This window comes from Vitis vinifera, chromosome 15 (genome assembly GCF_030704535.1).
Source record: "Vitis vinifera cultivar Pinot Noir 40024 chromosome 15, ASM3070453v1".
NCBI lineage: Eukaryota > Viridiplantae > Streptophyta > Magnoliopsida > Vitales > Vitaceae > Vitis > Vitis vinifera.
Window position 1 is genome coordinate 13,166,645 of NC_081819.1, and position 72,089 is coordinate 13,238,733.

General features: G+C 31.0%; 4 protein-coding genes across 4 annotated transcripts; 2 read left to right on the forward strand and 2 right to left on the reverse strand.

Moving 5' to 3' along the window:
* Positions 1-10,635: 10,635 nt before the first annotated feature.
* Positions 10,636-12,056, forward strand: LOC100244411 (uncharacterized). The gene has a single exon (XM_002266660.5). The coding sequence runs from the start codon at positions 10,863-10,865 to the stop codon at positions 11,772-11,774; it is 912 nt and encodes a 303-aa protein (XP_002266696.1). The 5' UTR covers positions 10,636-10,862; the 3' UTR covers positions 11,775-12,056.
* Positions 12,057-21,603: 9,547 nt separating this feature from the next.
* Positions 21,604-36,810, reverse strand: LOC100256535 (protein TRIGALACTOSYLDIACYLGLYCEROL 4, chloroplastic). Its single transcript, XM_002265954.4, has 5 exons — positions 36,349-36,810; positions 34,905-35,154; positions 28,212-28,593; positions 22,349-22,641; positions 21,604-21,997 (listed from the first exon to the last, which is right to left on the reverse strand). The coding sequence occupies exons 1-5, from the start codon at positions 36,618-36,620 to the stop codon at positions 21,800-21,802; spliced, it is 1,395 nt and encodes a 464-aa protein (XP_002265990.1). The 5' UTR covers positions 36,621-36,810; the 3' UTR covers positions 21,604-21,799.
* Positions 36,811-42,573: 5,763 nt separating this feature from the next.
* Positions 42,574-43,405, forward strand: LOC100251390 (putative invertase inhibitor). Its single transcript, XM_002265982.4, has one exon. It carries the CDS (start codon positions 42,766-42,768, stop codon positions 43,312-43,314), a length of 549 nt encoding a protein of 182 aa, XP_002266018.1. The 5' UTR covers positions 42,574-42,765; the 3' UTR covers positions 43,315-43,405.
* Positions 43,406-68,503: 25,098 nt separating this feature from the next.
* Positions 68,504-70,921, reverse strand: LOC132255175 (agamous-like MADS-box protein AGL82). Its single transcript, XM_059743032.1, has 2 exons — positions 70,370-70,921; positions 68,504-68,527 (listed from the first exon to the last, which is right to left on the reverse strand). The coding sequence occupies exons 1-2, from the start codon at positions 70,919-70,921 to the stop codon at positions 68,504-68,506; spliced, it is 576 nt and encodes a 191-aa protein (XP_059599015.1).
* Positions 70,922-72,089: the final 1,168 nt, after the last annotated feature.

Below are 72,089 nucleotides of genomic sequence, written 5' to 3' on the forward strand. Positions count from 1 at the left end.
TTTCAAATTTAATCTTCAAAACTTCAATTTCTAAATTTAATTTTTAAAATTCCAATTTTCAAAACTTCAATTTCTAGATTTAATCTTCAAAACTTCAATTTTCAAATAATTTTTAAAACTTCAATTTCTAAATTTAATTTTCAAAATTCCAATTTTCAAATAATTTTCAAAACTTCAATTTCCAAGTTTAATTTTCAAAACTTTAATCTTCAAATAATTTTCAAACTCCAATTTTCAAACAATTTTCAAAACTACGATTTTTAAATAATTTTAATTCCACTCCGGTTTTCAAAGTATTTTTCACGCCACCTCGTTTTTTTTTTTTTTTTATAAATAATTTTAAGTCCTCAATTTTCCTTCCCTCCTTAAGGATCAGGGTCATCAAAAATCCCATTTTTTATAATAAACTTACTATCGTTTTCTTCCAGGCAAACACCTTCACAAATTTTCTTTAATCTTCAAATAATTTTTTATTTTCTCGATTTTTAATAAGCATGAATGAATTTTTCGTAATTTCAAAATAATGGAATTTGTGGGACTAATTCATGTAAGATAAATTGGGTTTTGGTGGAGGCCCAACATCCATAATATTTTATTTGAAAATATTTCAAGTGAAGTACATGATTGATATTGTTTGATTTTGACTAGTTTTGTGTGAGATATTTTACATTTATCATTATGAGCTAACCTTATTTCCATGATTGCACATTCTTATTTGTTGCTAAGATACGCTCCCACTCCTACTTCATTTATTTATTCGTTTTCATGCTCAATTTGTTTTATTATTTGATCATTTCATTGGTATCCATTAATTTCCTTATCAAATGTCATACTTGTTTCACTTTATTTAGTAGAGACCCATTTTTAAAGACTTAGAGAGATGCTCCGGTTTTTTACCATACCTTCCCAATAGGTAACCTGACCTTCAGAATTGACTTTAGTTTTCCACAAACTATCTTTTCCAAATAAAGAGTCACACTTAGGGTTTTCTTTCTTATTTTGTTTTTCCTTAAAAATAAAACAAAAATAAGTAGCGATGCCAAGTCTTTTCTAAAAATCATATTTTTCATCAAATAAATAAAAATCAAGTCTCGTCGTCAAGTGGGAACACACATGAAAAATGCGGGTCTACACAAGGATTTCATCAAATTAAAAATTCATAAAGCTTGTTGCAAAAACCTCATCCTTTAAGGTTTCAAGATATTTTATTATAAAGAAAGGTTAAATCAACAAAATAAAACACTAGTATTTTTTTGCACACTTTTCATAAATTAGAATATTAAAATCATTGAAATTGACATCCAAAAAGTTCATTTTTTGATTTGTATATGGTGCGCCACATTAAAGTAACATAATTAAACAGACTTGACACTATGAACTTTTCTGACAATGTGATTTAAAAATAATTTTCTATTTTCTATTTAAAAACAATTTTCTATTCATAACATTGTTTACCAATTATTCTATATTTTCAATATTTTTTTTAAAGTGAAATAGAGAATAATTTTTGAAGAATAAGTAAAAGTTATTTTCACCGATTTTTAATAACAAAAGGAAAACATAGAGAAAAAAAAAAAATCATAAAAAGAGAATAAAATTAAACATGATATTTTTCTTTTTCTCCTTCTACAATATAATATCGATACCAAAAATCTTCAAACATGATATTCCTTTTAATTACATGTGTTTTTTTTTTTTTTTTAACTTTCTAAATTTTTTTTCATTAAGCAAATGAATTCCAAATTAGACTATACTTGATATGTAAAATTTATTAATTTTTAAAAAATAATTTGAAACTCAGCAATCGATTTAATTAGTATTGAAAAGTCTTGAAACTGGATATAATTAGAAAGTTATAGGCTAAAATTCATTTCCAATGACTTGGGTAGTTTATTCTTTGTATATAATTATATTTTTGTAAGTTTTTTTACTTGGCAAATAAACTTCAAATCAAGTAAGACTTAATTTGTTGGAATCATTAACAAGTTTAATAATTTTTAGAAATAATCAGAAACTTAGATAATTATCTAAAAAATTATGGACAAAATTGGCATATAATGATTCTATTATTTCTCTTTTATATATTTTTCCAACTTTTTCCTTGATAGATAAATTCCAAATTAAGTTAGACTTAATGCATTGAATTTGTTAACGAGTCTAATATTTTTTAAAAATACTTTGAAACTCAAATAGTAACTAGGGATGGTAATGGGGCAGGTTTTTTTAGGTACCCGTCCCGCCCCTAATGGGATGAGGTTTAAATTTAATAAACGGGTTTGGGACGGGTATGAGATTTTTTTTAAAACTTGGGGCGGGTTCGGGTATTGCCCCATCTCGTCCCACTCTGCCTTGTTTACATATAAAATTAATTTTAAATTTTAATTTAATTTAAAATTTTATTTTACTATTTTTAATATATAGATAATAATAAATTTTTTAAATAAAATAAGTTATAAAAAATATAATAATTTTATTATTTATAAAATACATTTATTTTAATGTAATTAAAAAATTAAAAGTAATTTTTTTAAAAAATTAAAAAAAGAAAAAGAAAAAAGAAAAAGCTAAACAGGATGGGGCAGGGCGGGTTTGAGAATTTCCCATACCTGTCCCACCCTACCCTGCCCCGTTTAATTTTTTAAATGGGACGGGGATGAGAATTGTTTTTAATAAATGGGGCGGGGTTGGGATGGGGGCGACCCGTCCCGAACCCACCCCGTTGCCATTCCTAATAGTAACCCAATTAATATTAAAAACTATTTGGATAAAAATTGTTTTATAATGATTTTATTATTTGTTTTCTACACATAATTATATTTTAATAAATTTTTTAGATCATGTAACACTATGTATTGAATTTACTAATGAGTTCAATAATTTTTAAAAATAATTTAGAACTCAAAAAATAATTCAATTACTTACAAATTAAATCAAAGTATTCTAGAACTTAAAAGGGTATTTCAGGAAATAATTATTTAACTTATGAAAAAATGTATATATTTTAAAATATTTTTAAACGGGATAAAAATAAAACTAATTTATAAAAGTTGAGGTTTTTTTTTCTATATGCTTTTAAATTATTGAGTCAAAACCCACTTTTCCCATAAAGTTTTCCACATCTCCATCCAAACCCTACATAATTAAATTCCAACTACATAAAACATATAATTTCTTCGACCATTTAAGAGAAAATTTTCTCAGTCATTGTCATGTTTGCACAAGATCCATCTTACAATTCAACAAATAAATAATATACATGTTAACATAAATTTACAAATTATTTTTTGGACCTAACGATATATCTTCTTCTTTTAAAAAAAAACTAAAATTAAAAGTGTTTATACATACAATAATTATAAAAGTTAAGAAAATATGGTAAAAAACACATAATATGTAAAATTAAATAATTCTAATAAATTTATTGTAATTTAAAAAAAAATAAAAGGTTGAAGTTATCAATAGGGATGACAATTGAGCATGTTTTTTCGGGTACCCGTCCCACCGTGCTCTCAATGGAAAGGGGTTAGGATAAAGATAAACAGATTTGGGATGGGTTTAAGAAGTTTTAAAAACCTATAACAAGTTTAGGTAGGTTTATGTATGACTTTATCTTATTTCTCCGCTCCCATTATATTACTTTTTTTAAAAAAATAAATTATAAATATTTTATCATTTTTATTTATAATTATATTTATTTTAATAAAATTTAAAAATTTAAAGATAAAATTTAAAAAGAAAATTAAAAAAATTAAGCAGGATGAGACAATTATGGAAATTTCCTATACTCTCATGTCTCGATTAAATTTTTTTATTAGGTAGAGATGAGAATATATATAAATAAACAGGACAAGGTTAGAACGAAGGTGACTCATTGCGAACCTACCACATTGCCATCCCTAATTACCAACATTAACGTGATCATATGTAACAACCAAAATACCTAATAAAATATATAAGAAATTTTATAGGGAAAATAAAAAATAGTTTAAAAAAGGAAAAAAAAATTCTCATTTTCCAAAATGAAATGCAACTCAAAAACTTATCATTTTCTTTTTTCTCATTTCCAATTGTCAAAGGATTAAAAAAACAACATGCACCAACAAGTAAGTTAATGATTTTATAAATTGTTTACTCTATGAAAAAAATTAGAAAATATTTTTAAAAGCATCCCCACCAAACACATATTCTATACAATTCAATGAGATTTATTGGTTACATTTTTGTTCTTATATATATTTAAAAAATATATATATTCTTATAGTGATGCCTTTAAATTTATAAAAATAAAATAAAATTCATTGACAACATTTAAATAATAAAAAAATCTAGTAATTAACATCTTTTAAGTAAAAATAATAACATAATCCCTTTTAAAGGAAAAAAATGATCAAGTGAGTATATGACAATAATATCATGCAAGAAAATTTCCACATTTGCATTAAATGTCCCAACAACCCTACATAATAACATTCTAACTAATCTTTAACTATTTAATAAATAAATAAAAATCTAAGTCAAATGAGAAAATTATTTTTCTCACTTTTAGGTCTCATGTTCACACCAGATCCATCTTATAATTCAGCAAATAAATAATATATGAGTCAACATAAATTTCCAAATTAAACTTTGACTTAGTAGTATACCTTTTTTAGATTTGTTTTATAGTTTTAGTTTTATTCCTCAAAATTACTCAGAGCCCACAATAATACTAGGAAGCGTTTTTAACTTTTCTAACATCAGAAATTTTTTATCTTTTAAGTATTAAAAACATTTCATAAAATCACTTTCAAATACACTCTAAAAGTCTATGCAATGATTTTAGAAAATGTTTTTAATTATATTTTTTTAAAAAAAAATATGTGTTTGACAAAATTTAGAAAAACGCTTTTAAAATCACTTATAGTAATGTTAAAAAACCACTTGTAATATTTCTAAAAAAAATATTTAGAGTGCATTTGACATTGATTTTAGAAAATATTTTTAATATTTGAATGATAAAAAATTTTAAGTGTTAAAAACATTAAAAACACGTCCTCAAATCACTGGCAAACAAGTTTTTAATAAATAATTCTCCTAAAAACATTTCCAGAAAAATAAATAATTCTCCTAAAAACATTTCCAGAAAAATATTTTCATTAAAAATACTTTGAATAAAAACATGTTGAAACATATTCTAAATAATATCAGTTCATATATATTTTTTTTAACTAAAGTTTATTTTCATTAATAACAAAGAAAAAAAAAACTATGGTAATAAATACGTAGGTTTGGATTTCAGTCCCTTTCAATGACTATTATACCTCATATATATATTTTTTATAAGTTTAGAATACTAAAATTAATAAATAAGTTTAACAAATATAGACTAATACTAGTTAACAAATTCGAGGGATAAATTATTGAATTTTGAATTCAAGGAATCAAGTCCATGAGTCTACTTTTCAAACCTCATGATCTTAATTTCTTCCACCGGGTGTCCCATGTATTAAATAGAATCGAGTCATTTTCCGTGACCTTCTAGGAGCTTTCCTCTAGAAACTCATTATCATTAGAAATCTGGTCATCACTTCTACTTTGACGTGAAGTCTTTAACAAATCACCCAAAAGGAATGTGACTTTTTATGTTGTTTAAAACCTTTATTTTTTGAGATATTTAGGTCAAAAAGGACAAAATAATTACCATTTAGAGATGTAATATTCCTTTCTTAAAATTTATAAATTTATTTCCAAGACTCTGCAACTTGTTTAATAGTGAATTTTAAAAGATATTAAGAGTATATTTGAAAGTGATTATAGAAAATGTTTCTAATTTTTCTAACACTTAAATGATAAAAAAATTTAAGTGTTAAAAAGATTAGAAATGCTTCCTAAAATCACTATCAAATGAACTCTAAAATTATATTTTAACAGTGATTTTAGGAAGTATTTCTAATTTCTTTAATGCTTGAAAGATAAAAAAATTTAAGTGTTAAAAAGACAAAAAAACACTTCTTAAAATCATTACTAAATGCATTATAAGAACTCGTTTGATAGTAATTTTAAGAAATGTTTTTAATATTTCTAATATTTTTAATATTTGAAATTTTGTATCATTCATGAGTTAGAGATACTAAAAACACTTTTTAGAATCACTCACAAACGCACTCTAAAGAGTGATTTTAGATGTGTTTCTAACCTTTTTTAATATTAGAAATATCAGAAACGTTTCATAAAATTACTATCAAACACACTCTAACATCGTTTCCTTATACTTAAAAGTGTTTTCTTATATATAGAAATGAAGTCTTTAGGAAATTTTTGAAAATCACTTAAAAAAAATTAAAGAATTACTTAAAATAATTCTTGAATAATCATATGATTTATTTAATTTTTTTTTATCTCATAATACATTACAAAAAATATTATCAAAACACTTCTTGTTTAATTTATATTCAAATGAAGGATGATTCTCTTTGAAGGCATTTGTAACTTAACCACTACTAATAAAAAGCATTACAGATAGAAGTGTTTTAATCGAAATTACTCCTAATGGGCTCTAAAGCCTCGTTTTGGGATAATTTCTAGATTTATACTTTATCATGAAGTTGAAATTAAAGTCAAAATAAAACTTTTTAAAGATAATATTAATATTATAAAAGTTTTATTAAATATAAAATAATTTACCAAATATTTCAATAATGGGTTATTTGATTAAAAGGGCCCATAAAAACCAACAATTTGAAATTTAACCATATGTCCTTTTTTTTGTCTCATTTTGACAAAAATATTATCATTGTTTTCTTGTAAAAATAACATTTTCTTTGAAAATTTACATGTAAATACTTGAAATGGTAAATGATATTTATGTAAAAAAAAATGGGTTACTTTTTAAGTAAAAATATAAGATGTTTTAGATTCATAATTTGAGGATAATTTATTATATAAAGTAAAATAGAACTGGTATAGAAAAACAAATTTTATCAAATTTTCGTACTATGCCCTTTTATTTATTTATTTTTAAATAACAAAATTAATGAAATAGGTATAGAAATTTCTAATTTCCTAACAAATCAATCCTAACAACACTTTTTTTTAAGTTACATTCCATATTTTAGAAAATATGGGGAATTATTTGAATCATCCTATCCTTTTCTAACAAGGATTATTTTTCCAATTTCATGTCACCATCATATTTTTTTAATTTCAATATTCAAGAAATTTCCTAGGAAACTCCCCAATACACACACAAAAAAGGAGAGGATGGGAGGAAAAAAGACCAAGGAACATGATCTTGAATTGCAAAAATAATTCAAGGGTCAGCAGGCATTTAATGATATATTGATCATTTTAAAGAACCAAAATCTAAGTGACAAGAAAGCATATATGTGGGGTTGAGAGAATGGGGGGAAGTCCAAATGTGGGTAGCTTGGTGCCCTATGTCTCCTCTTCTATTATTGTGTTGGTGGCTCATCTTGCTATTGGACAACCATTTGGTCATTCTTCTTTCTTTTGGATACATGCATTTAGGCTTCATTCATTTTTTTTAATAATTTCTATCACATGCCCTAAAATTATTCTTTCTATACAATTGTTAAATCATTATTTTTTTTTTCTTTTTCAAATTTTTATCACATGCCCTAAAATAATTTTCCCTATACTATATGAAATTATAATTTTTTGTCAAGCCCACGTTGATTTCTGGAAAGTATTAAGAAAAAAAAAATTATTTGAAAAATGATTTTCTTATGTTTATATATTATAAAAAGTATGGAAAAAAATAATTTAATTAAAATTAATGAGAATTTTATTCATTTTCAAATTATTTAATTTTTACTAAGAAAAAAATAAATGAATTAAAATTTTAAAATATATATAAATAATTTATTAACTTTAAACTTTTTTTTATTTTCTTTTATTTTTTCTCACTATTTTCAAGGTTATTTCAAATTTAGTTAATTTATAAGAGTGATATTTTAAAAAATACTTGCTCAACTATCATGTAATTTTTCTCAACATGGAAAACAAATATGTAAATTTTAAAAAGCCTATCATTCTTGTACAAATGTTGGATCTTCCAAATGTTAGGAGTCTTTTGGATAATTTCTATTTTATTGTTTTAAAATATAAATATAAATAATTTTTAGTATTAAACATAATTAATAATTTAATTTAATTTAATATTTTTGTTTTAAAAAACAATAAAAATATTTGTTTAGTAATTATATAATAGAAACTAAACGAAGGCATCATTCAAATCGACTTCTCCGAAGTCTAAAGCTCATAAGTTCAGTAAGAGATTCTATACTTGTTTGATTAATTTTATTCAAAAAGCTTATAGTTTAAAAAATGGCTTAATATAAAAATTAAAAAATAATACTTATGATGAAAACTCTATTTCAATTTATGTACAATTTTTTTTTATGTTTAATTAAACTTTTACAGTATCAAACTATCAATACTATCCTCTAAAAATTGTGATTTTAGCTTCATTTTTAGTTTCAATTTCTAGTTAAGGCTAAAACAGCAAAGCTAAGCTAAGCAAAAGGAGACCTAAGATTTTTTTTTTTAATAATGATTTTTTAGTAATTTTTTTGGTAAAGAGTGTAAATAAGAATGGGTTGTCCTTCTTAATTTCCTCTCTTAAAATTTGTTTAAAATGTTTGAGAATTAGGGAAAAAAAAAAGAAAAAAAATTATATCTTTATTTTAAAATTTTTGCTACCAAATTTAAAAAAAAAAAAAAAGAGTAAAAATAGACTACCAAACAATATGACTTTAAAAATTATTTTAGAATTTAATATTATGAAAATAAAAATTGAAAAATAATAAAAGTGCAACCAAACCTAGCCTTAATTTCAATTGGGTTTTGAATAGTTAGAACAGAATCCTCTTGCATTTGGTCACAAGAAAAACCGAGCCACAAATCCAGGTTGACGCTCAAGCCCAAGCCCAAAACATGACGGTGGTGATCCACCACGCTTTTGCAGCGCGCGTGCAAAACTGTAGGAGCTGACAAGCAAGGATGATTTAGAAGACCACAGATTTTGCCACGCTCGACCAGGCCCACAAGAACTGGAGCCCGAATTAACTGAACGCAGTCCCCCACGCACCTAGGATGGGGTGCAAAACACTCGCTCCCATGATGAGGAGCTTCTCGTTCACGATTGTAACGTTAACTTAGTGGATGGTATTATTATGGCCACAACCCTTTTCCTTTTGTTGCTTTCACACCTCACACACCATTGTCTCGTCGCCTATTTTGAATTTATTGTTGAAGCAACTCAACATTCGTGGTCTACAATTTTTAAACAAATAAACCCTAGAGACTATTTTTCTTTTATTTTTAAATTTATCTTAGTAATAATAAATCTCTCTATCTCTTTTTTTTTTTTTAAATTAAATGTCATGGTTCAAAATGAGTAATAAAAGAAAATTTTTAATCTTTTAACAATATGTTGGTAAAATTTTAATTATATAGTGTGAAGGAAGGTGATATATGTTTGGTTTTTGAGTGAAAAAACAAAGTGAAAAAAATTATAAATTTTTTTCTTAAATGGCAATAAAATGATAAAAAAACCTAGGGATTATTTGGTATTTTTTTTTGAAAATAATTTTGAAAATAATTTTTAAGAATTTTTTTTGAAAATTGTAAACTTAAAATATTTTTAACTGGTTTTTAATAATTTTAAATATGATTTTAAAATAATTTTTATATATAATATTTTATTTTTAATTATTATATATGTATATTTAAAAAAAAACACACACACACCCAAAAAACAAGTATTGTCAAACATGTTTTCTTTATTTTGAAAAATAAAAAATGGTAAATAGTTACCAAATAAACCTTAGGTTTTATTGGATATAATTTTTTAGTATCTTAATTTTTCTAACTAGTCTTTAAAAACCATTATATTTTAAGGTACGAATTCTTGTATCTTATATAGAAAATACAGTTATTTTTTGTTTTTAAAGACAAAAAACGAAAACTATCCAAACATACTAAATTATTAATATTTTCCATCCATTTAACATTTTTTTTCTTGTTTTTTCCTTTTTTATATGGAATCCAAACATTTAAAAAATATCTATGTTTTTTTCCTTTTTTTGTCACTTTTCATTCCCTAACAATTAGTAAGGAAAGAAATATAAAAATCAAATAAAATGAGAGATAAATCCAATATAATAAAATGATAATGTAATGGGAACTCAAATTGGAAGAAGAATACCTTACTTGGAGCATAACAAGACATGGGGCTTCTCTTTCATCTGCATATTGGGAAAATATGAAAATAAAAAGGTCATATGATTTAGAAAGAAAGTGGAGAAATGATTGACAAATATATTGCTTAAGTTTTAAGCCAAGCATTAAGTTATTATAAATTGAGAGAATAAACAGACTGAAGAAGATTGTGTCTATGGACTCAAAAATGGAAAAAAATTATGAGGAAATTTCATTTTTCGGATAGACTTACTAATCATCTAAAACCAACCAAAATAAGAATAAGTCAGCCCAACCATTTTATAGTTGAGTTTAAAAATGATGGAAACACGTGTCAGGGTGCCATTGGGTGACTCTTTTTTTTCCCTGACTCTGCAGTGGGCAGTCACTTGGTAAATAATTGTACTGAAAGTGAGAGGGTCGTTTACTAAGCGTGTGCCCTCCATTTCTTTCTCTCTCTCTCTCTCTCTCACTCTCGATTTTAATAAATATATATCACAAAACTCCATTAAGCACCCAACCCCAGCTCCAGCTCCACCCCCCAGCTTTCATGAAATTTCTTTTGAAAGTTTGGTGATTTTTGTCTTAGTGGGATGGGAATTGGGAAGAAATGGTGAATGAATTGCAGAAGAAAGAGCAAGGGTTTTGATGCTGAATTCTAAATGAGGTGTAAGAAACATCCAACGGACCTGAGCAGCGGCGTCGGCGTCTGCGCATCGTGTCTCCGGGAGCGTCTCTTCTCGCTGATCGCCGCACAGGCCGAGGCACAGGCGAGGGCGCAGGCACAGGGGCGGCTCGCCGAGGATCGCCGCAAATCTGATACGCATCCGCCGCCTCTCGTATTTCCTCGGTCTGTATCTCCTTACGTGTGTCGCCGGAAATCTGACGACGTTGCCTGTGGCCACCAGCTATACGACACCGTTTCTCAGCGACGGTTCTACAGTACTCCTCAGGTGGGCCCCACGTACAGTAATACTGGCACGGTGGCTTCTTTTGATTTGTTCAAGAAGAAGCCGAGCAAGTTCGCTTTTGTTAAGAGTCTGTTCCGATCCAGATCCGAAACGTCCGAATCGGATCCTAGGGTTTCTCGGGGAACGACGACGAGTTCCTCGTCATCGTCGTGGTTAGGTTCGATTTTCTCCGGGTGGAGCAAGAAGCAATCGAGATTGTGTGACGAGACCAACGCCGGCGGGCGCCGAGTCTGCCGGATGAATCGCGGAATGTCCCCTGCGAGGAGGGAGGATGAGGAGGACGACTACGATTTGTCTCCATCGGCCAGTGGATACTCGTCCGAGTCGCAGGCCTGGCGGAGGACGCCGACGGCTACAGCGCCGGCGACGCGACGGGCGCGGCCTACTCTCGGGCGAAACGTGTCAGGATTGGCGTTTTGCATGAGTCCGTTGGTGAGGGCGAGTCCTAACAGGCAGTGGAACCAGAAGGGAATGCCGCCGGAGATTGGCCTCCCCGGCGAGATTAGGGTTCAGACGAAGCCGAACCTGTCGACGGCGGCAGCGTTCTGTGCGAACAGATCAAGGAAGCTTGCTGATTTCGGAAGATTCAACCACAACCATTGATTGCGACGACCGTTGACATTGACCCCAATTTGATGATTGTGATTTCTTCACAAGTACGGTTTCGCCCCTGATGTTTTCCCAGTTTTACTCCTTTTTCTTTTTTTCTTCCTTTTTGGTTTGTTTCATAAATTAAAAATTACGTAAATTAAAAAAAAATTATCTTTGTTTGTTTTGTACTGCTGGTGGTGGTGATGGCATCCCAAATTAAACTCAAAAGAAAGGGCGTGTGTGAGTGCTTCTTCAGTTCTTCTCACTTCAACATTGTACTTGCATTTTTCCTTTCCTTTTGTTTTCTTTTCCCAAAGAATTACCGGGAAAACCCTACCAACAACACAAAAATATATACATATATATATTCTTTCAACATTAACCTGGTTGTTGCATGGGCGTGAAATTACAAATTGCCCCAACTATTAATCAAATCAGGGCTGTCCGCTAGCTTCTGGTGCTTTTCACTTGCTGTTTCCAAATCTTGTTTTTCTTCTTGTTCTTAACTCAAGGCTCTTCACTTGTTCTTTTCCTCTTATTTAATACATATATTGAATTTTCCAATGGTTGAAATTTTGGGTTTTAAAAAATAAATGTTAGTGATGTAAACTGATTCAGAAGCCAAGTCATCATTGAGTTGTTTTTTCCCCCAAAATGCTTGCAAGGAGACCCCTTCAATATAGGTTTGAAAACATTATATGACATAAGGACTTTTAAACCCTTGGAGGAAAGCAGACAAGTAGACTTTTGGAGGGGGGGTGCCCATGTACCTTGGAGTGAAATTCATGGGTTTTGAATTGGGGGAAGATTAGGATTGAATTTGAGGGAAACAAAACAAAAGGGAAGAATGGAATTGAGGGGAATTGGGGGCAATGAAGTGGAAATAGGGGCCCGGGCATTTAAGGAAGTGGTGGTGGTAACAGAGTCAATAATCTTGTCTACCCACTCACCAGTCACCACACCCCTTCCATTGGGTTCATAAATGGTGGATGCCACTATTAAATTCTGGGTCTGACAATAACAAATGCCAATGTCAGTATGGTAGGAGAGGAGCTGAGGAGGCCATTGTTTGTGTCACCCTTCAGTCTTGGAAGCACCAACACTACTCATCCTTCATTATTAAATTATATCTCTTTTACCCTTTTTGCTCAGGAAAAAGGGGTGGGGTGGGTCGTATAGAACAATCCAAGATTTCTTTTCTTTTCTTTTTTTTTTTTTCTTTAGATAAAAGAAATTTGTACTCATGGTACGGTCACTGGTGTTGGAATCAGGACGTTAGGATGCTTTTTAACTTTTCCTCTTCTTATAGTAGTTGGAGATTTTGAATATTGTTAGGGGTTGTCTTCACATAATTTGAACTCCAATTTCTGTTTTCCTTCTTTCTTGTTTTGCTTTTAGGCTGCCAATGGAAAGGCATTGTTTGGTCTTTGTTTCTCCCTAAAGCTTTGGGAGAATGACCAAGTCTTGATGAGGAAGGAAGATAGAATGATTGACAGGTTTCTTTTTGGGTTTAGACCATCCCTCATCTTATCCTGAACACCATTGTATGTATGATACAAGATTTTCTTTGTGGGTCTTAAAGGTTTTAAATTTTTTTGAAAGACTATTCAAAATGGGTTACTTTCAAAATGTAATCAAGTCATCCTTCCCCTCCACCTTGACCCTACTAATACCAACATTATAGATTTTTCTTAGGAGCATTATATTGACTTGAGTTTAAAGGCAAGTTTGTTTCCAAGAAAGCATCATAAAAAAACATCAACAAATGTCTTAAGCTCTAAGATGGAGGTTTCTAGGAAGGTATTGAAGTTTTCTTCTACCAAAATGGCAAAGTGTGTTAGGTATGCAAGAACAGAAAAATAAATGTTGAGTAATGAGTAAGATATTTAAGTGTTCCCAATATACCATAAAAACATCTCTCTTCTTATCCTGGACACCATCATATGAAACCAGCTTTTCTCTGTGGCTCTTAAAGTATTTTCACTTCTTTTGAGGGTTGTGAATGATATGTTTTAAATTTTTTTGAAATATTATGAAGAGTAACATTTACCCTTCAAAATGGGTTACTTTTCAAAATGTGATCAAGTTATCCTTCACCTTCAATTATAATCAATTTTGAAATATTATATTACTTGAGTTTAACGTTATGTTGAGTTTAAGAAAAGAAAAAGAATATTAAAAATAAATAAAAATTTCTCATGTTTAATTTTAGTATAGGAGAAAATCAACTGCAATTAAAATTAATTAATTAAAAATTTATGAAATTTTAAATTATTTAATTTTTTTTCTATTCTTATTGTTTAACAACAAAAAAATACAAATGGATTAATGAATAGGTATGATCAAGTGTTAAAGTTTTCAAAAAAAAAAAAAAATTGTATACAAAGGGGTTTAATTTTTAATATGTAAAGGAGTCTTAACTTTTCATATTTCCTTGCAAATTTTAAGTAAAAACATCCAACTCTTTAACTTCAAAAAATTAAATTACAGGTCTAATCTTTTACTTTAAAATAATTCATTATTTAACTATGCATATTATAAAGCTATTTACAATGACATATAATTTTAAACAATGAAAAAGTTGCTTTAAATGGAAATTAAGATATTGGACGGTGAAAATGTGCTCTTGATTTATCATTATACCCAAAGAGGGAGGGGTTTAAATAGGTAATCCAAGCAATATATATTTTAAATTTTAAATTATACCCAAATTTTTTTAGGTATAAATTAATTTAATCAAAGATGTTAGAAAGACATATCGACATAATAAATACATACATGATAGAATTACTTACCGTGTCTTTGAAACTCTACAAATGTAAAGCGATTATGACAAAACATATAAATCATGTTTTTAGAAGCATTCAAATAGTTAGACATTTGAACATCTCTTAAAGGATGTTCAAATGTCTTGATCAACATTTAAACAATTTGCTAGATGTTTGAACTACCTTTCTATAGTCTTTCCCACTATCTTTCCAACTTTCATGTTCTTCATTTTTTAGTTTTTCATTTTTCTTCACTTCCAAATTGTCATTGTTTTATCCTACATGTCCAAACACATAGTGACCTCATCCCAAATCAATGCTTGAATAGTTTGATTTTGATGAACCTTTAAGACCTAAGAAATTAAGTTATGTTAGACAGAACCATGCATAATTGGAACCAAATTACCAACCTAATCTAAGACACCAACAATCTCTCCCTTTGAAAATTTTGTGGTAAAACATAGATTAAAATAAACCCCTTTAAACTCTCATATTAAGATTTATGAGATATTTTGTAAAACTTAATACTTACTACTTAATGATTTAAGTTGACTTTAAATTAAATTAAAGTTGTTGACTTCAAATTTATTGTTTAATTCTTATTTTAAGTATCAAGGATGTTTGATAAAATTAATTTAAAATTTATTCTAAATTATCAAATTGACATAATTATTCTTATAAATTATAATTATGACAAATGAGGTCGAGTAACAATAGAGGTTATACATGAACAAAAAAATTATGAAAGTAATTAAGACAAATAAGATAAAAAAAGTAAAATTAAGATATGGATTTAAAAATAAATTAACTATTTTTTCTTATTACTTTAAGTTGTTTTTTTACTTTAAGTCATTTCATTAAATTATTTTATCGAACATACTTAATTTACTTGATAACATATTTTAAGTTATTAAGTCACTTTAAATTATTAAATCGGTTTACTAAACACCCACTTACCATCTTACTTAAAATAGTCCGAACGAATACGCACTCTCTCACAAATACCCATGCTAACTTAATTTCTTGTTTTATAGCGAGACACTTGTGACCTACTCACACTCAAACTACGTACCCAAAACAAGCAAAGAATGGAAAGACAAATTGAAAAAATAATGAAATTGATTCAATTGCTCCTCCTTTTTTTGTCATAAAAAATGAAAAAGAAAGATAGTAAGATAGTATGGTCATAGATGCTCAAAGAAATATCTTAGAAACATCCAAAATATAATTAATATACACAACCAAACATGGTCACAATGTACAAAATAAGTATAAACTAAATGGAAGTATCCAAAACTAGCTCTCTCCTCCCGCAGCCTAACCTTAAACATCCACACAACTAAAGTAAAAGGCCTAAAGTTGGAACAATCAAATTAAGCTACTAGACAATGATGTTGTATACTTACATAGGGGAATGATAAAGGGAGGTGGATCCCATACCTTTCAAGGAAACCCATGGGGGAATGGTACGGATGAATGAGATTCATAGCAAGGGATTTACAAAAAAATTAACCATTTCACCCCTATATTAAAAATAATTATTAAATATTTAAAAATAAATATTTTTAATTAAATAAAATTAAAATGTTTAAATCTTTTCGAAACATTACATGTTTGTTAAAATATTCAAATCATGGATTTTTAGAAACTATAATTACAATGTGCCAAATATTTAATCTTGTGATTAAGATTTTTGCTCTAAAAAATGTATTTCAATTTTTATCATGCTAGAAACTCAAATTTGGTAAAAATAAGTGTGACGTCTAATTAACCCCTAGATGATAAATATTTTTTCAATTTAAAAATAACTTTCATAATTTTTTTTTAAAAATGTTATAAAAATAAATTTTAGAAAATGACCTTCCTATTCTAAGGTAGGTTTTTCCATACTCAAGGATGTTCTTACTTTTACAAGTGATGTTAAAAGTCAGAAATTTAATACTTAGTCAAGATAGTCATTTTCACTTATAGAATTTAAATCATATTTTTTTATTTAATTAAATAGAACCAAACATGTCTTCTCGTGACCCTCACATCGTTTTCATTATACGTCTTTGTTCAACATCAATTAGGAAAACCATTCTTCTAGAGATTCCTCATTATCAATAATGTTCACAATATATGATATGGTATGAAATATTTATATCAATCTTTTTTCAACTATTTTTTGGTATTAACAAATCGAAATGATTCTAAACATAAATAATAGAATAAATAGATATTATCAATAGGTTTTAAGAAATAATACTAAAAGGAGTAACAATTTCACAAATATCATGTTGATCACTTGATGTTGGTGAGGTCTTTTCCTAGGATTCTAAAAGTAGTACTCTTTTCCTAAATGTGAGGTCATAGACTCAACAACATAAATACCTAATCCATGAACAAAATAACATCCCGTGAATCAAAGACCTAGACTTAACAAATACAACCAAAGCACATTAACAATGCAATCCTCACTTAAAGATAAAAACAAGAACAAGCAATGACTTTTAAACCTATAAAGCACTAGGAAAAAAAAATTGAACTTTAATACCAAACCCTTGGCTATTGAACAAAATGTGTTATTTAGAAGTAAATACTCCCAATGATTTTCTATGAGATAAAATTCTAAGAGAATGTAAATGAATGAACTTGAAACCTTTTACATTTTCACCATACAATATACTTAGGATATCTTTTATAATCCAAATTTGTCTGGTTTTATGAAAATAAATTGAAAATTCATCTCAAGCTTAACTTGGGTAGGAGCTTTAGAAACTCATTGAATGTTGCTTCTTTTTCTATTGTGTAGGACTTTATCTCTTAATGATTTAAACTCAATCACAAGCTTGCTAGTTTGTCTATAGAATTCCTCAAACTTCCTAATGTAACACCTATTAGTGTGTGATCATTCCTATGACAATACAAATGTGTATATACATAAGAATTACCCTTTTAGCCTTAACGAAGTTAGTCTTTCGTTATTTGGAGTGGTAGACTCATCAACATATCCTAAACATCTCGTCATTGTAAAACTTATCCGAATTTATCAAATTATTTAACAATTTAATGCTTGGGTACAACTTTTCTTTCTTACAAGTTACATCCATTTTCGTTTGTTAATCTTATCAATTAGTACGCATATCATGGTTCTTAGCATGTAAATAATCAAAATAAGAATTCTTTTTAGTTTAACATTTTCATATATGATTTTAAGCTTTGGTCATGCAAAACATTATATGCATCTTGTAAGTCATCAAATTCTCTTTCATCCTTATTATTAGAAGTTTCCTTTTTAATAAGGTCATATTGTATTACCTCCACAAAAGTTGCAAAAGTAAAACAATTTGAGTGATCTTGCCTCTTACTGACTTTTCTTTTATATATATATATATATATATATATATATATATATATATATATATATATATATATATATATATATATTTGTTTATTTATTTATTCAAAATTTTTGTCTCATCTTATTGCTTCTTTAATTTAATAGTCAAAGATTCACATAAAGTTTCTTGGTATTTTTAGTATCTTATTCAACATTTTATTTTCTTAATCTTTCTCAATCAAGATAACTTTTTAAAAGTTTGAATACAAATTGATTTTCTTTTCTTTCAACTCCATGTTATCAATCATAAAACCATTAAAAAAAAAAAATTCAAACTAAGTTTTTCCACTTTGATACCAATTAAAAGTATTAGCTAACCAAATGCACCTATTCCCAAGAATCCTATACTAATCAACACCTATACTATTCTTTCACATCCTTAATATAATATTTTGTACTCTTTAGTGGATTACCTCAATCCCATGCTAAGATTAATTGATTGATACACTACCATGTCTTTTCACCGAAAGTACTTCCAAGACCAATTCTTGAAAGATTTTGATACATGGTATTAGCTAACCAAATGCACCTATTCCCAAGAATCTTATACTAATCAACACCTATACTATTCTTTCACATCCTTAATATAACAGTTTATACTCTTTAGTGGATTACCTCAATCCCATACTAAGATCAATTGATTGATACACTACCATATCTTTTCACCGAAAGTACTTCCAAGACCAATTCTTGAAAGATTTTGAGAGTTGAGAGTTTTAGGACAAAACAATGACTATCTTAGCTATAAGTGCGTTGCTTGATTTAAGTCTTAAATGGGGGTTTTAATAGAAAATTCTAAGAGACTTAGGTGGTGTTTGTTTTTTGGCTGAATAGAAAAAGTAAAATATTTTAGCTTTTTCTATTAAGCTAAAAGTAACATATTGACATCATCCAACATAGTTAAAATGAACTTGTTATCAATAAGTTCAATTTAATTATATTGGATGATGTTAACATGTTACTTTTAGCTGAATAGAAAAAGCTAAATATTTTGACTTTTTCTATTCAGTCAAAAAACAAACACCACCTTAGTTGGAGCTAATTTGGATATGGAATGATAAAAACCATAAATTGTTGGCTATTATTAATAGCTCTATGTGTTTTAAAGCAATTTAGTGGACACCATAGCCCTTAATTAGCCAAGTTTACATTACCTCTCTAAGAGTGGTTCTCTCCATTTTTTCTTCATTAAAAACAAAGTACTAAAGTAGGAGGAAGCTCACATAAGTCTATAATATGATTGTCTAATTTGAGTGAAATAAATATTCAAAAATTATAAAGTCATTGAAGAATAGATTTTCATCAAATTCTGATGTCTTTTGCCCTACTGGAAAAGTCACACAAGAGAGCATAAATTTCTAAGTCTGTTGAAACTAAAGTTAGAAAGCTTAAACCTTTTTCTATTGGCCTAGGGTTTAGAGAGTACCTATTTGAATATCTTTTGGTGGTTGAGAAGAGAGCTTTTTGGATATACTTGATTCTTTACTTGAGTAGTGTTAGGATTCACTATCTTTAATATAAGACTTTTAGATTTGATCTTAGACTTTATTTTTCTTTCTTTGATATGCAATAACTCAAATCTTGAATTGTCCATTTCAACACAATTTTTAAAGATTTAATCATTTCAGGTTTAGTGATAATTTTCTTTACTTTTCAGATAAGTTAATACTTTATCTGCTTGGTTAAGTTGTTACCTAGGGTGAGAGTGACCTTAGGACTCTATACACAAGGTTGAAATTTTCCCAAAAAAAAGAAAGAATTATTCATGCACAGATCTAGTCTGTTTGGTTGCCCGGAAAATTTAGAAAGTAACTCTTTGCTTGTATTTGGACGGTTACTTTACTAGATACATATTAATACCCCTTAATATTTTGTGTTAGAGTATTTAAATATTTTAAACACTTTTGGAACCCGTTTGACAGTGATTTTAAAAAATGTTTCTAACATTTTTAATATTTAAAAATTTTTATGATTCAAATGTTAAAAAGACTAAAAATATTTTCTAAAATTACTAGCAAATGCACTCGTACGTTATCTTTCAAGATGAGGAATTTTGAAAAACTATTTTAAAGAAAACACTTCAACTAAAAATACTTTCAATAAAAACGTTGTCAAACGAAATATAAGTGTCTTTTAATTTTCTAATTATCGGAAAAGATATATTTTACTATAATAATTTGATATATTATTTTAATTCTTGTCTCTTTCCTTTTTTGAAACTAACCTATGACTTCTTACCATTTTTTCTTTCCTTTCTCATTCGTAATTCCACACAACTGTTTTTTACTAGAAAATAAAAATTGTAACAAACAATTTCCCACTAATTTATCAAGATGGGTTTGACCTTTTTAAAATGTATGCATGAGAATTCAAGATGACAATGATTGAGAATGTTAGAAAAGGACTTCCACTTCCACTTCACTTTGAAAGTATGCAGAGTAGTTCATGAGATGCTTAAAAAATTTGCTTATGGAGGTGTCCATTCATCACTATTTTATATGTGAAATTTAGTGGTGAAGAGGGTAGTGTTGCTGCTTTCTTTTGCATTTGCTAGTGGCTTTCATTATACAAGTAATCATATTTGTTCAAAATTTTCAACCTTTTTTGAATTTGCTCACATGTTATGTTTTTTTCTTGTTCAAATTTTTGGATAACCCAAACTTACACACTTGGAGAACCATCATAAAATGAATAAATCAATCAATCAAAATGGTTTTTTTTTTCAATCACAATATGTTTTGTTTTCTTTTGGAATGTTTTGATGTGGTTTGTTTTCTTTTATTTAAAGTCTTATTTTTAAATATTGTCTTTGAGTATAAACATTCAAAACTTTTGAACTCTTGAATACAAAGAAAACAATTTTCTATAGTGTTTTAAGTAATAATTGAAAATATGAAAAACATTTTTAAAGGGTTTTCTATTCAACATGAATGCTTGATGTCTTCATCGAGAATAAAACCAAAAAACTTCGATATTTTTTTGTATATTAATTCTCAAACTAAATTATGTTTTTGAAAATAAGTGATAATTGTTTTTAGTAACAAAAACTTATAGTGTGTTTGGGAGTGTTTCCTCTAGAAATGATCTTTTGCACAACCGTCCACTAAGACCTCATTAGATTCGGTTTATTTGCCCACGGCCTGTCATATCTCTCTCCTTTAGGCAACATCTCTCCTTTAGCTCTTACGCCCATATGTTCGGCTTCTTGCTTTCCCACCCCCATCATTATATTAAAAGGGAATGGGCTTTCCGGCAAGAAGTAAACACCTTCCTTCCTTGTAGGAACTCCATTCAAATTGATAAGAAAGATTATCCTTTAACAAAGAAGACAGTTATGAAGTATAAATGAGATACCGACACTACTTTTCCTACTCTTAAGAACTAGTTGGCCCATGTTCCGATAAATCATCCATATTTTCATTAATTTTTAGTGGAAGTGTTTCCTCTTAAAATGTTTTTAAGAGAATTACCTATGAAACATTTCTCAACATGATTTTTCAAAATTTTAAAAGTGTTTCCTAAGTTTTATCAAACACCTATTATTTTTTCAAAAACACTTTTTAGGTTAAAAACACTTACTAGAATCATTATTTTTCGAAAACAGATTTTGAAACCACTCCCAAAGAAGCACTTGACTTTTATCATGCATTTACTTCTACTTCTATTTAGATGATTTTAAACAAATTCAAACTCATGCAAATATCAGATAAATTGATAACAGCTACTTAATGGTAGAGAATTTCAAGAAGACCTGAATACAAATCCACATGGAAAATTTTGAGGGTAAAAGAAAGAAAAGGATGTTGCACTTTCTAAGAAAAAATTCTTGGTTTTTCATACAAAACAATCAGGAAAAAAAGGAAGAAAAAGAAAGAAAAAAAAAAGAACTAGAACTCAAATAGGCGTAGCTCAATCATTCCCTCTTTTCTTTTTGGAGAATACCAAGCCACAACTTTCCCAGAGCGCAGGAGCCTCAAGGAGTAGTTCAAGCTGTATGTGAAATCCTCCAACTGAGGTCCCGCTCTTCCACCTGAAGAATCCAGCAAAAGTTTAGAATCTACACGGAACACGATTGGCCCTGCCACCTGCAAAGGCAACCACGATTCATTGTAGGATGATTTCAGTGATCAATTTCTAGAGGGCAATTGTAACTGTTTCTTCCAAGAAAATGAAAATGATCTCCTGATTGCTAATATCATCCAGCCTGAAAATGAACTAATTCGATCTAAAGGCTCAACGGATTAGATGTCACTTATAATCATTCACATATTTTCCTCACCCAGATTGCACCAATAATAATATTATAATTTTACTCGGTTCTTTTACTCTTGTTCTCTATTCGATCAATACTAGCAAGGGCAAGCCTCATTGTCTGGAACGTGCATTTATGAATTTTGTACCTCTAGAACTCTAGGGCCATAGAAGGTTAGACATACCTGCTGTTGAAAGATCAAATTGAGCCTTGGGGAAGATAATGGATCTTTTGCACCATTGACCGAGGAACTAAAAAGATTGGAAACCCTCTTGGCTAAAGCTGAAGCTGAACAGATATTCAGACGAGCATCCACACGGGTAAGGTCACCATATCGCTTCCTGAATTGTCCATGTTGGAATGTACAGCAACCTGAAGCAAACAAATCAGCACCAAAAGGACTTCTCTTCTTAGCATCCGCAGAACTTCCATCACCATGCTCCCTCGAACCCCCAAACCAGGCTTCACAAGTACCACCTACGTGTATTTTAAACAAGAGATGAGAAACATAAAAAAAATGAAACCTAAGTACAAAGAAAACTAAAAGAAACAGGCCAATGGTCTGTACGTTTAGTGGAATTGGGTGAGGCTTCCTGAATTCCATGTGACCTCTAGTATGAGAACAGCGATGAGGAATATAAAACAAAAGCCAATTCTAATCAGAGCAATACAAATTATAAACATAAGCGAAATGATATTACATAATGGCAAATACAAATGTGTCATTAAAGATTTTTAGCCCATATTCTTAGGTATGATGGTGCAGTCAGCCCTGTTCTGCCTATTTCCTCAATCAAGAAGTGGTCCACAGTCAGAACCTTGAGGGTGAAAGTAATAGTAAGCAACCAAGCTTTTGCACAATAATCAATGGATGACTTAATCCTAATGTTTATCACTTCTAATTATTTTGGTTCAGCTTCAACTGCAAAAGGAAAAAGTTAGGTCTATGAGGCAGATTTCTTGGATCTACACAAAGTAAGGAAGAAACATTCTGCTTAGACAACATCCATTCAACTTTCCACATTTGACACTTCTGTTTTCTAGTAGGCATGTTCCACTTCTACATTTGCTACATATCCAACACTCAATAATATTAAGTTTCCTTTCTTTCCCATTCACAGGAAATTGGAGCACGAGCTACTCCATATTGTGGGCTTATCAACATGCTGATCAAATATCACATTTAAAATCCAGAGTGCTTACTGGTAATTGGTAAATGGATGCCTTCAGAAGGTAATCTAACACATCCCTTAAATCACCATAACCTGCTGGACCAGCAGTTCAGGCATTTATCAGTTCACATCCATGAATCTTTTTCCCCCTCTATTTTATTTTCCTTCAAAGACATGCTGTTCTTGAAGATATTCTAAAACAACAAAGGCCCCTAGTTGCTATCAGTACCTTTTTAGATATTAGTTACAGATAATCCTTTTCTTTTGGTTCCACTCTTGCAAGACAGTGCAATTGACAGAATGAAATAAGAAAAAGAATGAATTCAACAGGAAGCTGCAAGAAAGCAGCTGTGTTAATGTCACTATTTTTCCTCTGCTAGGATGAATCAAGCTTGCAGAAGAGTTCTTCAAAACCCCTCTCCATCAAAATCATAAGGTGATCAGTACTAACCCTTCAACAATTTGAACCTACTTTTTTTATAGGTGAAAGCAAATTGTATTAAAAGCACCTAAAACATGCCTAAAGTATACACGATGTATACAAGGGCAAAAAAAGGGGGAGGGATTCACAAAAAACAACACCCTCGCTCACTGACAGCCCAACCAATCAATAAAGTCAAATAAAGACAAGGTGCTAGACCCTAAAATGTACCCTGACCCACTCCAAAAAAACTGTACATGAAGGAGTGTAGAATAGCATGGTCTGTCAAGTCTGAATCTTCAAAGGCCCTTCGATTTCTCTCCTTCCAAAGGGTCCAAAATAAGCATAAAGGAGTTGTTCTCCACGCCTTCTTTCTTTTCTTCCCAACAAAGGATCCCTGCCAACTAAGAAGGGCATCCTTGATTGAGAAAGACATTACCCATTGGACATTAAAATGAGCAAGGATGAGGTGCCACAACAAGGTTGCCTTCGGACAATGGAGAAGGTTATAGTTTGTTGACTCCTCTTCGCCTTTACACAAATAACATCTGCTTGGAAGACACCAACCCCTCCTTTTTAGCTAATCTAGAGTTAAAAAAATTTCCCAAATTGCTTCCCAAGCAAAAAAACTGACTCTCATCATGACCAAAGGGTTCCACATAATACTTAACGAAGAAGCCTTTTGGAGAGTGCCCTACTAGGGAGTAGTAAAAAGACTTCACTGTAAAGGTACCTCCTTTTGTTACCCGCCAAGCCATGACATCCTCAACACCACTTTTGATCACTTGCCCTTGCAACCTATTAAGCAACTCTTCCACCTCTCCCAATTTCCAATCATTTATCTGTCTTGTGAACAAAGGGTTCCAACAACCCCCTTCCCTAACTTGCTCCCACATCTGGTTTACCCAAGCTTCTCTATCAATGGAAATTGAAAACAACTCTGGGAAAGCCACCGCCAGAGGATCCTCCCCACACCACCTATCCTTCCAAAACCTCACCCTCCTACGATTTCCTGCCCTAAAACCAACCCTGTTGTTGAATTCCTTCCACCCATTCCGGATTGCCTTCCAAAGACCCACCCCATAACCTTCCCTTAAAACTCTGGAACACCACCCCCCTTCTTCCTCTCCATACTTCCTTACAATCACTAACTTCCACAGAGCCTCATTCTTAGAAGCAAATCTCTAGCTCCATTTTCCAAGGGGGGCCTTATTCAAAGAGGACAACTTTCTAATCCCCAAACCTCCATCCTTTTTATCCAAGCCAACTAATGACCAATACACTAAGGTGGTGTTTGTTTTTTTACTTAATTCTAAATAGAACCTTAATGCTTAATAATGTTAAATATTAGGTTGTTTGTTTTTGTAGTATTTTATTTCTATTAAGTATTAAAAAGTAAAAAAAACTAATATGTTATTTTTTCTATTTAGAAAAAGCTACATATTTTGGCTTTTTCTATTTAGTAAAAAGTTTATAATAAGTCATGAAAAAGTAGAAAAACAAACAACCTAAATTCTAAAACTAAATTGCTTTCAGCAAAAAGCCAAAAAAACAAACACCACCTAAATGAGGCCTTCTATGGAGCTCTCCTCCCCCCCACACCAACCCAAAGGAAATCTCTTTGAAGCTTCTCCAATCTAAGGCTCACCTTACATGGGATTACAAATAAAGAATAATAGATTGGTAGGCTAGATAAAGTGCTCTTAATTGAAGTCAATCTCCCTCCTTTCAATAAGTACTATCTTTTTCACATAGCAAGTCTTTTCTGAAATCTTTCTTCCACTACATCCCAAACTGATAAAGACTTGAAGAAAACACCCAAAGGTAGGCCTAGATAATTAGAAGGGAAAGAGCCCACTTTACACCCTACCACCCAACCAAATCTTCTGCATTAGAAACCTCTCCCACTGGGATTAACCCACTCTTATCCAAATTAATTTTAAGACTAGAAATTGCCTCAAACCACATGAAAGCCCAACTCAAAACCTCAAAATGCTCCTTATCTAAGTCACAAAAAATCAATGTATCATCAACAAAAAGAAGAAGGGACACTACCATACCCTCTCCTCCTCTCCCACTAGCCAAGAAACCCTTAATGAAGCCTCCCTCCATAGCCCTCTTCAAAATACTAGAAAACACCTCCATTGCCAAAATAAAGAGAAAAGGGGAAAGGGGATCTCCATGTCTTAGGCCTCTAGAACTTTGAAAGAAACCTGTAGAGGTCCCATTAATCAGAACTAAAAACCAAAATGAGGATATACACCACTTCATCCACCTTACCCATTTTGCCCCAAAACCCATTTTTCCATGACTACTAATAAGAATCCCCAGTTTACATGGTCATAAGCCTTTTCAATATTTATTTTGCAGATGACCCCCCTTTCTAAGCTTTTTAATCTTGAGTCTAGCACCTCATTTTCTATAAGGACTGCATCCAAGATTTGTCTTCCCTCCACAAAACCATGTTAGGAGTTTGAAATCACTCTCCCAACCACTCTTTTTAGCATGTTAGCCAAAACTTTAACTAGAATCTTATAGAGGCTCCTCACCAAACTGATGGGACAAAAGTTCCTCAAATCCTTTGCACCCACTTTCTTAGGCATAAGCACAATAAAAGTGGCGTAAAGGCTTCTCTCAAAGTGACCCAAATCATGAAACTCAGCAAAGAAACCCATAACTTCATTTTTGACAATTTCCCACCAAGAGTGCTAAAAGGCTAAGGAAAACCCATCTGGACCAAGAGCTTTGTCTCCACTCAAGCTAGCAAGAGCTGTAAAAACCTATTCCTCAGAAAAAGGATCCTCCAACAGCCCTGACTCTTCCTTGTTCAAGACCACAATTTGAACCTAGAACTTCCCATAAACCTTGTCCATCCCTTTACCACTTGAGCTAGGTGGTTGTATGTACCTCATTCATCTTAAATTATGCAAATACTTCAATGATATAGCAAGTGTTCACAACTCCTCAAACCAAATTGACAGAGTCCTATTCCTCTTACCATTTCCATTTCTAAAAGAGGCAAAACAAAAAAAGGGGGGAACCAAATGATTTTAATTCGTGTCCCAAGGAGTTGGCTAAAACTGCTGGATGCTGGTGTCTATTCATCAGAATTGCTCAATGCCTAGAACCTAGTACAAGGAGGCATGGCTAAATTATCTGATTTGCCCTTTTTTCTTGTTTGATCTCCTAGTTTAAACTGAGGTGTATCCTTTTTTCCTTGTTAAACATGCCTGATGTATACTTGACCAAGAGACATGTTAAGCTTATATCCCACACAGAAACGCTTACCATGTCATATTATTGGACACAAATACTTCAAATACATATCATCTAGAAGAGAATAAAAATATCTCCATAGAATTTCATTAATAACAAAATAAATATAAATTCCAAAAATTTAGTATAAATTCCAAACCTATACATCATGGCACAGTAGCATCCAATATTTCTGGGAAATTTGGTATAAAACATCAAACAACCACCTGAACATTGATGATAAATTATGATGAACAATGGTTAGTTGTAATGTAGGAAAAGTAACATAACAAAATTTTTACATGGCCATGCATAAGTAATGTGGTTTTGAATGACATTTTCCAAAGCAATTTTCGTTGTATCAAAAGGCCATCATAAAACGGTATTTGGATAGCCAGGTCCACAGTTGATATGTGACAGCTGATTAAAAAGATCCATCTCATCTTAATGCAATCATCTGAAGTGATTCTCAACCTGAAATTTTCTGGATGGTATTTCTTCTACCATGTGTCAGATAGAAATCAAATTAACAAACTCAAACAACTGTAGCAAAAGGTCGTGGCAAGTTCATGAAGGTGGTAGTTTTAGGGAAATGACATGATTCTTGATGTCTGAGAGAAATCATGTTAACCAATCCACCCAAATGTGATGGAAGGGGTCATGTCAAGTTCATTAAGGAGGTACTTGGGGGAAATCAACTTGAACTTGAAGATCGTGAAAGCTTTCTAAGCAATGTATGTCTAAATTGTGACACAAAGAGAGAGGGAGAAAACAAACAAACCATTTCTATTTCACTTCAGGTGGCATTTCACATGGGATTAGAAATTTTTTGACAATATTGTTCCAATCAAAAAGGAGAGGAAAAAAACAACCAATGGTCAAATACCAGTATAGATTAACCTACAAGGTTGAGAAATAACATTTAAAGACATTCTACCCTAAAAACTGTAACAGAAAATAAAATATGGTTTCACACAATTGTGGCATCCATGACCTAAAATGAAAAAGGAAGGGCAGAAGAAAACTATAGTGGCACAATCTACAATATTGGGTTACAACAACATGGAAGAGGGTACTACAAAGTCAATTGTTAAAGCTACTGTCAGAAACTTTTTCCACAAAACCCATGTGATGAAGCAAGTCAAAACTAAATAGAAACATGATTGGCATAAAAGAGCAATTGGAGGCAACAAAATTACCAATAATTCCAGATATTGCTGCATGAGGCTCTCTAAGACGTATATCATATGAAGGCCGCCACACCAGACCCCGTTCTGTCTTTACAATACCATCCTCCTGCTTCTCTCTTTGCCTCCACAAGTCTCTGCTCTTCTCATAAGAAAAGGCAGCTTTTGCACATAATCCAGGCATTAGAGCAGAAGGTGCCTCATCATTTATGGCATTAACAGACTGGGGATGCCCACCATTTTTGTGTATTCCAAAACGATATCGAAGTCCAGATTCAGAAACAAGGGAAGACAAACCCAAGGATATAGATTCAGGCAACTCCCAATATCTCCCTTTATGGTCAATGAATAGCTCAGGCCATGCAGCCTCCAGTGTAATGTCATGAAAGGGTAGCTGCAAATGCACATGAATGGTTGAGGAACCTACTTCAAATGACTTTTTGTGCACCATGATGCAACCACAAAAAATAAATAAAAATTTAAAAATAATGACAATAATAACAAGCACAATAATAGCAGTCAAGTAGCATTTCTAAAATTGAACTAAGCCTTTAACAATTAATGTAAATAAACAAAATTTGAATTTTTGAGTCAGAGACAGATGTTAAAATGATGGTATTATTGCATTTTGTGTTTTCTTTGTTAGGGATTGTGTGAGTGATGTCTTCTTTGGTTAGAGAAACCCTCTTAGGGTCGCATGATTCTTTTTTTAGGGAAAAAACAGACAGGTTTGAAGGATTGTTCCATTGTGTGTGTTTTGGCACTATGGAAGGAAAATAATCAGAGGTCCTTTCAACGTAAAGAAGTCAGAACAAGCAATCAAATTCATGTTCCTTTGTAGTCTATTGGGGTGAGTTAGGAGGTCCATAAGGTTCCATGTCCATGATAGATTTTGTACATTGGGTTGGGACAAGTTAAAGGGTTTTTGTTTTGATGACCCTTTTTCTTTTTTTGCTTTGCCTTTTAGTGTCCTTCGTATACAGTGTGTGTACTTTGGTGCACATTTTGTTAATATATATTTATGTTTTCCAATCAAAAAAATAGCCAAGCTGTTTGAAACATATTGCTACTTGTTGGGAACAAATATCTCATATTTTAATGGCCATTAAATGAAAGAAATAATTAGATAAAAAAGACAATTATAGCAATCTAAATCTGAATTTGGTTGATTTATTTATTTATTTATTACCAGGTTTAACAAAGCAACCCACTTGGCATTGGCCTCAAAGACACTGTAAGGATAAAGAAGTCAGTTAATACCAACCTCCTGAAAATAACATTTGCAGCATACAAATTCAGGTGAATTGACAGAATCATCCCTTCAACACAATAAATTTAACTACATAATTATTGTATGGTATTCTTAAGGCAATGATATAAGGCATCCAAATAGCTCTTATTTACATATTCCTTGTATCAGCAACAGCATCCTCTCCTTGCAATGACTTTAGTTTCACTTGGAATCAAAAGTTCTTTTACTGCTCTCAATGCTTTTTGTTAGTTTTGTCACAAGAAATTTTTCAGGCAAAGAAGATGTTGAATCAGTGTTGTCATTTGAAAGTCAATCTTTATTAGTTGACCTTCAAAATTCATAACAAAGTTTGGAAAAAAATTGAATTTTAATTTCGCAAGCATTTTTACTGAAACCAAGTGGAGGAATTCTTCAGTTACTTTGAACAAAAAGTACATGGAGATAAATGTTCTCATCTGAAACAAATCACAGTCCTGTATAAGAATTACTGTATAAGAATTATGCATGGATACTAAAACTTTCACCTTCAATTGATGTAGAACAACATTGGAAGCAACCCTTCAGTCTTATGAAAGAAAGAGGAAAAGAGAATCATCAAGGGTAGTTTAGTAATTTTCATATTATTGGCATGACTACACTAGCAAGCCCTAGTTTTAGCTGACGGTTTATATATATATATATATAAATTAGGATTCATTTCATTTATGAAATGAGAGTTTTAGTAGACACCTAACTTCTTTTAAAGATATGAATGCCTTCTTATTAGTGAGATTGCTTCAGAACTCTAGCTGTGATTTATATTTTTCTTTACTTTTGTCTTCCTAGACCTCTTTCATCTCATTTTACAAGAAATAAGACATCAATAGAACCAGAAATTTAAGGATCTTGTATCATCAATTTAAGTAAGAGTACATCCCATTAATTGAATGAAAGGTTTGGATCCATAAGATCAACCATAGATTATTGTTGGGCATTGAGTTCAAAATTTAAGGGATGCATACACATTAGTTCCCCTAAGAAAAATCCTATTAAAGAAATAGGGAAAGTACCATACACTTTATATCATGGCTGACTAAGAATGATAAAGGATTGTAGGAGTTTGATGTGTAGGCATGCCAAATTATTTATATTTCTTCAGAGTTGAGATGTTCCTTTTGTTAAGTCCCTCGCTTAGGCAATCATGCAGTGGATGTGTTTAGGCAATCATGCAGCAGATGCCTTAGCAAAGCATGAAACAAGACATTTGGTTTTCTTTATCAGAGAGTTTACCTCTATGAATTATATAGTAAGTGTTCTACTTAATATTTTAACTTGTGTACATAAATATGTGTGTGTTTACCCATAAAAAAAAATGTGTGTGTGTGTGTGTGTGCGTGTGCGTTCTTGTGTGTGGCTAAGAGCAAGCCAAAAGGAGAAGAAGGATGCATTAAACAGGTTTAAGCATAGCATCCAACTACTTAGAAAAAAAAAAAGAACAAACTCTAACATCCTTTTGGGATCATTCATAACATTTCTTATCCTAATCATATAAGTAGGGGGCAATTGTTAGTAACTTTCCTTTCAATGTCCAATCAGGGTCTCTAGATCATAATTGTGTACCCACGTGAATTGTGCTCCCTAAGATTTGCCAATCCAAGGTGTTGTAACATTTGATTGGTCTGATTAGTGAAATTGGCATCTTGTAACTATCAAATACAACAAAAAGAATATAAGAAACTGTTTCAGCATGCCTATAAAAAAATAAATTAAAAAAAGTAACTGTTTCAGCACAATCATTAGCTAGGGAATACATCAAAATCAGTATAGCTCAAGTAATTTCATGCTCTGAGTACAAGGGAGAAATTGTTTTACATTCGGAAAAGTAATCAGACTTCTGGGCTTAACAGTCGTCAACTACTACCAGTTTGTGCTGAAGTGAAACATGATTGAACAATGATTTATTGATGAAGAATAACCTTTACTAGGAGTACTTTCAAATCCACTTAGCATCAGAAAGAATATCTAAAACAAGAGAAGAGAATGACAAAGAGTAAGCTCATTCGGGTCAAATGGTGAATTTCTACAACAAGATTTTCAGAGCTAGTGAACAAAACCTCTGTTGGCTTCTTTTAGAGCTAGAAGGGATTGAGACAAGGGGGGGACCCCCTTTTCAACTTGTTTGTTTTATCTATAGAGGTGCTCAGTTGCCTTTTAAAGAAGGCAAGGCAAGGAGATTATATTTCAGGTTTTAAGGTAAGTGGAAGAGGAGGCAAAGGCGCAGAGGTGTCTCATCTCTTATTTGCATATGACATGCTTATTCTCTATGAAGCTAGTCATGAGCAATATTACATCTAAGTTGGACCTTCATGTGGTTTGAAGCTATGATACCCGGATCCATCAATTTCACCCAATGTACCCATATCAACATGACATGACATGGGTGTGGGTAAGTGATCCTAGTCAGGCACTCCTACTTGCCTTTGGGTGTGGTTGTTTGATTTTTTTCACTGATATCCTTTTATTCTTTCAACTTTCTTAATAATAATTACATTAGAGAAAAACAAGAATTAGCTGAAAAGTGAACTTTTGTAAGAATATTCAAGGATAAGAAGAAAAAAAAGTGATTAGAGGGAAAAGATAAGAGCCTTTACAAATGATATCTTCACTTCCTATTTATTTTTAATTGATTTTTCTTTTATTATGTCATATCCTAGAACCCATGCCCGTTTTTTAGATCCTTCTTAGCTAAGTCCCCGTATTCTAAAATTTGAGTTGTGAGAAATTAGACACCTAAACACATACATCTAACACTCATACTCAAACCCATGCAACATGGGTTTGAAGAATTTGGACAAGAGTGAATCAATTCTTGTGGATAGTGTCACTAATGTTGAGGAATTAGTGGCTAAGTTGTGTTGTAGAAAGAAGGATCCCCTCACTATATATTTGGATCTTCCCTTGAGAGCCCCCTATAAGTCAAGGGTTGGTTAGCATTTGGTGGAAGAGAGTATCCACAAAGGGCTAGCTATGTGGAAACGATAATATCATAGTTTTTAAAGGCACACTTAAAACATGCTTTAGGCTCAATGCGCATATCCTTAGTTATGGTGCCTCAATTGCCAAGACGTGCATCTTGTTGGAGAGAGCATCTACTTTATTTTTCATTTTTAAGAACTTTTATTCTTGAAATTTTTATTTGCATATTGAAATTTATATGATTTCATTACTTTCTTTTAATATTTTTTTTTAAATGTTTGGAATCTTAAATTTTTTATTAATTTGATTGGATTTTGGATCATATTTTATAAAATTATCCTAGGTCACATTTCACTTTGCTTCGGCACAGACTCACACATTATGTTGCCCCTTACACCTAAGCTGTAAGAGAATTTTGTGCCTTAGGTGCGCCTTGTACCTTTTAAAACTATGGACAATACCTATCTAAGGATATGAGACTCACTCGCATCAAGAGCACTTTGTAAAACTTGCCCATTTACCATATGTCTCTTTTTTTCATGCCCATGAAAGTGAATGGGAGGATTGAGAAGATTCAAAGAGATTTTTTATGGGGTAAGAAAAAACCTCACCCGGTGTGATGAAAGATCACTTGTAGGAAGAAAGATAATGAAGGCCTTGGCACTAAAAACCTTATTCTCGAGAGGGCTTTACTAGTAAAATGAAATTAGAGGTTTGTCTCAAAAAATGATTCCCAATGGAAACGGGTTATTGTTGAAAAGTATAGGGAGGAAGGGGATTGGTGTTTGAAGGAAAGTAAGGGTAGTTTTAGATTTGGATTGTGGAAGGCCATTAGGAGAGTTTGGAAATATTTTAATCACAAAACCTCATTTGATGCGAGTAATAGTAGAAGAGTGAAGTTTTGGAAAAACAAATGGTGTGATGATTCATCTCTAAGAGAGTCTTTCCTTTCTTTGTATTATTCCATAGTTGGGACAAAGGATGATTAGGTGGCTGATGTATCGGATCAACAAGGTGAGAGTGGACATTTGGACCATTGCTTCTCAAGGAATTTAAAAGATTGGAGGATGGAAAAGGTTGAAGCCTTGCTTTGAAGGCTTCAAGGCAAGGTTGTGAGTAGGAAGACAAGATGGATTGGATGGATGCAAAGAAGGGAAAATTTTCAATCAAGTCTTTATACAATTTTCTTAGGCAGGAAATATCAAAAGTGTTTTATTTGGAATGCGATGGCGTCAACCAAAGTAAGGTTTTTTTTTTGCATGGGAAGCCTATTGGGGAATCACATCCTTCTACATTGTGCTAAAGCTAAAGTGTTATGGAATTTAGTGTTTTCCTTATTCGGGATTGCTTAAGTGTAGTTAAGTTCGGTAAAAAAGTTCCTCCCAATATGACAATTATTTTACAGAAAAGAAGCAAAAGAGAATGCGGAGGATTATGCCTTTGAGCATTATTTTGGTCTTTTTCAGAGCATTTGAAAGCAAAGAAATGTCTCATCAATCCCTTAAGTTCAATTTTCAAGGGAACCTTATGTAGTGGGTGAAGATGTATATAGAGACCTCTAACCATGATAGATTTTATTGAACAGTTGGGGACTTTTGAAAAGACTTCTGTTTTTTAAGCCCCTTACTTTTTTGCTTTACCTCTTAGCATACATTATATACAACCTGTGTACTTTGTTGCGTGTTTTTTCAGGCGCTTTTAATGTATTTTTGTTTTCCTATTTAAAAAAAGAAAAAGAAAAAAAAAAGAGCAAGCTCAATTAACCCATGATTCCACCAATCCAAAGGCAGTATGAAGGGTTGAATAAACAAGGCATTATCAATGAACAAGTGATTATGAGAACTAGAAGCTAGAACTATCGCTATGGGCTATGTCTACTCCTACTCCTAGTATAAGTGATTTGCAAGGATTGCTCCTACTCCTAGGATAAGTGATTTGCAGGGATTAAGGTTTGATATTGTTTGAAGAAGGTTGGGAAACCTTCTACTCTCCTTTATGCATTGCCTCACTAAACAATTGCATTACTCACAACCGCTGTTGACTACTTTATCACACATGATCCACTCACAATTATGGTGCCAAACTAGCCAATTCCAATTTCTGAGCCATATGAACTTTAGCTGATTAGAAGTGTTCCAGAGCTGCCCCCTGGTTCCCAATTCTGTCAGCTTGCCATTTCTGAGAAGCTTCCTGGTTTAGATGCTTTGTGGACTCACCATCCATGCTGCCCAAATGTGCACTTTATTTGCCACTTTGTAGCCAATTCCAGGATCTTATTGCTTGGTAAAATATAGTGTAACCATTTAAGAACAAAGCCTAAGGTCTCCCAAATTGAAATCTGCTAGTTTATGATTGAAAACAGAAAATAGAAAGACAAGAGAATAATAAATATTATTAAAAAATGAGACTAAAATGAGGCCAAAAACACAACAAATTTATGAGGATAGCATACAACACAGTACAAATATATACAAGACAAGTAGCATAGAAATGCATGCCTGGTGAAAGAGCATCACTCTGTTGCGGCGTCCCTTCTTCTCACCATGTTGTTCTGTGCTCACCATCAAGGATGATGCAGAAGTCAAAGAGAGCTGTGAGCATAAACCAAAGGAAAAAAGGGATTTGTCTATGAAATGCTTTGCTACTTCTTTGAATGTAGATAGCTCCCACTCATCAACCGCAGATAGGTCTGCTTTGATGGAAGATATCAATTTCTTCGGACGAAATTGTCCGGTTAATCCAAGCCACCTAAAATGCAAAGTCCACATAATTTGAGAATTCATGAAAAATATGGCATTAGTAATTATTTAAAACCTTGACAAAGTAGAAAGGATATTACAATCATGGAGAAGTATTGCAATTTCTTTAACAGGGGTGCACTCATTAGCAGCAAACCAACAGTTTCCTCAATCACAAGCCAAATTCAAAACAATCATTTTAGACAGTACAATATCAATAATGACACAAACAACTCTGAAGTGATACCAAAAACAAGTAATAGTTCAAAATCAGAACTCACAAACCACTAAATCACAAAAACCAACTACAGAAGCTAAGCAAAAAGAAAGAGGAAATGAATACAAAACACAAACCCTTAAAATAAGATCCAAGTACCATGTTTTTTCGGTCTTACTCTTTTTCTGAAACATTGAAAAGGTACAAAGAAAAAGAAAAAACTAACCCAAGTAAGGCCAGTCAGTCTACTGTTTTCACACATTCATTCTCCCACACATTTTCCCTGGGAAGCAAACAAAGTCCTAACATAATGGTAGTGGGTTTGAAAATTGCTTTCCTTGAGCTGCCTTATATATTTTGGATCCTTCATTCTCACTATGGGAATCATGAAGAAAATATTTATCAGATTTCAAACTTATGTTCTCGTCTTCCCTCTCTTGCCTTTCACTCAATATGAATCTCATAAAGTAGTAAAAAAAAAGGGAAACAAATTCTCTTGTTTGATCTGCAATGGAAAATGAGAAGGAAAAACAAAACATAATTAAAATTATTTGACAACTGAAACATATCCAAATGCTTCATCCCCATACAAAAAATAAGGGTGAAAGAAAAAATTTATGAAACTCAAAATTTCTTTCAATTCGCGCTTTCATTCCTTCCTTTCCCCCCCTTTTTTTGGTCCCCACATTTGCCTTCAAACACTCAGCAATCCAAAGAAACCCCTCATTTTTTCCACTATTCACCAAACAGATTACCAATATTTACAAAACCCAACAAGATAAAAATCAAACCACCACTCACCCCCCAAACAAAAGCTCAAGGCCTTTAGGTAAAGAGATGACAATACATATGAACTAACACTTAAAACCAATAAATCAGTGAACCGGTAATGTGTATGAAGGCAAGCCGAGTGACACTTAAAAAATATAATTCTGAAATAACAAACGACTAGTAAAAGGGAAAATGAGAATAGAAGAAGTGGGCTACCAGTTGGAGGTGGAAGGCCTGAGGAAGAGGGACTGGAGGGAGAAGGAGCCCAGGTCCTTCTGGGAAGTGGGTGAAAAAGAGGGAATGATGCCGAGAGGGAAGCCGTTGCCCAGAAAGGAGAGCTGCTGGACGCGGAGGGCTCGACTGGCCCGGGCTCCCTCAAGCGGGAAGGGGTCGCCGGGCACTGCGCGAGCCGCGCCATGAAGTGTCTGAGGAGAGGAAATGTCGAGGTCCCAGAATGCTGCGTCCATGGCGGTTCTCAGGTTCGCCATTACCGCCTTGCTGCGTCGTTTCTGTCTTCTCTCTTCCTTATCTTTCCTGCATTTCTGAAATGGGAATCACTGGGTTTTTCTAGGGCTTTGTTTGTTTCTTGGCATTTGGTTTCTAGCCGCCCTGCCTTGATGGATTGTACATTTGAATTGGTTTAGAAATTATATCATGTACTCTTAAAAAAAAAATAAAAAAAAAACAATAAAAAATAAAAAATAAAAAATAAAAAATAAAAAAATTAGAAATTTGATAAGAAAAATAAAATTTTAAAAACAACCATAATTTTTATTCCATAAATCGGTGTATGTTTCCATATATTTCTTTTTGTCTTTTTTTAGAGTGTGCATGGGAGTCCTTTTTATACACAGCACTTTCAATTAAAGTGTATCTTTTATAAATAATATTTGAAAAAATTAATTATCAAATATGTATTAAAACATATTATAAGTGATTTTTTATTTATTTATTTTTAAATATTTTCTCAATTTTACCAGCATCTCATTTTTTTTCAAATATTTTTTATTTTAAAAATATTTTCTAAAAGCCCAACTGAATGGACTTGTGAAATCGATAAATTTCTATTAGAGTTGTATTTTTAAAAAATAATTTATAAAAAAATGTTATATGCTTATATATTAAAATAATATAAATGATATTACCATTCAAACATGTGATTTCCTTAATTGGTAAATGGGCCTTATTCCTTGGGGTTGGATATGTGGGTTGGACTTTTGGGCTTGGATGGGCTTTGATATGGATTCTAGCCTAATCATTGTCTTTCTAAATAAGATCAATTTTATTCATCTCTTTTAAGGTTTTGATTAAATACATCTAATCTCTATATCTTTTTTATTTCTTATATTTACTCATCTTTCCTCTCACTCAAAATAACAAAGGTATATGATGAAATCTCAAACCTATAGGGTTTAGATGTATTTAACTAAAATATCAGGGGAGATAAATGAAATTAACTCTTTTAAATAATAATAATAATAACAATATTTAACATAACCTAAAAATATAATAAAAAAATAATATAAAATTAATGAGTTTGAATCGAGGTTAATCTTATTGATGTCCTATTTAGTTTACTTCACCCCTTTATGTTTTGTTGAAGCGAACATGTTTTGGCTTGTTTAATTTATCATATATACATGTGTGTGTGTTTTTAATTTATCGGATTGATATAATTATGATTTATGATTTGATTTGTATATGACTCACTTAATTACCGTGTCACAATGATACAATAAGGACTTATCTACTTAACCGCATAATTATAAATTTTTATGTAAGCTTTTTTATTAATAACATATTGATTTTATAACATTTTAATCAATTATTCATGATATATATAATTATGGACTTTAGTTGATTTTGAAGTGGGAAAGCAATAATACATACCATAGTCAAATGACGCAACATTTGCTGGACTAAGAGGGCGTTGGATAGTACTTTTGCTCAAAGATTTTTGGTGGAAGTGTTTTTAAAAAAATCATATAATAAGAGTGCATTTGTAGTGATTCTGACACGTGTTTCTAATTTTTCCAAAACTTGAAAAATAAAAATTTTTAAGTATTAAAGAAAAGACTAAAAATACTTTTTACAATCATTAACAAACACACTCTAAAAGTGTATTTGAAAGTGATTTTAGAAAATGTTTCTAACATTTATAACACTTGAATGATAAATATTTTCAAATATAAAAAATATTAAAAGTGCTTCCAACAATCACTATCAAACTTTTAATAGTGATTATAGGAAGTACTTTTAATATTTTTGATACTTGAAAATTTTTATTATTCAAGTATTAGAAATACTAGAAACATTTTCTAAAATTACTATCAAATGCACTTTAAGTGAAAACACTATAAGTGAATTTTCAAATTTATAAAAATATTTTCTAAACTTTGCCAAATACTTAGTTTTTTTTTTCAAAAATATTTTTTGGTTAAAAGTGTTTTTTAAATCACTATCAAACGAGTTCTAAGTATAGTTTGTTGTATTTATTTAACTTATTTATAGGGAGTGTCTACTTGATAAAGATCAATTGAATATTTTGTATTGTTGATTGAAAATTAAAATGATGAAATTTTGAAAATTTTTCTTAAGTTTGATGTGGATTTTGAGTTTTGAATTATCATTTTAGAATAACCATTAAAAAATATTTGTTAAATTTTTTTTAATATATAAAAGAGTTAATTTTATTTACCTTTTACATGATTTTGGCTAAATATGTTTAACTCATATTAATTTGAAATTTCATAAAATACTTCTCTTATTTTGAGTGAGATGGGAGATTTGGATGTGTCTAAACAATATTAAAGCAATTCTTAACATAGTTTAGTTGACATATTAAATTTTTTTTATTATTTATTATATCATTTTTTGGCTTTTTTTATTTATTTATTTTAAAATTTGGAATTATTGTAAAAAAGTTTTATAAGTTCAAATTTATATATTTCTATAATGTAAGTTAAAATTTAAAAGTTGAACTCATTATCTTTTTAAAAGTTTCAATACTTATAAGTGACATTAAAACATAAGTTATAATTAATTTACATATCTAAATTTACCATCTTAAAAATAAAACAAATAAGTAGTTAAAAAACTTTTTTTTTTTTTTTTTTCAAAAATGGAGGATGAGAGATGGGCGCATCATGACATGGCCCAGCCTGGCACAGCTTGCCCGGCATAGTCAAAGTCGGTCTTATACCCATGTTGGGCGAGTGGTCCCAGGTGCGACTCGGTCTTCAAATGGGCCTAGCGTGGCCCGACCCCTTGCTCATGGCCCGTTTGGGCTTGAAAATCATGCTATGCCGGCGTGACACGGCCCCTTTACTTCAAGGGGGTACTCAAATTTTTTAAAGCGATACCGAAAGGTTTGTCCAAGGGAAAAGTGGGTTTTTACCTACTAACATGAAAATACGTGAAAAAACATTTTTTTTTTAAATCAGTATTATTTTTATCTATTTAAAAATAATTAGAAATACATGCAGTTTTTAATGAGTCATATAATTATTTATTAAAATATCATTTTTACTTGTCATGTCATAAAAAATAATTAATAATTAGACTCCTCCATGCAAATATTTTTCTTCTTTTTAGACACGTCCGTTATTATTATTATTATTATTTGAGATTTTTTTCTCCAAAAACAAACATTGAAAAGTTGAAATTTTTTTTTCTCCATAAACAAGCATCCCATGACCAATGTGAGGTAGTTTGAAGAGTGTGGACATTAAAAGTAGTGAAATCTAGTGGACTCTAGATGAGTTTGAGTTTTGTCGGGAATAAGATTTATAGTTTTTCTCATGGTCTCTTTTGGATTTTTTTCATTAAGGCAAGTTGAGGTTAATTTCAAGGACCATGGTTGTTTTGACTATTTTTTTTTTTAGCTTCACTTTCAATTCAAGAGATAGAGATATAGATAAAAAAAAAAAAAAAAATCCTTACAGGTGTTTGTTTTTGGAGAAAAAACCTAGATAATAATAATAATAAGCATATCTAAATGGAAGAAAAACATTTATGTGAGTCTAGTTGTCAATTGGTGTTGATGACATGACAAGTAAAATGAGTATTTTAGGGAATAATTATACGAATCATTAGAAAGTATATGTTTTTAAAATTATTTTTAAATAAATAAAGATAATACTGATTTAAAAAAATTTAGTTCTTTTTTTTCCATGTCTTCATATTAGTGAGTCAAAACCCACTTTTCCCTTTATCAAATGTTTATATTTTGTAAGTAAATGTTTTCAAGCATTAGTTAATAGAGAAAATAAATAATTTAGATGTTAATCCTTAATTTAACTATTAGTATTTATCTATTTATTATTAGTTTGGATTATAATAAAATATAGAGTTTGAATCAAAATAGAAATTTACTATTAGTTTGAAATAGAGTTGAAGTCTATTATTAGTCTGAGTTAGAGTAGAAGATAAAGTTTGAATTATAATAAAACTCAATTATCTTTGTATATAGATATTCATCATCATTGATAAGAATAACATGTTTGTTTGGTAATAGTTTTAGGAAGCGCTTTTAACTTAAAAAAAAATTTTGAAAAAAAAAATTAAATGTTTGAAAAAATTTAAAAAACACTTTTAAAATTTTGAAAAATCACTAGTATTATTTTTTAAAGAAGCATAGATGTTTATCCTAAAAACACTTTTTGAGAAAATATTTTTATTAAAAACATTTCGAGTAGAAACACTACTAAACACACTCTAACTTTTCAATGTAATATGAATTCAATCTATTTTAAGGCATACATTAGACAATTAATGGTTGTAATTTGGGTCTTGAGCTTTTTTAGGCATCCCGAATCCAATCATATGAAGCCTTAAATCATATTAGTTAATACTCATAGGAATTTTGTTAGAAGTTCTAAAGCTTCATTCTCTTTTTTTTTTTTTTTTTGTCTCATTATTTTGGAGATTCATGGAGGAAATACGAATAGAGAGTAAGGGTGCATTTTTAATGAAAGTATATTCTCTAAAAATATTTTTGAAAAAATCACTCATAGATTACTTTCCAAGAAATAAAGTAAATTTTCAATTTTAAGAGTGTTTTTTAAAATTTATCAAACACATGATTTTTCTTTTCATTAATATTTTTTTATATATTAGAAGTTGTGATATCTTACCTTAGATAGAAGAGAAAGTTTTTCACAATATATAAGTGTGAACTCCTTTTAATCATATAGACGCGTTTTAAAGCTATAAGAACCGTTTTATGCGTAAAGTGGACAATATCTATACGATTGGATACGAGTCATTTGGTTCTGTGGAAGGTATTTGTCTGTTTGGCCTTGATCCCATATGAAGTGTTAATCTGTTTGGCCTTTCTATTGTGTCTGCATGAGTAGATGCGACGCTTAGGTATGGGTCTTTACAAAAGTGATTTGTCAAAGTGTTATCAAACATACTTCCAATCTAAATATGTTTTTATTTGCTTTTTGTTTGGAAGAATACTACACGCATGTTCTATTCCTTAATAAATGAACTTGAGTAGAGGATGGGACCCAAATGTTAGTTATATGATAAATGCACTTGTGGATGTATATCTGATAATGAGTTAAGAGAGGCTTGAGGTCTACGGATGGAAGACTTTGAATCAGTAATTTCAAAAGTGAAAGCAAAGTTTTCTGCTCATAATCCAAGTCACTCCACCCCATTTTCCCTCTCAAGATCTTCAAGCTTTAGTTTTATAAATGTGTACTTTACTTAAAAGCTTTTCCCTTTTCTAAAAAAAATTTAGACATGAATCATGACAACAAAACTTCTTAGAAAAATCTATGCTATCGTTTGGTACTTTATCAATTTTTTATTTCAATAATTTAAAATACATAATAAAATTTAAAACATTGAATATGGGCACAAATATATGAGACCCCGAAAAAAAAAATGGAAATACATATAAGATATAAGATTATTTGATTAAAGGGATTTTTGAAAATCTAAATTTTAATCTTCTGAAAAAAAAAAAGGTTCCGAAATGCCAAATCTTTTTCCATCATGTTTTGGATACCCTCTCCAAGTTATCACATCTCCTTTCTTTTCCCAAAGATTATGGATTTCTATTTTGTTTTTAGAAAAACTATATTATCTCAAACAATTTATAGTTTAATTAAAAAATAAAATTTAATTATGATAATAATAATTTTTTTTATTTATAAATAGAGTTATATCAATTAATTCAATTTAATTATATTAATTGATATTAATAAGTTAATTTAAAATAATTAAAAAAATCAAATATTTTAATTTTTTTCTATTGGGTGATCTCATCAACCCATCATAGAAAGGATGAGTAGACAAGAATCACAAGAAACATCGATCTCTTTCTCATTATCCAATTAGGGTTTGGACCCACCAAAAAAAGTAAAATTAAAAGTGAAAAAATGATAAAAAAAAAAAAAAAAAAAAACCCACCCGTATCCCATACTTAAGGAATCCCAACCTTCCTTCCATCTCTTATATTATACTTTCACAGAACAACTTTTTCCACACTCTCCACAACAACTCATACTTATAGTCTTACACAACATCTATCTATATAAAGTATGTCCCTCTCTTGATCAGAAAACCAAAGAAGACAAAAAGGAAACAGAAAAATTTAAGCCTTGAAAGTTGGAAAGAGCGATGAGGCTTTCCTCCAGTTTCTTTCTCCTCACCCTCGTATTCTTATTCTTCATCTTTCCCGCAGCAACCAGTTGTTGCACCAAGCTCATAGATGAGACCTGCAAGAACTCTTCACACAATGACAGTAACTTCAGTTACAGGTTCTGCAAGACTTCCCTCCAGGCAGCTCCGGCCAGCCGCTGCGCCAGTCTCCGGGGACTGGGGTTGATCGCCATCAGATTATTCCGGGATAACGCCACCGACACCAGATGCTTCATCAGAGAACTGCTCGGAAAGAAGGGGTTGGACACATCTGTGAAGATGCGTTTGGAAGATTGTTTGGACATGTATTCGGATGGAGTCGAATCCCTAACACAGGCCATTAAAGGGTACAGGGCTGGGGAGTATTTCGATGCTAATGTCCAAGTTTCGGGTGCTATGACTTATGCTAGTACTTGTGAAGATGGTTTCCAGGAGAAGGAAGGTTTGGTTTCGCCGTTGACGAAGCAAAACGACGATGCTTTTCAGTTGGGTGCGCTCTCTCTTTCGATTATGAATAAGCAGAAGTGATTCATGGCTGGCTGATTGGCTGGCTTAATTTGTTTTTTCAATTCTGAGGCAATGCTTCTCTTTTTCTAAATAATTAATATTTACTTTCACATTTTTTGGCTTTTAGTTTCTGTTTCTGCATGATGAACATCAATGATGTGAATTGGGTTTATTTTCCTGGCAAGTTTCCCAGCTTCCAAACAGCAGAAACAAAAGTCAAGTCACTAATTAATGGTATGTTTTGAAGCAATTCCTCCAAGAATGAGTGACTTATAATCCAGGTTTTGTCATATGGATTTTTGTGATAAATTGTTTGCTAATTATTAGCAATTGATTCAAGTTGGAAACAACTCTCAAATCGTCCAGCTTGAGAAAAGGCCAGATTGAAGGGTTTTTTTTTTTGAGGTCACAATCATACCCAATTTTACTAAAACTTTTATTTAAACTTTTATTTATTCAATATTTATTAAATCTTATAAAATCCTTTTTGCCATAATTTTAATCTAAATTAAAGGACATTATTTAAAAATTTATTAAAAGTAAATAACATTATCCATTAATATTACATATAGTAATTTTTTTTCCTTTTTACTATTTTAAAATTAATTTCTAATTTTTATAATATTAATTAAAATAATTAATGTATAATAACTTATTTTCTAATTAAAAAAATTTCATTAGATAGAAGGTGTTTGGTAAAACTTAATATTATTACTTAATGATTTAAATTGACTTTAATATAAATTATATTTAAATTATTGACTTAAAACTTATTACTTAATTTTTATTTTAAAACTAATTTTAAATCATCAAATTGACATATTTATTTTCATTAATTATAATTAAAGTAAAGAAAGTTGAGTAATAGTGAAGGTTATGGAATAGCAAAGAAGATTGTAGAGGTAATTATAACAAATGAGGGTAAAAATATAAAATGAAGATTTAGACTTAATAATAAATTAATTATTTTTACTTATTACTTAAAGTGGTTTTTGACTTTAAGTCAAACCATTAAATTATTTTATCAAATATACTTAATTTATTTAATAACTTAAATTAAATTATTAAATCACTTTAAGTTATTAAATTAGTCTACTAAACACACACCAATTTCACCGCTTGATAAGTGATTTGTAAAAATAATTCAACTTTTTTTATTTTTTATAAGCACATAAGAAAATAAAATTTGTTGGCCCACAAATATTTTTATATTTTGCTCTTATGGTTAAAATCAACCACACGTTTCCTACATACTCATTGTACTTAAATTTGGTGAGCAATCATTGTATAAAAGAAAATTTTATAAATACAAGAGACATATCACATATGTAGAGATATTGCATTAAAAAATAGGATAAAACAAAATTATTGTACCAAAAGAAAGACTTATTATAATGATAGAAGAGCCTTTCCATTTGAAAAAAATAAAATTATTGTACTGATTTTCTTTTTGATTAAAAAATAGAAACTTATTGTACTAATTTCCCATCTCAAGTGTGATCCATCCTCCTCCACAAAAGAAAGACTTATTATAATGATAGAGAGAGCCTTTCCATTAGAAAAAAAATAAAATTATTGTACTGATATTCTTTTTTATTAAAAAATACAAACTTATTGTACTAATTTCCCATCTCAAGAGTGATCCATCCTCCTCCATAAATATATAAAATTTTAATTTTAAATTAAAATTTTATAATATGAAAAAGAGACTATATTCAAATTTTGTATCTTAGTCGTGTTGTTCACACACTCGTACTTTGTTCATATTTTTTTGGATTTTAATTATATTTTTATATTAATTCAGATCATATTTTTCATATTTTTATTTCCATTTTAACTTTCTTGATTACACCTTTATTTTAGAGTTTTGAGCAAAAATAATTTATTTAAAAAAAAGAATTCCATGAAGTAAATCGTGTACTCTATTCATATTTTTTGTATTTTAATTATATTTTTATATGAATTTAGATAACATTTTTCATATTTTTATTTGCATCATTAACTTCTTGATTACACCCTTATTTTAGAATTTTGAGAAAAAATAATTTATTTGAAAAAAATAATTTCATGAAGTAAATCCTCAACCAAAATAATTCTCAAATGGGTAAATCTCAATCATTTGGATATCCTTTTTAATTTTTTTTAAATCACAAAATCGCAATTAGTAACTTTAATTTTGAATTTTTTTAATTATAAAATAATAGTTGATCACTGTGGTTTTAAATTTATTTTAAAACTATAGTTACTAATTATGATTTTGTGGATATTACGTGATGAGAAGTATTAATTTGATAATTATTTTTAGAGGAAATTTAGGACCTGTTTGGTAATTGTTTTTAAAAATAATTCTGAAAAATAGTTTTTGAAAACAATTTTTGAAAACCGTTTTCTGATTTTTGTAGCACAAAAGTATGTTAAGAAGCCTAAAATGTTTATATTTTTAAATATATTTTAAAAATGATTTCTATATCTAATATTTTATTTTTAATTATTCCACATATTTTTATAATTATTTCTTAAATCAACCCTTATAAAATAAGTGAAAATAATACAAAACTAAAAGATGTTATCTGAAAATAGAAAATAATTTTTTATTATCAAATGTGTTTTTTATTTTAGAGAATAGAAAACTGTTCTAAAAAACCAATTTTCAAACAAGCCCTTAAACCCTGTTTGAAACTGTTCTCGAATGTTTTGTAAAATAAAAATCTGTTTGAGAATTTGAAATATTTTAAACCTATTTTTAATATTTTTAAAACATAATTTAAATAATTTATATATTCAGTGTTTTATTTTTAATAATTCTACATATTTGTTTAATTGTTTGTAAAAATAATCCTTATAAAATTAGTGAAAACAACTAAAAAATATTTTTTGAAAGCACCTTATTTTTTGTTATTAAGAACAAAAAATATAAAATAGTTTTTTGGTTATCAAAAGTATTTTTCTATTTTTTATTTATTTTAGAAAACAAAAAATTGTTGTAAAAAACAACTGTCAAATAAGATTTAGAATGAGTTTGGTAGTAATTTTATAAAGTATTTTTAACATTTGTAACACTTGAAAATTTTCATCATTCAAGTATTAAAAATATTAGAAATACTTCCTATAATTATTACCAAACACACTCTTATTTTGTGAGATTTTTTGGGATAAATTATTTTTAATCAAAACTCCTTATTCTACACCCATGTACATGAATAATTCTACATATTTTTAGGTCACTATTTAAAAGCATTTGTACGCACCCACTGGGCCAAAAATGGTTATGGTTGAGGCTTCAACTGTCTACATTGAGGGAGGGTGCCCTACGTAATCCAAGAAGTGTTGGTTCACAATATCATATTCTACTCTTTGATGACACTAGCTTCTTTGACGTTATGATATATTAATACTATATTCATCCACCTAAAACTGAAAATGCTCATTTTCATCCTATAAGCAATCCTTTTTCTGGGAGCTCCTACCTCATACTTCTCACGTTTTCAGAATTTACATACGATTCTTTCAAAATTTTGGATGAATTTATTTGAATTTTAATTTCAAGTTGGTGTTATTTTTGTGAATTTTAGAGTTTGTTTGATAGTATGATTTAAAAACAGTTTTTTATTTTTAAAAATAGAAAATTATTTTTTAAAATTTTTAATATTATCCGATCGCTGTTTTTTGGAAATAATTTTTAAAAATAAAGTTAAATAGAGAATAATTTTTAGAAAACAAATAGGAGTTGTTTAAATCTGTTTTTAAAAACTAAAAGAAAACATAAACCTGTTTTGTCATATTTTCTGAAACTTGTTTTTAAAAACCGTTTTTAATAGTTTTTAAACATACCCTTAATTGCTAATATTTTCAAATTGATTTCCTTTTTTATTTTTATTCATAACATTTCTTTTCCTTTTTTTTTCCAAAGCTCATTGATCTCCTTTAAAGGTTCCCTTTTTACCTTAAAAACATACAAGATAAAGAATTCAATTTTCAAACAAGATATCATAAAAAATGGTGTACATGATAGTATTTAATTAACGGGGTGTTTGCTAAACCAACTTAATAACTTAAAGTGATTTAATAACTTAATTTAAGTTATTAGATAAATTAAGTATATTTGATAAAATAACTTAATGGTATAACATGAGGTAAAAAACAACTCTAAGTAATAAGTAAAAACAATTAACTTATTTATAAGTCTATATGAATTTAAGTCTAGTTACTTTCATGATCTTCATTGCTATTTTATGATCTTTATTATTACTTGACTTTCTTTACCCTTATTATGGTTTATTGGAATAAATATGTCAATTTAATGATTTAAAATAAGTTTTACGCTAATTTTATCAAACAACCTTAATACTTAAAGTAAGAATTAAGTAATAAATTTTAAGTTAGTAACTTAAATATAATTTAATTTAAAATCAACTTAAGTCATTAAATAATAAGTATTAAGTTTTGTCAAGCATATACTAAGTTTCAAGTAAAAATTAACATCAAAAGAAATGATTTAAACATTCCTAATTAGACATTAACCTAACTATATAAACATTGAAGCTTATAAAAAAAGAAAAGAAAAGTAAATATCATGTTATTAACTTAAGGAAAAATTCTAATTCCATCGATATAATAAGGATTTAAGAGCAGTAGTTGTAATCTTCTTCAACAATAGTGAAAGTTCTTTTTTTCCTTTGTCTTTGTCTGTAGATATATGTAATACAGGTTTTAGGCTGAATCATGTAAATCGATGTGTTAGAAAAACACCCATGAAAGGCAACTCCATAATGTCTTAACCCTTCTGTTTAAATTTCATTTTCATTCAAATTTAGCTATCTGGAACATCTTCTGTGCTTTAAAAATCATTGGCTGATTCTGAAGGAATTGATCCGGATTTATGATCTGACCATTATATTAAGGAAAACAATATATCCATTCCTAACAAAATATAATTAGGAGTCGGAGAACCAAAGAATAGCTGTAGAGAAAAATCAGTAGATTATAATGTAAGTATATTATTTATGTGTTTGAGTTGCTAGCTGTATAACATGGTCATTGCTTTCTCTTCATCTCTCTCTAAAAGCAACTCAATGAATAAATACTAAATCAGTAGAAGCATGAAAAAACTGTTTTTATGCCATCTAAAACTGCCTTATCATTATAGCTATGGTAGCCTTTATTCCTTGGATTCTACTATGATGATTTAGTACTCTGCGTCCCATGCCATCTGGATATTTTTTCACCTGGACCTTTAATTAGCATTTCAATTCTTCCGCTTTTGGGGATTGAACTAATAGAATAGAACTTGAAGAGATTGAAAGTGTAACGACTCTCTCCCAACTATGTAGATATTATTTGCTCAAAACTTAAAGAGACCTTCAAGACTTTAAAACACATCTATATAATTAAAAAAAATTCATATTCATGTAGTGTAACTTTCTTCTTTATCCGATGTGGGGCATCACAAACACTATTCCAAGAGACCTTCAAGACTTTAAAACACATCTATATAATTAAAAAAAGTTCATATTTATATAGTGTAACTTTCTCCTTTATCCGATGTGGGGCATCACAAACACCCTCCCATGCAGACACAACGACGGTTGTGGTCGGATTTGACTTTGATATTATTTATAACGACTCACTCTCAACTGTGTAGATATTGTTTGCTTTGAGCTTAAAGAGATCCTCATGATTTTAAAATGCGTCTACATAATTAAGAGTTTATACTTATATAACGTTAGAAACTTTCTCCTCTATCCAATGTGGATGTCATAGAATGTATCCAAGTACCCTCGGCATCTCAAAGGAAGCGAGCCATTGGCTCTTCTGCATTCTTTAGTTCTAGAAAATATTTGTTTGAGGCCCGGGGCTCATGGTTAAGACTTTGGGATTATGCATTTGATGATACTTGATCACAAATCAGGGTATGCCATTTTGATATATCTAAATGCACATCATACACTCCCTAAAATCTTATATATTATATTGTTCTGTACATAGCCCTAAAATCTTGGTTTCTGAACATGGAAAGAAAATACAAATTGAATTTCCTTCCCCTCCCCTCCCTCGGCCAATTAGGAATATGGGAAACCAATTCTATCTGGTTTTGACTCAATTATGCTTCTGAACAGGCTACTGCTATCAGTCACACAATGGTCCAGAAGCGCTTCCTTATTTGTGGTTTGGGAAATTTCCTGACACCAGACCAGTCGCAGGAGTTACTCAAAAGAGGTAAGCTGGAGTTTAACTCCCTCACCTTTTCTTGCCAATTCAGTTGTATATAAGTTCAAGTTCGATGATAAGTTTTTATTAGCTATTTGCATTTAAGGAACTGCTATACAATAATATTTAGAATGCCTGTGGCTTGAGTTATTAATTTTCTTTAATGCTTTTGATTTAATCTATTGCTAAACAACAGTTTACATGAACCATGCCCATACACAACAGAGAAAAGAAAGATTCAGTAGTACTTTAGACTTAAGAATGGAAGAATGAAAGAACAAAATATAACAAGGTTAAAATTATATGGCCTACTCACATTTCACCATCAAAATATTGTTTTACGTTCACTGTATAACAATAGAATCTCTTCCTATACCTACCAAAAGTTAGAATCTGTTCCTAAATCTGTAGACATCATAGGGTATTGCATAAATGTTGGCATATGCTGCATTGGAATTCTAACATCAACCATGAACACCATATTCTTGGATACCCCCATCTGATGTGTTGGAGTTCTAGGATCAGGGTTCAACACCATGTTCTTGGACACTCCAAGAGCTGGATGCAAGTGAATTGGGTCGTGATATTGAACATTATTATATTGGATGTCGCTGCTGGATGCCCTCCCAGCTCCAAATTCTGCATATTGATGATTCTCCACCTTCATCATCCCCATCTGGTTCATCATAAAACCCAAATCAGATTCCACCACTCCGGTGCCTTGACAATCCATGGGCACTTTGATATTAAATGGCTTCTCTGCGGACAAGCCCTGCATATTAGAGCAACCCACAGTAGTCTCACTCATCAGCCTCGCTTTTCCCTTCTTTGAATCAATCATATTCTGCACAGCTTCATGCTTCTTATCCAATTTATCAATAATTTGCATAAGTTGTTCATAGGAAAACTCATCCACTCCGGTCTTGGTTTTGACATTTTTTTCCTGCAGCTCTCGGAGCTCAAGGTCAGTCTTCTTCTTGGTTTGGAGAACATCGGATAAATCCAGTGTCCTCTTTCCGTGGTCTTTCTTCCTCTCCTTCCTATAGTTTTCAATTATACCTTCAACTTCATTGCGATTTTCTGGCCAAATGTCAGGCTGAGAAGACTCGGTGCCATGGGCATTAGGACCATATAGGATCATGCATGCGTTAACATCACACAGAGTTGACAATTCGTGGATCTTCTTCTTTAGACCCTTTTGTCTATTTCGGAAAATTCTGTACCGAGATTTTTCATTAACGACCAACTCCATTTTTACCTTGTGACCAACCATATTCTTTTCAAAGAGGAAAAGAAAAAGAAGAAGAAACAATCAAAATTCAATTAGTCGTGGATTCTTCTTTTCTTTTCTTTCCCTTTTCCTTTTTTCTAAAAAAAAAAAATGATAAGGTAAATAACCGGAAGAGAAAATATCCTGAGGAGAAAAAGAAAAAGAGGGAGATGAAGAAAAAAGCTGAAGGAAAGGAAAGGAAAGTACCTGGGAATTCTTGAGACTCTCTGATGTCAATGGAAACAAGACACTTTCACTGTGCTATTTATAGAATCGACTAAAAAAATTTCCTGATTATGAATTTGGAAACCTTTTATTACCGTTATATAAATCAAATAAAAACGTTAATATATTCTTTTTTTTTTTCCTTTTTTTTCCTCTTTAATAGTCAATAATTAGTAATTTTCATGTTAGGAAAGAAATATTTTTTAATATGTAGAAATAGTTGCTAAAAATATTTTATGAATGTATAGTTACTAAAGTCAAACAAAATAATTGAATTAGAATTTTTTTTAAAAACCCATCCTATTACAAAGCAAGTAATGTGCAATTTTTTTTGAATTGTAGATCTCATAATTACCAATTACTAATAGTCATTTGAAGAAAATAATTTTTTTTAATTGTACATTTAGCTATGTTAAGCTTTAGATTAAGTTTATCATAATTAGAGATTAAGTTTATCAGCTCATGGCAGTGTTCTACAAAGTATGTTGTTGCAGCTCCATGTGTTCGTCGAACTATTTGGTTATGGAACCTTGTAAAAGCAAGCATATAGATGTGAGGTATCATATCGTGAAGTTGCAAAGGATGAAACAATTAATCTAATTTACAGTAGGAGTGAAGACCAAGTTGCTGATATATTCACCAAGTCCCTCAAGTTGGTGTCGTTTCTGAAGCTTAGAAAGATGCTTGGTATGTGCACTTTGGAAGACCTTGTTTGAGGGAGGATGTTTTGTAGCTTGTATACATTAAACTGAGTGTTAGCAAATATCAATTTAAGGGAGGGATTGTTGAAAGAGTCAATGTTACTGTTGTGAGTCTATTGAGTTGTGTTAGTCTCGAGGTTATTTTGTTTGGTTTGCTGCAGGATGTGGTTGAGTTTGCCTAGTCCATATGAGTTGGTTTTTACATGGTTCATGGTCTTAGCTAGTAGTTAAAAGTAGTGGACTAGTGGTCTTTATTTTCTTAGCAATTTCTCGTTGATGTGTTGCCTATTTAAAAGGCTTTTTGGTTAACAACATCATCAAAAATCCTTTTCTTTTTTACTTTTCACGGTTTGTCCTTGTCCAAGATTTTTCCTTAGTTTGTGACATTCTCGTCAAAATAAGGAATTTTGATTAAGATGAGTTGTTTGATCACAAAAATATACCTTTTAGGTTCTTTTTAAAGCTTATATTTAATGTGGTCTTTGTAGTCACGTGAGTACCACATCATTGTTTCATAAAAATGAAGTCTTGGTAACTAAGACTTCATTTTTTAACTGAAACCTCAATTGATAATTACGACTTTATTTTTGAATTGACATATTTGAATTGAAGTCTTAATTATCCGTTGAAACTTCATTTTTTTAATTGAAGTTTTAATTTAAATTTATTTTTATTTATTTTAATAATATTACTCCTTTGTAGTAATAAAATGACCATTTTAAATATAAGTTTATGGTTATTTATTTATTTTCGTAAAAGGGCTGGCCCAAAACCCCAAAATAAGAGCAGTAATTGCATACTTCGGCTTTATAGCAATGAAATTGACGGATATTGTAGTTAAAATATGAGAAGAAGACTCCAATACTATTTTTTCTATTTCTCATTGGGCATAAATAGCCATTGTACAAGGTTTTAGATCCTATAGTTTAGGACTGATTGACTAATTATAAGGAAACTATAGCTGTTGTGTAAGGAATTCTAGTCTATCTGTACAGCTAGCAGTGGAGACAAATTAGGACGTGAATGTTGGAGAGCCAACTTGGAGACAATTACTCTTGATTGTCAACAATTGTTGCGTCTTTGAGAAAACTTTTGTGCTGGTCTGACTTGTGAAGGTCGCTTTTTTTTTTTTTTTTGTCTTGTTTTCCTTTGATCTAGTGCAATATCAGGTTTGGATATCCACTGTAAAACACCACCATAACTCAACTGCCAGAGGTGAAGCAATATATATCTATGTGAATTAACTAGACATTAAATTATACAAAAGAAAATGAAGAAGTTCGAAGTGAAGCTTTTTAGATGCAACAGCGGGTAGGGAGTTATCTGAGGCCATGGTTTGAAGTTGGGTTAAAGCCCAAAGGGTCTTAGAGAAGAGTTCAATTGGAATTGCGATTGGGGCGTCAGTCAAAGCCGACGTCGTGCTTGTCCCACACGTTGAATTCACTGGTTAATTTATGGTTGGCCACAGAAGTGGGGTTGGTTCAGATAGCCTTCTTCCCCATCTCTCTGTCAAAGTATGCATATGGAAATGGAGAAGAGTTTCAACAGTCCTGTCTGCTTTGTATTTGGGTGGTGGTGGTGCAGGTTGGTACTCCTCTTCTGGGTCTGGATATCAGCAGCTCAGGCCCAACAATCCTACGTCAACGACAGCCAGTTTAACTGTGAAAACCACTTCAAGGAGACGGATGGATTCCAGTGCAACGGCCCCAGATCATGCCTTTCCTACCTCACCTTCTGATCTGCCCCTCCCTATGACTCCCCACGCTCCATATCCTCTCTCTTGAACTCTGACCCAGCTCAGATCGCCTGTATTAACCAAGTATCCGTTGATGACAAAATCCCCCCTGCACAGATCCCTCATTGTCCCAGTCAATTGTTCCTGTTCAGGTGACTTCTATCAGTACAACGCCTCCTACACCGTCAATGCTTCCGACACTTACTTCTCCATCGCCAACAACATCTGCCAGGGCCTCACCAACTGCCAGGCCCTCAAGGCTCAGAACCCCTCTCATAATAGTAGTGGGTATTTGTCGGAGGATATGGATCTGCTGATTCCGCTTAGGTGCACCTGCCCCGTCGACGTTCTAATCAGCTCCGGATACAACTACTTGCTCTCTTATATCATCAATATGGGCGAGAACATCTCTTCCATCGCCCAAACCTTCCATGGGGAGAAATGGACCATATATGCTGATATAAAAAAAGGTTGGATACAATGGAGAAAAGAAACACTCTCAAACACTCACTTTGATACAATAAAACTCTCAAAGTTACAAAATAAGAAGAAGAAGAAGAAGAACACATGAAAGACTCAAACAAGTTCTTGGAACTTTGTCCAAAGACTCTATTTCCTCCCACCTCTAGAAATCTTTAGGGAACTTAATGGAAATAGTCTTGGGATTGATCAAGTCTTTTCACTTTTCTGCATAAGATTTCAAAAAGAAGAAAAGTCATATAAAGCACTCTTAGGGTTGAAAAAAGGTTACAAGGATGAGAAAAACCCATTGTCTTCCTCAATCTCTTCATTTTTGTAACATTCAAAAATTAAATCATATGTTTAATTCACACATTAAATATGATTTAATCTCAAATGTGTAATTCTCGTACACTTAACCTCTTAAGTTTATAAAGTTACAAAGATGAGAAGACTCATTGTTTTCCTCAACCTTTCAAGTTTTGTAACATTTCAAAACTTAATCATGTGTTTAATTCACACATTAAAAGTGTAACCCTTCTTACACTTTATTTTCAAAAGTTATTTGTCATAAGTGTAACTCTTCTTACACTTTATTTTTAACCAACAATATATATATATATATATATATATATTTATTTATTTATTTATTTATTTATTTATATAAATATAACATATGCTGCCAACGACTTGCCTTACTCGGACGAACAGATTTTCTCCTCCACCGCCCTTCTTATCCCACTTAAGGATCCTCCCACCGCTTTCCATACTCGACGGACTTCGAATTGTGTCCCGAATGATGCTATACTATATGAAATTTTTTAATTTAGTGTTTTAATTTTCCACATTTTGTAATTGATATGGTTTTTGAGTGATAAGATAATCAGTTTTTCTATTAATTTCATAATATCAAGATAGGATGAGACAAGTTAATTATAGTTTTCAAAATTTTGTAATTTTATTAGTAAGGAATATAGGATAAGAGATTTTAAAATACATTTTATTTTGCACGAACCTTACAGCCATGGGATCTAAACCTCGGGTGCTGATCACATCACAATAATCAACATCTAAGTAAATTCATGATATCATTAATGGTAGGATTCAAATCTAGGGATCACACTTCTCTGTGTTTGCCTTGACCAATTGGATCAACTTAACATGTCATGATATTATTATTATTTTTCACTATTTTCTATAATTTTTCTCTTATTTTTATTGCTTTCTTTTATCTTTTCAAGTTCTATTAAATTTAATCTAAACTTTCACATTAAAGACTATAGAAGTCAAGGGTCTTTGTTAGGGTAAGGATTAGGCCAATGTCAAAGAAGAAAAAGATGGTGATATTTTTGACTCTTTACACACAAATGATTGCATTCTTATTGTGCTCTCTTCCATACATTGAAAAAATCATAAAGCTTTTTGGTAAATTGAAATAATATGATATAGAAAATAAATAAAAGATACAAGTAAGGCATAGTGGAGTGGACTTAAGTCTTAGCCAGAGTCCCCACTCCCACTCCTTAACTCTCTATCTCATCTTCAGGACTCAGGGTCAACCACACTCTCAAATGATTCGTACTCAATCGAAAAATGCATTGACAGAGATGCACGATATACATTGCCGCCTCCCTAAGATCATGATTTATGTATATTAAGTTAAAGATGATATATGTATCATTTAATCTAAAATTATATAAAATAATAAATATTTTTTAATCATATCAAAATGGGTCATGTATACAAAAAAAAAAAATACATCTAATTACTTTATGAAACTTATGTTCAAACTAGCCTCTTTGGTGTCACGTAGGAATCATGTCATAGAAATATATATATTTCAAAATTTTAGTTAAAACCTTAATTGGCAACTGAGACTTCATTTTTGAATTGAAGTCGCAGTTGTCAATTGATGCTTTATTTTTTAATTGAAACCTCAATTGACAATTGAGACTTCATTTTTGAACTAAAATCTCAATTGTCAACTAAAATTTTAGTTAATTTTTTTTTTCACTTTAAAATTTAATTAAAAACTATTCAATTATAGTTTATTATTGAAATTAAAAATATATATTTTAATAGTAAATTATTTATGTTTAAGTTTAAGAATCTAGTATTACTTCAACAAACATAAATTGATAGATGGAAGATATTATAAATGAATATTTTATTTATTAATAAATTAATAATATTAAAATTATAAATTTATATAACATATAAATAAGATATAATTTAAAATGAGAAAATACACAATAAACATTTATATGCTGAAGCCTCAATTAACAACCACAGTTTCAGTTAAAAAATAAAGCCTTAGTCACCAATCGAGGTTTTCATTAAAATTTTGAAAAAAATTATATTTCAATGACATGGCTCCTACGTGATACCAAAAAGGCAAATTTGAACATAAATTTCATAAAGTGGTTACATCTAATATTTTTTTTAATACATGGGCCATTTTGGCCTGAGACTATTTCAAATGAGAATCTACAAACACTTTTTTTCCCAAGTACACACATGGCTTCTAATAATTCCACTTTATGTTGAGATGAGTTGAGAGATTCATCTCAACTCATACTTCTCACGTTTTCAGAATTTACATACGATTCTTTCAAAATTTTGGATGAATTTATTTGAATTTTAATTTCAAGTTGGTGTTATTTTTGTGAATTTTAGAGTTTGTTTGACAGTATGATTTAAAAACAGTTTTCTATTTTTAAAAATAGAAAATTATTTTTTAAATTTTTTAATATTATCCGATCGCTGTTTTTTGGAAATAATTTTTAAAAATAAAGTTAAATAGAGAATAATTTTTAGAAAACAAATAGGAGTTGTTTACATCTTTTTTAAAAAACAAAAAGAAAACATAAACCTGTTTTGTCATATTTTTCGAAACTTGTTTTAAAATCCGTTTTTAAATGTTCATATTTTAAAATTGATTTCCTTTTTTATTTTTATTCATAACATTTCTTTTCCTTTTTTTTTCCAAGGCTCATTGATCTCCTTTAAAGGTAACTCTTTCCCTTTCATTTTAAGATAAAGAATTCAATTTTCAAATAAGATATCATAAGAAAATGGTGTACATGATAGTATCTAATTAATGGGGTGTTTGGTAAACCAACTTAATAACTTAAAAAAGTGATTTAATAACTTAATTTAAGTTATTAGGTAAATTAAATATATTTGATAAAATAACTTAATGGTATAACATGAAGTAAAAAACAACTCTAAGTAATAAGTAAAAATAATTAACTTATTTATAAGTCTATTTACTTTCATGATCTCCTTTGCTATTCTATGACCTTCATTATTACTTGACTTTCTTTACCTTAATTATGATTTATGATGATAAATATGTCAATTTGATAATTTAAAATAAATTTTAAGTTAATTTTATCAAACAATTTTAATACTTAAAGTAAGAATTAAGTAATAAATTTTAAGTTAGTAACTTAAATATAATTTAACTTAAAATCAACTTAAGTCATTAAGTAATAAGTATTAAATTTTACCAAATATATACTAAGTTTCAAGTAAAAATTAACATAAAAAGAAATGATTTAAACATTCCTAAGACATTGACCTAACTATATAAACATTGAAGCTTATAAAAAAAGAAAAGAAAAGTAAATATCATGTTATTAAATTAAGGAAAAATTCTAATTCCATTGATATAATAGGGATTTAAGAGCAGTAGGTTGTAATCTTCTTCAATAATAGTGAAAGTTCTTTTTTTTTCCTTTGTCTTTGTCTGTAGATATAGGTAATATAGGTTTTAGGCCGAATCATGTAAATCGGTGTGTTAGAAGAACACCCATGAAAGCCAGCTCCATAATGTCTTAACCCTTCTGTTTAAATTTCATTTTCATTCAAATTTAGCTATCTGGAACATCTTCTGTGCTTTAAAAATCATTGGCTGATTATGAAGGAATTGATTCGAATTTATGATATGACCATTATATTAAGGAAAACAATATTTCCATTCCTAACAAAATATAATTAGGAGTAAGGAGAACCAATGAATAGCTGTAGAGAAAAATCAGTAGATTATAATGTAAGTATAGTTGGAGTTTGACTCCCTCATCTTTTCTTGCCAATTCAGTTGTATATAAGTTAAAGTTCAATGATAAGTTTTTATTAGCTATTTGCATTTAAGGGACTGCTATACAATAATATTTAGAATGCCTGTGGCTTGAGTTATTAATTTTCTTTAATGCTTTTGATTTAATCTATTGCTAAACAACAATTTACATGAACCATGCTTGTCACGCCCCACGATCCACTCCAAGGGCGTGACAATCATTTCACACTTCAAACCCAAAGGCTTATAGTGTAACCTGACCCAAACAATTATCTTGTAATCGGAAGTTACCAATTACCAAATACCTGTTCAGAGTAACAGAACAAAATCTAAAACCCTCAAAATTCCATTTCAAAACTAAAAAATCCACCATCCAAAATCCAGTTTCCAAATATTTGCAAACTTAAACAATTCAAGTACTAGAACAAATTTCAAAATCTCCAAAACTCAACTTTGATCTAACATAAAATTTGAAGGATCAATATCCAAATAACTTCCAAATACCAAAAGATCTAAATGAACACAACTAACAGTTGAACAAAATCCAACATAAAATCCTAATGATGACCATTCCTCAGCCTAGCCATCACTCCTCTCCCGAACTAAGGGTACCTGAAAAGTAGTCAACAAATGGGAATGAGCTCACAGCCCAATAAGGAACATTAATGCAGTCCATGGATCAAACATTTCAAACTCACTTGCAAAATAGGAGATATTGTAATCAATCATTTTCATAAAGTTGTGAGTAATTTTTTTTTTTTTTTGCCAATACATTCAAAATTTCTAATTGTATGCATTTATTTCTAATTCAAAAAATTTCATATCAAATTTAGTCAAAACATTCCAATAATTTATTTACTCTGGTCATCAAACATCAAAGGGTGCCCAGTTAGGTGGGACTTTTCAAATGGGTGGCTAGCCTCAAATTGTTCCTTTAAGGTGGACGGAACCAAACACTACTAGTACTAGTAACCTCTAACCAAAACCTCTAGAGGCTGAGGTTCAAATCAATTACATTCCCCACCAAGAAATGTAAAGGTCAACTATTATATCCCATTGACAAGGGCAAAAGTCAAAAGTCAATTATTATATCCCGTTAACAAGGGCCAAACAAATCAGAGTCAAATATTTATTTCATTTATTCAAATTTACAACATATAATATCTCCACATTTATTTATCAAAAACAAAATATAAAATTCTAACATACTTTTCATGCAAAATAGGTTTGATCCATGCATAAAACGGAATATAACTCAAACGTTTTCAAATAATGTATATATATATAAAATTGTTTCAAAAAAAGAATTTAACAACTGCATTAATTTCCCTTACCTAAAAAGAAGTCCTCAAAAACTTTGGAGAGAAAATAATCCTAAAAATCTACTCTCCACCTAACAAAATATAAGAGGAAATAACTATTACTATTTATCTATAATTTAACTAATCTATTCCTTATTTAAATAAATTAATAAATTCCCAATTTGTTTCTAATAACACAAAGCCCTGCCATTATTAAAAAATACGGTACTTAGTACTCAAGTACTCATCAAAGTCTAACAATATGGAGTTCTGCTACTATTAAATATTACATACCCAAGTATCCATCAAAGTCTAATAATAGAGTATGTGAAAATCCACCAACTAGATTTCAACCATGAAATCCTTACAAAAAAAAAAGTGGATGCACAGTTCCCACACGTATGCAACCAGTGCACATGTGTTTTTTTTTTTTTTTTTTTTCTAAAAAACTTAAGGTCTCCCAAATTCCAACAATAAATCAAAATCTTAAATTTTCACTATTTGATATTAAAACGAATAAAAAAAAAACTAACCTTAATCTAGATCGAAATCTTCATAGGAATTTTTTTTTCTAAAAAAAAAAAACTTAAGATCTCCCCAATTCCAACAATAAATCAAAATCTTAAATTTTCATTATTTTGATATTAAAATGAATTAAAAAAAAATAAACTAACCCTAATCTAGATTTGGGGTATCCAAAAAAAAAAAAATATCTAATGTGCTTGAAATTAACTAATGAATCTAAAATAATAATCTAGGGGTTAGAATCTTACCTATAGAGGTTTGTTCTTCAAACCTTGAAATCTGACCTCAACTTCACGTTCTCTGGAAACTCTCTACGAACAGGAAAGCGATTCAAAAAAGAACAGGAAGAAGAGAATTTTCTATTTATACTTAAGGTATTATTTGTAAAATTACCTTTTCACCTTTGTTCCATTTTATTAAATTAATTAATTTAATATCATTATTATGAATTTTCTAAATTACCCTTTTAAAAAAAAAACTTGGGCATTACATCCTTCCCTCCTTAACAAAAGTTTAGTCCTCTAAACGTGACATACCTGAGTCTTGAAATAATTGAGGATGCTTTTCTCTCATCTCTTCTTCTAACTCCCAAGTGGCCTCTCGGATACTATGATTGCTCCACTGGACCTTTACCAACTTGACAACAGCATGTCGTAGTACCTTATCCATCACATCCACAATTTGAATGGGTACCTCTTCATAGGTCAAGTCCTCAGAAATTTGAATAGGCTCCAACTCCACAACATGAGAGGGATCATAAATATATTTCCTCAAGGTCGAAACATGGAATACATTATGAATCTTAGATAGACTTGGGGGCAAGGCCACTTTATAAGCCAAAGTGCCTACTCTTTCTAATACCTCAAATGGTCCCACAAAACGAGGATTGAGTTTCCCTTTTCTTCCAAATCTCATTAAAGACTTCATAAGTGAAACTTTTAAGAAAACATGATCACCCACCTCAAACTCCAAATCTCGTTTGTGATTATCATCATAACTCTTTTGTCTACTTTGTGTTGCTTTCAATCTTTTCTTAATTAAAGAGACCTTTTTAACTGTCAACTGCACAAGTTCAGGCCCCAAAAGTTTATTCTCTCCAACATCATCCCAACAAACAGGAGATCGACATCTCCTACCATACAACGCCTCAAAAGGTGCCATCCCAATGCTAGATTGAAAGCTATTATTATAGGCAAACTCCACTAGGGGCAAATAATCATCCCAATTACCTTTTAGATCCAAAGAACAAGCTCTCAAAAAATCTTCCAAGACCTGAATTACCCTATCTGATTGACCATCAATCTGCGGATGAAAGACAGTACTAAAACTCAACTTAGTACCTAATGCTTTCTGTAAACTATGCCAAAATCTGGAAGTGAAACGAGGATCTTTGTCAGATACTATAGAAACAGGTACACTATGCATTCTCACAATTTCCTTAATATAAAGAGAAACCAAACGATCCATAGAAAAATTAACTTTCATAGGCAGAAAATGAGCAGACTTTGTCAATCGATCAACAATCACCCAAATTGCATTATTGCCCCTTAAGGTCCTTGGTAACCCAGTCACAAAATCCATAGTAATATGTTCCCATTTCCACTCGGGAATAGAAATTGGTTGCAAAAACCCTATTGGTCATTGATGCTTAGCTTTCACTTGTTGACACACCAAACACTAAGCCACAAATTGCGCAATATCTCACTTCATTCCTAACCACCAATAATTCTGTCTCAAATCTTGGTACATCTTTGTCCCTCCTGGGTGGATCGCAAGCCTAGAACAATGAGCTTCCTCCAAAAGCTTTCTCCTTAAGTCTCCATCATTTGGGACACAAAGTCTAGTCCTAACCCTCAAAATCCCATCATCTGATAAAACAAAGTCAAGCTTACTGCCCTTTTTAACCTCTTCCATAAGTTGCACTAAATTCAAATCATTCTTTTGTAGGGCCTTAATTCTCCTAACTAAGTATGGTTGCAGTCTAAAGTTCGCCACAAGAGCTCCCAAGTCCAAAACTCTTATATGGACTCGCAAACTCCTCAAATCTCCCAATAATTGCCTCTGATAACCTCTAATAGTTGATAAGGAACCAACAGATTTCCTGCTTAAGGCGTCAGCCACAACATTCGCTTTCCCTGGGTGATATTGAATAATGCAGTCATGGTCTTTAAGTAGTTCAATCCACCTCCTCTGTCTCATATTCAACTCCTTTTGGGAAAATAAATACTTCAAGCTCTTATGATCTGTGAATATCTCACAAGTTTCACCAAAAATAAAATGTCTTCAGATCTTAAGTGCAAAAACCATTGCAGCTAACTCCAAATCATGAGTAGGATAATTTCGTTCATAAGGCTTCAACTGCCTAGAAGCATAAGCTACAACTTTCCCATGTTGCATAAGAACACAACCCAAACCCTGATGAGAGGCATCACTATACACCATAAACCCTCATGAACCTGAAGGGATAGTCAAAATAGGAGCTGTCACCAATATGTTCTTTAACTCTTGGAAACTATGTTCACAATCATCAGACCACTCAAACTTAACCCCTTTCTGAGTCAAACTGGTTAGAGGTAGGGCAATCTTAGAGAACCCCTCAATAAACTGCCTATAATAACCAGCCAGTCCTAAGAAACTTCGAATCTCAGTCATAGTAGTAGGTCTCTTCCAATTTGACACAACATCTACCTTTCCAGAATCAACTGAGATGCCATCCTTGGACACCACATGCCCAAGGAAAGAAACTTTGTTTAACCAAAACTCACACTTCTTGAGTTTAGCATACAATCGCTTATCTCTGAGAGTCTGTAATACAATACTCAAATGACGCTCATGCTCTTCCCTACTCTTTGAGTACACCAAAATATCATCTATAAAAACTACCACAAACTGATCTAGATAGGGCTCGAATACCCTATTCATTAAGTCCATAAAAGCAGTAGGTGCATTAGTCAAACCAAAAGGCATAACCAAAAACTCATAATGCCCATATCTAGTCTGAAAAGTAGTCTTAGGTACATCTTCACCTCTAACCCTTAACTGATGATAACTAGACCGAAGATCAATCTTAGAGAACACACAAGGACCCTGAAGCTGATCAAACAGATCATCAATCCGAGGAAGGGGATACCTGTTCCTCACCGTCACCTTATTCAACTCTATATAATCAATGCAGAGTCTCATAGATCCATATTTTTTCTTTACAAATAAAATAGGAGCTCCCCAAGGTGAAACACTAGGCCTAATGAAACCCTTATCTAACAACTCCTGAAGTTGAATCTTCAACTCCTTAAGCTCCATAGGTGCCATCTTATAAGGGGCCTTAGAGATAGGAGTTGTCTCTGGTGCCAAATCAATGGTGAACTCCACCTCCCTCTCTGGTGGCAAGCCAAGTAGATCCTCTGGAAAGACATCAGGATAGTCCCTTACAAAGGGGATTTTTTCCAACTTTAAATCATTTTCCTCATTCACAACATAAGCTAAAAAGCCTTGACAGCTTTTCCTAAGCAAAGAACTAGCTCGCAAGACTGAGATCACATGCAGTGGTTTGTCCACATGCTTCCCCTCAAAACTAAAATCAGGCTGACCAGGAATGCTAAAAGTCACTCTTTTCCCAAAACAATCAACAGAAGCATGATAAGAAGCTAACCAATCCATTCCCAAAATCACATCAAAATCTTGAAGGTCCAGAAGTACTAAGTCAACTGTCATCTCTCTATACCCAATCATCACATAACAATCTCTAATTATTTTATCAACCACAACAGAATCTCCCAAAGGAGTAGCAACAAATAAATCAAAGTCTATATTATCAATCGGCATACCCAACAAACCAGCAAAAGATATGGAAACAAAAGAGTGCGTTGATCCAGGATTAATTAAGGCTCTAGCAAATAAGGTGTGAATTCGAAGAGTACCTGTCACTACATCAGACGTAGCTTGAGCATCTCTATGAGTTATAGAAAATACCCGCCCTTGAGCCCCGGGTTTCTGTCTATCCTCTTTATTCTCCTCCTTAGGCTTTCCAAATACAAACTTCCTACTCTATGGACAATCCCAAACCATATGTCCCTATTTTCCACAACCAAAGCAAGGTCCGGTCTCTTTATAGCATGGCCTACCCCCATGCTTCTTGCCACAAGTAGGACAAATTCCATCTAAATTTTGTGCTGCTTTTCCTTTATTCTGGTTTCTACTTGGAGCAAACCTTTTCTGTGCTTGGTTACCATGAGCACCATCATTTCTATTCCTCTTCCTTTGTTGTTCCCTATACTGGTGAAGCTCTTCATTATCATTCTCTACAATAAGGGTTCTATCTACCACCTCTGAATAAACACTAAGCTTCAGAATTGATATCTTATTCTTCAGATAAGGCTTCAGTCCATCCTGAAACTTTAATGTTTTTTCCTCCTCAGTAGCAATCAACTATGGAGCAAAACGTGATAGTTAGGTAAACTTAGCCTCATATTGGGCCACAGTCAAATCCCCCTATTCCAAACGGACAAACTCTCCCACCTTTTGTTGTCGAACACTGTCAGGAAAGTACTTCTTATAAAAAGCCTCCCTAAACTGATTCCAAACAATAGGTCCCTGATCCTCCAAAAGCCTCTTAGTCATGCGCCACCAATGGTCTACCTCTTTGTCTAGCATAAATGCTGCATATGAGGCTTTTTGCTCCTCATAACAATCAATGACATCAAAGAATTTCTCTATCTTCATAATCCAAGCCTCTGTGTCTGTTGGATCTGAAGTACCAGAAAAGTAAGGGGTCCCAACTTCTTAAAGTTGTCAAAGGAGCTACCCCTAGTAGATGAGGATTGTCCTTGACCATTACTTCTAGTAGCTCTAGCCTGACGCTCAACCAAGCCAGCCAAAGTCCCTAAATATCTATAAAGTCCTTCAGTACTCATAGGGGGCAAAGCCTCAGGTGGAGGAAGTATATCATCATTAGCCTGACTGTTTTGGGAAGATGTAGGTCTCCTTGGTGGCATGGTGTCCTATAAAGCAACATGTATAACTAAATTAGTCACTAAGAAGTCAAATAAGCAAATCAGAATTGTAAGGAATAAAAGGAATCAGACTAGATGAAGTTGAAACTTAAATTAATGCGTCACTCATCTATTCCCAAAGGTAAACTAAACAAGTTCCCATCAAGATCACAACCTAATGCTCTGATACCACTCTGTCACGCCCTAAGACCCACTCCAAGGGCGTGACGGTCATTTCACACTTCAAACCCGAAGGCTTATAGTGTAACCTGACCCAAACAATTATCTTGTAATCGGAAGTTACCAATTACCAAATACCTGTTTAGAGTAACAGAACAAAATCTAAAACCCTCAAAATTCAATTTCAAAACTAAAACATCCACTATCCAAAATCTATTGTCCAAATATTTGCAAACTTAAACAATTCAAGTACTAGAACAAATTTCAAAATCTCAAAAACTCAACTTTGATCTAACATAAAATTTGAAGGATCAATATCCAAATAACTTTCAAATACCAAAAGATCCAAATGAACACAATTAACAGTTAAACAAAATCCAACATAAAATCCTAAATCAAATCCTAATGATGACCATTCCTCAACCTAGCCATCACTCCTCACCCGAACTAAGGGTACCTAAAAAGTAGTCAACAAATGGGAATGAGCTCACAGCCTAATAAGGAACATTAATGCAGTCCATGGATCAAACATTTCAAACTCACCTGCAAAATAGGAGATATTGTAATCAATCATTTTCACAAAAAAAAAAAGTGGATGCACAGTTCCCACACGCATGCAACTAGTGCACACGTGTTTTTTTTTTTTCTAAAAAAAACTTAAGGTCTCCCAAATTCCAACAATAAATCAAAATCTTAAATTTTCACTATTTGATATTAAAATGAATAATAATAAAAAAACTAATCCTAATTTAGATCGAAATCTTCATAGGAATTTTTTTTCTAAAAAAAAAAAACTTAAGATCTCCCCAATTCCAACAATAAATCAAAATCTTAAATTTTCACTATTTTGATATTAAAACGAATTAAAAAAAATAAACTAACCATAATCTAGATTTGGGATTTTCCAAAAAAAAAAGTATATATCTAATGTGCTTGAAATTAACTAATGAATCTAAAATAATAATCTAGGGGTTAAAATCTTACCTATAGAGATTTGTTTTTTAAACCTTAAAATCTAACCTCAACTGCATGTTCTCTGGAAACTCTCTGCAAATAGGAACGCGATTCAAAAAAGAACAGGAAGAAGAGAGTTTTCTATTTATACCTAGGGTATTATTTGTAAAATTACCTTTTCACCCCTCTTCCATTTTATTAAATTAATTAATTAATTAATTAATTTAATATCATTATTATGAATTTTCTAAATTACCCTTTAAAAAAAAACTTGGGCATTACAATGCCCATACACGACAGAGAAAAGAAAGATTCAGTAGTGCTTTAGACTTAAGAATGGAAGAATGAAAGAACAAAATATAACAAGGTTAAAATTATATGGTCTACCCACATTTCACCATCAAAATATTGTTTTACGTTCACTGTATAACAATAGAATCTCTTCCTATACCTACCAAAAGTTAGAATCTGTTCCTAAATCTGTAGACATCATAGGGTATTGCATAAATGTTGGCATATGCTGCATTGGAATTCTAACATCAACCATGAACACCATATTCTTGGACACCCCCATCTGATGTGTTGGAGTTCTAGGATCAGGGTTCAACACCATGTTCTTGGACACTCCAAGAGCTGGATGATAGTGAATTGGGTTGTGATGTTGAACATTATTATATTGGATGTCGCTGCTGGACGCCCTCCCAGCTCACTACAAGGAAAAAGGTATATGGTGACATTTATAACGAGTCATCATAAACATAAGGTGTCACTACAACATAGCATCACCTTCTCCACTGACACCATAGAGGGTACCAATTGGTGACGTATTTGGAAGTGACACCAAAGTAGATAAATGGTGACCCATTCAGAAGTGACACCATATATTTCTAGTGATGATAGGGTGTCACATTAAATACATCATCTTTGAGTTACGATGTCACATTAAATGCATCACCTTTGAGTTATGGTATCACATCATTGTAAATTATTGTGGAATATATGATTGGTTTTAGTTGTTGATTTTTGTAATGCTTATGAATTGATAAGATTAACCTGTTTATATTTTGTCCATAAATATAACAATCATATTATATTTAACTCATTTTTCTGTAATGTTTTTGGAATAACTCATAATACATTGATCATCTAATAATATTTGTATATCAAATGTTCACAAAAGGATAGTACGTCCAACATATCAAACCCATCAAAACTAAAAAAGAAGAGTGAATACATACCAAAACATGATTTAGAAATGTTAAAGATCCCAAGATTCATGTATACCTCCATTTCATAAGCATAAAACCGGCTAACCATAAAATGACATAGAAGTCCCATCTAAAAATCTAAATTTCTCAGTTGTAATTAAAGTAACGTTTATGTCCTACAACGTATGACATAAGAGTTGCATTTAAAAACCCAAAATCTTGTTGCCTTCTTCTTTCTTTTTATTCTCCATTTCACCCTCCCAAGAGTGTATACCTGCATTTCAAAATTTAATGAGTTTTAGAGATTTTTATTGAAGAAAATAAACATGGATCTATGTTATCATAAATGAACAAATCTAAGAATTAATTTTTTTTTTCAAATAGAAACATTATTCAAAGAATAAGCATTACTATACAATACCTATGGAAAAATTCATGTAGTAGCTAAGGGACTCACCATGCATGGTGATCATGATGCATCAACATGATTCATGATTAGTTGTAGCACAAAAGTAGCCCATTCTCCTCTAATTTCATCGAATTCTACTTGAGAATATGTTTTTTTTATTACCAAATTGAAATCAAATAAGAAAATAACATTAAAATGCATAACATTTGGAAGTCTAAAACTATGTACAATTCATTAAATAAGTAATACCTTTGAAGCAATAATTGTAGGATAAAAAATTATCTCTTTAATGAATCTCATAACAAAGTAGCCACATTCGAACCCTCCTTCTTGTCTTGGACACTAATCGATCAATTATAAAATAACATTAGTACTCACATATATAAATGGTGCAAATGCATAAGCTAATGTGTAAAGAAAAATTTTTGGATGTCACCTGCACTAGTTGCTAAGATGGCTCCCTCTTAGATGTTTTCTTTGCAGATATTCGAAGAGCCCTATGTAAATAAGTTCAATGGGTACATTTTTAAAATAGGTAAATGTTATATGTTTTAATATATATATAAATAATAAAAAAAATGTGTTTGAGGTGAATGTATTTTTTTTTATTTAAAAATAATACTATGAAAAATAATAGGAAGAACTTACATGTTTACGATATCCTTTAAGTCCTCACATGGTTTGTGATGCATAGGGTCAAGATAGTGGACTATCATTTTCCTTGGCTCAAGCACTATCTAAATATAAACCCTTTAAGTCCTCATATCTATTTCTATTAACAAAATATAAAAACTTTCCAAAACTCAACTACTTAAATATAAAAATAAAATCAAATAAAATATCTAGCTAATTGGATTTTAGAAACTAAATAAACTGTAAATAAACTAAATATAAAAACTAAATAAAATATCTATGCCCATGAATTAATTGAAGAGGATAGAAAGACAGAGAGAGAACATGGCTATGGTTATGATTTCCATCTTATCATTTCCTGTCAATACCACATATGCCCATTTTAAGGTTGGACACTACTTTTGTTGCTGGACTTGGAAAGGGAACTTCAAAATTGAAAACATAAATAAACCCTTATGTAAAAAAAAATAACATTAAAATATAATTGAGCATTAAAATATTTACTCTCTTTCATCACTTTCATTTGAATATTAATAATCTCTTATTGAGATAGATACTTACAATTTAACAAAATAGAAATTCCTAATAATAAAAAATATAAAATTTCTATTTCTATTAACAAAATATAAAAACTTTCCAAAACTCAACTACTTAAATATAAAAATAAAATCAAATAAAATATCTAGATAATTGGATTTTAGAAACTAAATAAACTATAAATAAACTAAATATAAAAACTAAATAAAATATCTATGCCCATGAATTAATTGAAGATGATAGAAAGACACAGAGAGAACATGGCTATGGTTATGATTTCCATCTTATCATCTCCCGTCAATACCACACATGCCCATTTTAAGGTTGGACACTACTTTTGTTGCTGGACTTGGAAAGGGAACTTCAAAATTGAAAACATAAATAAACCCTTATGTAAAAAAAAAAAAAAAATAACATTAAAATATAATTGTGCATTAAAATATTTACTCTCTTTCATCACTTTCATTTGAATATTAATAATCTCTTATTGAGATAGATACTTACAATTTAACAAAATAGAAATTCCTAATAATAAAAAATATAAAAATCTCTATTTCTATTAACAAAATATAAAAACTTTCCAAAACTCAAATACTTAAATATAAAAACAAAATCAAATAAAATATCTAGCTAATTGGATTTTAGAAACTAAATAAACTATAAATAAACTAAATATAAAAACTAAATAAAATATCTATGACCATGAATTAATTGAAGAGGATAGAAAGACACAGAGAGAACATGACTATGGTTATGATTTCCATCTTATCATCTCCCGTCAATACCACACATGCCTTCCCGGATTGGTCCTTTTGGGGTTGGATACTCTCAACGAAATTCTATATCTCATTCCCACTTAGATACAAACAGAAAAATCATTCTTTTTTTTTTCCTCTCTCGTTTTTTAGAAAGGATGAAGATTATGTGATAGTATATCTTAAAAAAATTCTGTACCTGTCATTCTCACACAAATACATATTAAAAATCATTCATTTTTTCCTGTTTTTCACTTTTTTTTAAGGACTTGATCATGTGTTTGGTTTAGATTAAAAAAATCAATTAATCTATAGTTTTTTCTTCCATGCTAGAAGATTAAACCTAATTTTTTCTTCCCTACAACTCAAGAAAACACAATTCACAAAAACCATAATACAAAGATGTTGAAACAATTAATATAATGGCATTAATAAAAGAAAAAAAATGATAGATCCAAGAGATTTTGGGTTACCTGGGAGTCCACAAAGTGAAGAATGTCGGTTTTGAGCGTGTTGACTATGGATGGGTGAGAGAAAAGGTTGAAGAAGATCATGATTTTATATATAGGATTTATATATTGAGATTTTTTGGATTGTGGGTGAGATATGGAAACAATGAGATTTTTATATAGTATCCATCATTATTTATTCTAAAAGTGGGCTCATTAAGTTATAATACTTAAAAAAATTTATTTTATATGATGTCACTTCCCAAAAAATGACACTATAAATATAAAATTAATATCATCTAACTACCTCAATTGAAGATTTTTTATATGATGTGTCACTTTTATTAATTATAAACCCTATGGTGTCATTATTTTAAAAGTGACACCGTAAATAGTGACACCATAAACTATTTTTGTAGTAGTGGCTCCTAATTCTGCATATTGATGATTCTCCACCACCATCCCCATCTGGTTCATCATGAAACCCAAATCAGATTCCACCACTCCGGTGCCTTGACAATCCACGGGCACTTTGATATTAGAGCAACCCACAGTAGTCTCACTCATCAGCCTCGCTTTTCCCTTCTTTGAATCAATCATATTCTGCACAGCTTCATGCTTCTTATCCAATTTATCAATAATTTCCATAAGTTGTTCATAGGAAAACTCATCCACTCCGGTCTTGGTTTTGACATTTTTTTCCTGCACCTCTCGCAGCTCAAGGTTAGTCTTCTTCTTGGTTTGGAGAACATCAGATAAATCCAGTGTCCTCTTTCCGTGGTCTTTCTTCCTCTCCTTCCTATAGTTTTCAATTATACCTTCAACTTCATTGCGATTTTCTGGCCAAATGTCAGGCTGAGAAGACTCGGTGCCATGGGCATTAGGACCATATAGGATCATGCATGCTTTAACATCACACAGAGTTGACAATGCGTGGATCTTCTTCTTTAGACCCTTCTGTCTATTTCGGAAAATTCTGTACCGAGATTTTTCATTAACGACCAATTCCATTTTTACCTTGTGACCAACCATATTCTTTTCAAAGAGGAAAAGAAAAAGAAGAAGAAACAATCAAAATTCAATTAGTCGTGGATTCTTCTTTTCTTTTCTTTTCCTTTTTCCTACAAAAAATGATAAGGTAAATAACCAGAAGAGAAAATCTCGAGGAGAAAAAGAAAAAGGAGAGAGATGAAGAAAAACGCTGAAGGAAAGGAAAGTACCTGGGAACTTCTTGAGACTGCCTCTGATGTCAATGGAAACAAGACACTTTCACTGTGCTATTTATGGAATCTACTAAAAAAATTTCCTGATTATGAATTTGGAAACCTTTTATTACCGTTATCTAAATCAAATAAAAACGTTAATATATTCTTTTTTTTTCCTTGTTTTTCCTCTTTAATGGTCAATAATTAGTAATTTTTATGTTAGGAAAGAAATATTTTTTAATGTATAGAAATAGTTGCTAAAAATATTTTATGAATGTATAGTTACTAAGTCAAACAAAATAATTAAATTAGAATTTTTTTTAAAAACCCATCCTATTACAAAGCAAGTAATGTGCAATTTTTTTGAATTGTAGATCTCATAATTACCAATAGTCATTTGAAGAAAATATATTTTTTTAATGTACATTTAGCTATGTTAAGCTTTAGATTAAGTTTATCATAATTAGAGATTAAGTTTATCAGCTCATGGCAGTTTGCTACAAAGTATGTTGTTGCAGCTCCATGTGTTCATCAAACTATTTGGTTACGGAACCTTGTAGACGCAAGCATATAGATGTGAGGTATCATATCGTGAAGTTGCAAAGGATGAAACAATTAATCTAATTTACAGTAGGAGTGAAGACCAAGTTGCTGATATATTCACCAAGTCCCTCAAGTTGGTGTCGTTTCTGAAGCTTAGAAAGATGCTTGGTATGTGCACTTTGGAAGACCTTGTTTGAGGGAGGATGTTTTGTAGCTTGTATACATTAAACTGAGTGTTAGCAAATATCAATTTAAGGGAGGGATTGTTGAAAGAGTCAATGTTACTGTTGTGAGTCTATTGAGTTGTGTTAGTCTCGAGGTTATTTTGTTTGGTTTGCTGCAGGATGTGGTTGAGTTTGCCTAGTCCATATGAGTTGGTTTTTACATGGTTCATGGTCTTAGCTAGTAGTTAAAAGTAGTGGACTAGTGGT

Bases quoted from the DNA above. Each gene is read 5' to 3' on its own strand.
- LOC100256535 (XM_002265954.4), bottom strand. From the start codon at position 36,620: ATGGCGAACCTGAGAACCGCCATGGACGCAGCATTCTGGGACCTCGAC. The intron at 22,642-28,211 runs GTAATTTTGTTG...AAATACACGTAG, and splicing joins AGCAATATCTGGAATTATTG to GTGGTACTTGTGAAGCCTGG. The intron at 21,998-22,348 runs GTATGTCTAACC...TTGCCTTTGCAG, and splicing joins ATTTGATCTTTCAACAGCAG to GTGGCAGGGCCAATCGTGTT.
- LOC100251390 (XM_002265982.4), top strand. From the start codon at position 42,766: ATGAGGCTTTCCTCCAGTTTCTTTCTCCTCACCCTCGTATTCTTATTC.
- LOC132255175 (XM_059743032.1), bottom strand. From the start codon at position 70,921: ATGGAATTGGTCGTTAATGAAAAATCTCGGTACAGAATTTTCCGAAAT. The intron at 68,528-70,369 runs GTGGTGGAGAAT...TGGTATTGACAG, and splicing joins TGATGAACCAGATGGGGATG to GAAATGATAAGATGGAAATC.
- LOC100244411 (XM_002266660.5), top strand. From the start codon at position 10,863: ATGAGGTGTAAGAAACATCCAACGGACCTGAGCAGCGGCGTCGGCGTC.